This window comes from Ailuropoda melanoleuca, chromosome X (genome assembly GCF_002007445.2).
Source record: "Ailuropoda melanoleuca isolate Jingjing chromosome X, ASM200744v2, whole genome shotgun sequence".
NCBI classification, from domain to species: Eukaryota; Metazoa; Chordata; class Mammalia; order Carnivora; family Ursidae; genus Ailuropoda; species Ailuropoda melanoleuca.
The window spans coordinates 106852231-106918432 of record NC_048238.1 but is presented as its reverse complement, the minus strand read 5'-3'; the positions used below and the strand labels follow the sequence as shown (position 1 = coordinate 106918432).

Here is a 66202-nt window from a genome sequence, read left to right as displayed (position 1 = left end):
GACAACGAACGTGAGGACACTAAAGAGTGTCTCCGAGCGCTTAGATTTTATTCCCATCATTTGCCACCAATGACTCGGGTGGCCCTAAGAGCCTTCCTACTGGGCCTCAGTGCTGCAATGTGTAAACAGAGAGTTAGCATCATGTCTAAGCGCCCTTTTGACTCTAAAATCTGACCCTAGGGCAAAATCCCAGTAGCTTGCATGGTTTGGGCACATCTGCAAAAGGACCATGTAGTGGATGCTGGCTTACCTGTAGCCTACCTCATTCCAGTTTTCAAAGGATGTGAAAACTGCCCCTCTCAACTGCATTTCTATCCTTAGTCTTACAGTATTTTACTCTGGCTTTCCAAATGGTTTTCTACTGATTTTATTCTATTGTTCTTTCCAGTGCTAATAGGCAGTCCATAGGGGGAAGGAGGGAGGAAGGTTTCTATGCAATTAATTCTTGACACTTAGCCCACTCGACCCCACCCCCACATCCAGGAGCAATTCATAATGCTCTTTAGTTTCTTAAAGGATCTAACAAGAAAAAAAACCCTGCTTTTCCTTTCTTGTATTTTTCATAATTTTTTTTTGCCTCAGCTTTTCCCAAACTAATTTAACCAGAGGACAGCTGCCCCCCAAAACACTATTAACAGCTTCTGAAACTACTGTTTGCAACTTTGAGAGACTGAAATACCTGAGATTTTACCCTACTTGTGAGTAACAAGGTAGGCTGCTGCAGTTTCATAGATGCTGGCAGAAGATGCAAGACAACTGGGTCAGGGACAAAAGACGAAAGCTCCCCTGAGACATGCAGAAACTTGAGAGACCCATGAAAAATTGCCTCCCAACAGCAACCTTGTTCATGTCATAGCACCTGTGGAAAATGATCGTGTGACCAGGCACCACGCAACCACCCTGAGGGCTCAGGGGATTAAGCTAGAGCACACAGGTTGGGCACTCAGTTCTTGAGCACTTCACAGGTTATGCTCTCTGAGACTTAGTTTCCCCTTCTGTAAATTATGGGCTATGCGTAGCCTGTAGATGAAGATTCCTTCCAGCTCTGGCTTGCTGTGACTTGTCCTGGACAGAAGCATTTCGGGTTGCTGTAGACAGGCAAGGCATGGCAGTTCTAAAATGATGCAGTACTCTGAAGCAAGCCACGTTATGCCTTTAGAAACCGAAATTACTAACTGGAACTCAGAGGGACAAAATCCCTAAGATTATCCCTGAGCAGTCCCTGGATTACATAACACTAATTCCAGATTGGGGACACAAAAAGCCATGTGAAGTGTCCATTTTGAAGATTTTCAGATGGCGATTTAAAATTCTGCACTGGCTTTCCTCTTTCATTCTATATTCTCGAGGGAGCTAAATTTGATACTAGTCAACCCAGACCTAATTAGGGAGGAAAATCTGTTGTATGGGCATGAATACAAGAACTGCTTCATGAGGTGGTACTTACCACTGCTCAGAATGTGACTACTGTTCTTGTGGAAAATTGAGAATTGACACTATTTTTTAAATATTGCTATAGACAGCCATGAAAAGATGCTCAACCTCAGGTAATCACGGGAATGCAAATTAATCAATAATGAGATATCATTTTATGCTCATCAGATTGGCAAAAATTAATAAATATTCATAAGAATATGCAGAAATAGAAATTCAGTCATTGCTGGTGGAGGTGTAAGTGGGTACAACCACGTTGGAGTGCAATTTGACAACACTTGTAAAGTTAAATATCCATATAGTCTGCGATGCAGAAATTCCACTTTTAGGGATCTACCCTGCCATCCATCCTGCCATCCAAAGGAGACATGTACAAAGACGTTCATTGTTTTCGTGAAAACACTGTAAAGGATGTCTCAGTAGGGAAATGGAAACATAGTGTAGTTCAATCCTATAATGTAGTATACTACTAGTCTAATATTTAATGGTGGTCAGGATCAATCACCCTAGCCAACATAGTAATTCTCTCTCTCTCTCTCTCTCTCTTTTTTTTTTTCTGCTTTGTCTAGTGGCATGAAGCAGCAGACCCAACTTCTAGTTCAGTGGAACCATTGTTGTGTTCCCTGAAAGAAATAGTCCTCTCTTAGGTAATAAGCTTCCAAACATAGCAGAAACCAGAGTTGTGAGAATGAGAAGTAAAGTGCAAAATTTTTGCAAGTGGGTCATTAGGTATTTCTCACCACCACCCCTTAGTTCTCAGCCTCATGCGTCTGGTTATGGAAGAAACCATGCTGTATGTTGACTGGCCCTAGTTCAGAGCCCAGGACACATCCTGCAAGACAGCACCTCGAACTCACAGGGTGTTTTCTTTTAGGTGATGTCATACTAGGTTTTCAAGAGATGATTTCATTGTTCTATTAGACCAACCTCTTTTTTTCAGCTTTATTAATGTATAATTGCTAAAAAAAAGTGTAAGATATTTAAAATGTACACATAGTGATTTGATACACATATACACTGTGAAAGGATTCCCTCTATCTAGTTGATTAAGACATTCATTACCTCGCATATTTAGTTCTATCTTTTGTTTTCTTTTGTTCGTTCTTTCGTTCTTTCTTTCTTTCTTTCTTTCTTTTCTTGGTGAAAACATTTAAGTTCTACTCTCTTAGCAAATTTCAATGATATAATACAGTGTTATCAACTAGTGTCACCATGTGTCACATTAAATCCTCAGACTTTATTCATCTTATAGCTGAAAGCTTATACTCTTTTTACTAACCTCTCCCTATCTCCCCCACCTCCCAGCTCCTGGCAATCAGTTTTCTAATCTCTGTTTCTATTTCTATGAGTCTGACTTTTTAAAAAAGTTAAGATTCCACATATAAATGATACCACGAAGTCTTTGCTTTCTCTGTCTGGCTTATTTTTGGGAAAAAAAATCATTTATTGAACTATGTTCTAAACAAATTGATGGGACTACTGTTGAGTTGTAATAATAGATGTGTAAGCTTCAATTCAGCACATTTGAATTACATATCCTTTAATCAACATTGTATTTACATGGAAGTTAAGTTGGAGAACTTCCAGTTTTAAAGAACTCCCAGTTGGGCAATCCCTAACAGCCACTGGCCCCAACAATATTTGAGAATAACTTCATCACAGTTTAAAATCATGTAAGTTCACTTCAGGTACAGTTCATGTCTCTAATACTTGTGGTTGTCTAGTAAGTGTAAACGTTAGCTCAGACATGAAAAATAATAGTTCATTCATGAACAATTTTACTGAATTTGAAAATCTTTAAAATTGAGATGGATCCTTCCTTGTACATTGCTGTTCTTGTTATTTGATTTTTATTAAACTAGAATGTTATTATTCATTACTGCAACAGATCAATATACAGATGTAAGTTTGTTCCCCTTCCCCCCATTATTAAATTAACCCATTGTTTTTCTTCTTTTTTTGCATTCAAATTCTAATATTTATTTTATTATTTATGAATACTTCTGGTATGATTTTATATATGAAGTTCAATAAAAGAAAATTTTCACACTGTCTGCATTTCTTTTCTGGCCATTTAGGTTTATTTATTTCATTTAATGATTATTCCCGAAAGTCATTGTGTCGTATGGAAGAGGGAGGTGTTAAAAAACAATCCACTCCAGTGTATCTGGTGTGAGATATGTTTGTCATCCAGTGAAAGGAACTGCTGCCTTTGCTCTAGTTGGGAGACTGGGGCTTAGGAAGTTTTTTCTAAAACTGATGGTTCTAGGATAATGCAATTTTAGCTGGGATCTGGGGATTGGGAACTTGCTGCCGGAACTCTTGACTCCAGACCCTCACCAGCAAAATGAGTGCCCTGCATGTGATGCTTTGCTCCCCCTTTGGCTCAGTTTGGAATTCAAGCATAGTATAGTTTTGTCTAATTGGTCATACCGAAATCATATCAAAAACCCTGTCTGCAAGGTAATCTGGGAAATGTAGTTTTTAGCTTTGTAACTTCTGTAGTATAGAAGGCAAACCCCCAAAGACTGAATGTTGAGCAAAGAGCAAGCCACTGTCCCCTTCAGTAGCCTCACACCCAGCCAGATCAGGGCTACTGCCACCCAGGCACATTCCACTTCTGACTCACTCTACCAGCTCCTTCCGCTGTGCCTCCTGTCATAGAGAATCCTACATCTCCATCCTTTTTTTAAAAAAATATTTTCTTTATTGATTGATTTTTCAGAGAGAGGGAGAGCACAGGCAGGGGAGCAGCAGGCAGAGGGAGAAGCAGGCTCCCTGCTGAGCAAGGAGCCTGATGTGGGGCTCCATCCCAGGACCTGTGGGGCTCCATCCCAGGACTGTGGGATCATGACCTGAGCCGAAGGCAGATGCTTAACCAACTGAGCCATCCAGGCATCCCTACATCTCCAACCTAATGCAGAGAAACTATGCCAAATCCGTACACTTTTCCTTTTCCCTGCTTTCCCGCCCCTTGAGTGAGCTCAAGTTTAGCTTCCTACTGATTAACCCTTCCTGGGTTCATCACTGTCCTGAAAACTCTCTGTGATGGATGCTGCTCCTCCTTCCACTTCCAGGTGAAGAGAAGGGGTCAGTAAATGCCTTAGATCCCTTTGCTACCCCAGACCATGGTTTCAACGTTTGCGGTAGATCTCCTCTGTTTTGGAGCTCATGTTATTTGATTATACCATCTGTTTCATTTTCTGCATCTCAAGGGCCTAGTACATTCTAGAAAATTCTATTCTCTACTTCTCTGACTTCCGTTCCATCACAGTTCTCGGCCATTATCCTCACAATGAAACTGGCTGCATGGCTCCTTCACCTTCCAGTTTTCAAATCAGAAGGGCACTGAAGTATTTCTCCTCCTCAAACACTTTGCAGCATTTGAAACTCTTAACTTTCCTCCTTCCGTGAGGGAAGCTACGTGTCCCTAACAGTGCTATAGCTCTATGGGAGCAGGGATCTTGCTTATTTATTGATGTATTTTTAGTGCCTACAGTGGCACATGGTAGTCACTGAATAAATATATTTTAACGGTAATTGCTATGACAGAGCACAATTCTCACATCCTTCGAATCCCTAGCCCATTGGCTAATGTAGATATTCCCTGAGATTTAGCCCATGGCTACCTATTTGTGCTGTTTTTTTTTTTTCTGAGTGATATACTTATTTTCATTTTTTCAGTGGTCACTCCTTGTCAGTGAGGCTCTCATCTTTATATATCTAGCCTTACCCCCGTCCTGAGCTCCAAACTGGAGATCAACAAAGCAAGTTCCATGTTGCTGCTTCTAGGAGAACCAGATGGAATAAGTCAGAGGCCCTGGGCTCTGGGATTTGCACTTCAGTGTGAGAAGCAGGCATATAAAATGCAATTATAACACAATGTGATGAATGCTCTTAAAAACAAAGGTATGAACAGGGTGTGGTAGGAACACAGATAATTCAGCCTAAAGTTGTCAGTGAAAGCTACTGAAAAGTGACATTTAAGTTTTGAAGATTGAATAGAAAATGTTCAGGCCAACAAGATGGGAAAGGTTTTTTTTTTTTTTTTTTTTTTTTTTTTTTTTTTTTTTATGGAGGAGGCCGAACAGAGACCCAGAGGAATGGAAGGACATGATAGATATGGTATGTTTGCGAGCCAGGGATAAATATTCTGCCACACCCTGAAGTATGTACGAACCCGACCTTTCAATCTTTTTCTCCCAAACCAATACCTGCTCCCGACTTCCTTTTTCCTGTGGATGTTCTCATCCTTTGGATCCCTTTGATTGACAACCTCTGGGCTATCTTGGATTCTTTATCCCTCATGTCCAATTAGATGCCTGTTGATTTTGCTTCAAAATACTTCTCAGTCCCATTCCTCCTTTCTATTTCTACTTAAAGAGTCCTATCTTAGACCTGCATTACTTCTTCTCTTGACCAGCAAAAGTTTCCTGAGAGATCTCTCAACCAGTAGGGTCTCACAGTTCTAACCCACCCTGCTTACTGCAGCCAAATGATTCTTCCTATGGAAATACCTCTGCTGGCTCCGTAAGGGCTACAGTTTAAATGATGACAATAAATCTGTTCCCTCCTTCAGGAAGCAGTCTCTCTCTTTGGTGCTGGGCCCTCTGCTAGGCCTTCTTCTCTTTCCTTCCTCACTCTACGCTGTCCCCCCAAAGGATCATATACACTCCTGCAGCTGACTTGCCATTACGTCCTGATTATTGACAAAACCGCAGTTCGCATCTCTCTCCCGAGCGCCACTGAAGCCTCTCTGCTTGGCTGACTCACAGCCCTTCAAACTGCTCACATCCCAAATTGAATGATTATCCACCACAAATCTGCACTTTCTCCAGTGCTCACTATCTCAATCAGAGGTACTCCCTTTTATCCGGTTGCTAAAGTGGGAAATCTGGGGATCTTCTCTGAGTCCTACATAGTTTTCAATCCCCACCCAGTCAATCAACAAAAGCTCTCTGTTCTAACTCTGAAACTAGGTGTGACGGTTAGTTTTCGGGGTCAACTTGGCCAGGCTATAGAACCTAGTCATTCCGGCCAACACTAGTCTAGGGGTCACTGTGGAAGTATTTTATAGCTGTGGCTTAACATCTACGATCAGTTGACTTTAAGTAAAGGACATTACCCTCAGTAATCTGGGCGGACCTTATCGAATTCCTTGAGAGACCTTGAGAGCAAAGTTAAAATGTCCCTGAAGACGAAAATCTGCCTTGAGATGGCAGTATCAACTCCAGCCTGCATTTTCAGCCTGCCAGCCTGCCCTAGGAATTTTGAACTTGCCGGCTCCCACAATCACAGAAGCCAATTCCTCAAACTAAATCTGTATCTATTTTATAAGTTTTCATGGGTTCTGTTTCTCTGGAGAACCCTGACCGATACACAATGTCTCTATTCCATCCACTGCTTTTGCTTCCACATCACTCTCCTGTTCTGTAAACCTTTTTAGGACAGCTGGATATGGCCTTGACAGCCCAGATGCCTTTCCTGGGTTCCTGGTTCATGAAAGCTCACCTGCTCTGCACCTCTCTTACCCCCAGCCTGAGCTCTTTCCCCTCTCCCTCATTCACGTTATGGCTGCGCACAAAACTTGCCCAGACGCATGAGGCCCTCTGCTGCCTTTTCATCTGCTTTCCCCTCCTGTCCTCTTCCTCCTTTGTGCCTCAGCTTAAATATCACTTCTTCATGAGACTCTTCCTGACCCCCAGGTTATATCCCCTTCTGATACTTTCCTATGAGTTTAGATTATAACATCACTAATCCTATGGTGCTTGAATGTGAAAAATTGAAATCACAGTTGATTCAGAGAAAGAAAGGTCCGCTCCACGTTTATCACCTCCTCCACTCACTGTTGGCGTTTTTTGCAAGACAGGATGACTTTTCTTTGTTTACACTGAGTTTGAATTCCTCTGTTAAACACACATGCTTCTAAATCTTCCGTTTTTTATCACCCCATCAACAAGGTGGGAGAGGGAAGAATGCCTATGTTCCCCTAGCTGGAATTGGCATGGGACACTAAAGGGTCTAGAAAAGTCTCTGATTCTTCAGGTATTATAAGGGTGGCTAAAGATAATAAAATGCCAAAGTCTTAGTACCTTAAAACAGCTTAAGGTTTACCACTTGCTCATGCTACATGCCCAACACAAGTGAGCAGGGGTACTCTGCCCATCGTTGTCCCCGTTAACTGGATTCACGGAGGCGCCACTGTCTTAGGATCCCACCATCTCAACTTGAGCTTCCAAGCTGCTGTGTCAGGGGAAGAGAGTGTGGACAATCACAGCATCCCGGCTCGTCAAACTCGTCGGCCCAGAAAGGACTGGCATCCTTTCTGCTTTCACCTCATCGGCCAGAGGAAGTTACAGGGCCAGGCTTCCCTCAAGGGAGGCATGTGCCTGGAAGCAAAGAAGAATGAGGAAATGTGGTGAACCCTAGAAATGTCTAACACTGGCATTAATACGAACAGCTGATCTTTTGGGGGATGAGCCATGTACTGCGCGCTGTGCTAAGAACGTTATACTAATCCTAACAGGCCTGAGGGAAGTGTTAATATCTCCATATTTCGGGGAAACTGAGGTTCAGGGAGATTGTGTGGTTTGTTTGAGGCTGTAGGTGATATTTAAGCTGGGATCTGAACGTGCGTCAATTGACTGGCAGTCACTACTGGCCTCTCCTGCCAAGCGCTGCTGCATTGCCGATGCCGCACTCTTGTACTTAACGCCCTTTCCAGAACTCCATGTTTTTCTACCGGTGATGCCCCGGGCCTGACAAAAGTGGGAAAAGTGCATTCTTGGCAAACTCCAGTTCACCCCTGCTGATCCATTTCAAACCAGAAGCCCTCTGTGAAACTTCTCCTGACTTCCTCCTGCAGAACTCATTGCCCCAGGCTCAGCTGCACTCAGTCCAGATCCCTAGCAGAACACTCATCACGTGGTTTTGTTATTATTTGTTAACCATCTTATTTTTTCCATGAGACTGTGGCTCCTTGAACTCCATGTCCCATTTCTCTCTGTATTTCCAGGACACAGGCAGAAGAGCTGGAATCCAGCCAGCACTGCCTATGCAGACATGCTGGATGCGGGTCGAAGTGCTTTACATATGCCAATTTCACTCTCACGCCATCTCGGTGAGTTGGGCGCTATTATTTCCATCATCCGTTTTACCAGTGAGGAAACGTAAACTAGAGAATGTTTAGATAACTTGCCCAAAGCCTCATAGGTAGTAAATAACTGTGCTGGGATTAGAACTCCCTCAGTCTAACCCCAGAGCCTAAGCATGCTTAGCCACTATTCTACTGCTCAAAACGTCTTCCAGCTCATATCTTAGCCCTTTGCTCCTAAATACTTCATGTATCTCCTAAAGTTAGGAATATTCTCTTAAATAATCACAGTACAGTTATCAAAGATGGGAAATTAGCATTGTCCTATTATGTAATTTACAGCACTTATTCATAGGCAAGTTTCCTAATAATGTCCACTGTAACCGAAGACAACAATTATTTTCTGGTTCGGAATCCAGTGCAAGACCACATGTTGCATTTAACTGTCATGTCTTTTTAGTATGCTTCGACTGGAAACAGTTCCTCAGTGTTTCTTTGTCTTTTATGACCTCAATGATTGTGATGAGTACAAGCCTTTAATTCTGTAAAATGTCCATCGATTTGAGCTTGTCCAATGTTTCCACATTATTAGATTACACTTATTAATTTTTTTAACAGGAACACTGCTGAGTGAGTTGTGCCCTTCTCAGTGCATCATATAAAGAGGCACGATTATCTCTTTGTCCCTGTAATTATCTATTATCTTATGCTAATTTTTCTGTTTCCCACTGTCATTTTCTTCTGCATCTCCACGTGAAATACACTGCCCGACTCATGGTGTATGGTGTTTTTTTTTTCAAGATTTTATTATTTATTTGACACACAGAGAGAGAGACAGAGAGGGAACACAAGCAGGATGACTGGGAGAAGGAGAAGCAGGCTCCCCGCTGAGGCGGGAGCCCCATGTGGAGCTCGATCCCAGGACCCTGGGATCATGATCTGAACCGAAGGCATATGCTTAACGACTGAGCCACCCAGACGCCCCATGGCGTATGTTTAATAAACATTAGTTGTATGAATAAATCTTCGTTCCTCTAAAAGAAAACTATTAATCAAGCCCAAACTATGTGAATCATAACCCTAGTTTCTTCCCTTTCTCCACACATAATCATCAAGTCTCACTGATTCTCTCCCCTAAATAGCATAGCGATCCCACCATCTCCGTTCTCGATGCCATTGTATTGGCTCATTATTCCAACAACTTGGCCTCCCTGCCTCTAGTCTTGCTCCCTTTAATTTATCTTTGGAAGATGAGCGAGAGAAAACACCAGTCCTGTACAATGGGCACAAGAATAGGTTTAATTGGTAAGTGTTACTAAGATTAGGCACAAGGTCTCATGTTCGGTCATTATCCCACAGTGAAACCTGCCTTCCCAATGGGCCCAGAAATTAACTGGATTTATCAGTGGGGTTTCTGAAAGTGTTGACAATGGCAAAGAAGATACTGTAAAATGAAGAGGGCCCTAATTAAGAATACAAACTTCCTCATGAAAACTGTAGGACTTAGGTGGGGGTGGTTGAGAGCCATGTGGCTAACTCCTATAGTTGTTGTTAGATAGCTTCACTCGCAGTGAGGTATTCAGTCAGAAATAGCAGGAGCTGTTGGCCAGAGTGTGTACTGCCTAGTCAGGAAACGGCCCAAAGCTATGCAGGTATCCAACACAAGCACTGGTAGGGAATCAAGAATATCTTTGGTAGTGAGACCCCAGCTATCTCATTGGTAATCTCGAGTGAGCCTTAGAAACACCTCCTGGTGGGAGGAAAACCCATATAAAATGGTGATAAACTGTGTCCCTCGTGCCCTCAGGTAGATCCCACTAATGGCACCAGAATCTGGGGGATATATAGCCTGTGCCCACCGGGTCTTCATTTACCGAAGAGTTGTACGGCGATTCTCAGGAAGTGGGTAACCCTGTATCCAAGCAGGAGGCAGGGGAGGCGGGGAGTCTGTCTTACTACACAGGAAAACTAGCCCTGGAAGTGGGTGAGAAGAACACAAATGCTGCTTTGAGTTGGGTCCAAGGTGAATCTCTGTATTTAGCATGGATATCACACACAATGGACACCACAGGCAATAGACACGAGTGTCAAAAATCAAGGCAAAGAGCGACTGAGTCCCCTGCCTGACAAAAGCAATATCAGAGGCATTGTATGATAGTGTGGTGCTGATAAGATCCCCCGTAGCCAAATCAAATTAGGGATGACATATCTAGCTTTGTGGTAATTGGCAGTATGGTCACTGCCCCAGACGGGTACGGTCTGTCCATATCTGGACTAGGAAAAGAGAGGTTATTTGCCCCTTGATCCTCTATTTGCTTCCCAGAGTTGGATCTGTCCATGCCCAACCAGTTGGGGTCCAGGACCTCCCCTCGGGCTGGAGTGAAAAGCTCCACAGAGACCCAGGGCTAGCAATTCCATTACCAAAGGCAGTCTCTTGAAATCAAGGAAGATGGCTACAGTGTAAAGGTGACTTACTGTATGAGCATTAGAACCACAGGAGTGTCCTCCACTTGCAGAAGAGGGGTATGACAAACCCAGTGTCAGAGTTGTCCGCCTGCTGGGGAAGGACACCAGATGCCATTTTAAATTTGTGTTCATCCACATTTCCATGATCTATGTAGTAAAAATTTTCCCGCTACTAACTATGGTCATTGCAGATCCAAAGACAGGGGGAATTATTATTACGTAGTGTGGTGCCCATGCAACTATGCTGCTTCAATCGCCTGACAGCCCCACTTGCTACCCTTCTGCAGCCAAGACTGTGTTTGTGCCAAGGTCATGTTTCCTATAGACCGCTTCCAGTCAATAATTGAGCAACAGTGGGGGTATGAATGCAGATCCATTCTTATGAGGGGAAGAACCACTGTAACAGGTGACTTTGGCTCAAGAACTCCCCATCAGCCTGGTTGAAACTTGCTTGGAACTGTGTTATAGCCTAAGATCCTTCTACCCAATTCTCCTTCCTTCCTTTTCCAAAGGCCTGTATGAGCCAGTCCTGTCTTCCGTAGTATGACCAAATTCACCCTGAATGACAGGTTTATGAAGCTGCCTGTGAGTGCAGGCTCTGGGTGGCGTCGGTAGCTTCTTTGTACATCAAATGATAGCCCCTCTTGGTGGTTTTGTTACTGTGCTGGGGCTGCGCATGGATCTCGTAGGCCACCATGGATATGGCTATGACTGATATCTCACGGGCTCAGCTGACTTACTTCTTGCAGATGCTTTGCTTTTCTCAGGATGTGGCCCTTTCTAGGAAACAAATACGTATGTGACTTATTAATTGAGCTTGGGGGTGAGTTGTGTTTGTTTTCATAGGGTATGTCTTGACTAGTCTCATCCAGGGTCGCTTAAAGACCTGAGTGGAGTGGGGCCAATACCGGCAGCCCATGGGCCCATGAAAAGGTGTATTTCATTCATTGAGGAGCAGAATGCTTTATTACTGAATGCAGCACTTTGCAGTTTCCCCCGTTGTGCAGAGCAACTAATGCCACGGGTTGTCAGCACTTACCATCATCATAACAGATGGCTTGGTATTCTACTGAAGTTGTTCACCCATCAGTGAAACAAGTTTCCTTGTATGGTACCAAATCTCAAAATTGAGGCCCCTATTAAGCCAGTCACTTAGGTAAGGCAGCCAATGGGGGGATCTCGGTTCCTGCTGAGTGGGTAGCCGCCTATTCTTGCAGGTGGTTTAACCCCCAATCAGAGGTACTTCCATTTCACATTTCTCAGCTTGTGGCATGTTGTCAATGATGAAGCGATTGTCTCTCAGTTCCAGACCATCCTTCCGTGTTCCGCTCCACTCTGTGAGGCCAGTGCTGCCTATTAGGTTCTGCCCCTAAGAGGCACTAGAGGGAGACTGGAAGACCGTGGTTCACGGTTCTTCACTCTGGTGGGAATGGTTTGCTCTAATAGTAGCAGCTGAATCCAATTTCTAGATTTCCCCCCTCCGTCTCAGAACCAGCATCATCAAGTCTGCTCAGAGACACTAGCATCAACCAGTTGGCAGGCACTCCTTCCTCAGTGGTCTAAGTCCCCGCCCCAATGGGGGTCTTCCCTTGAGTTACCATGGTACCAGTACCAAACAACAGCATCCCTTTCCTAGAGGTCTGGGTTTGAATTCTGTGGGCCTCCCCTTTGAGCCTCATCCCATTGTTCCCCCAGGCCTCAGGATGGCAGATGCTTCCTGCAGACCCCACCTCTGTGCTACCTTAATGTTCCTGTTCTGAATTTTCAATCCTTTAATGTCCGTCTAGCCAATCTCTATATTAAATTCTCCATTAAAAGCACTGGTGTGATTTCTGGTTTCCCAACAGGACCATTGCTGATATGCCTATGTGATAGAATTTGGTTTAGTGACAACAACCCGTTGCAGGATGGAATGTTGGAACTGAGACTCACACTTTTTTCTGCAGTGAGACAATGTGTCCCCCACCAGAACCAATAATGGTCATTCAAAAGCATGTACCATTCAGTGGTGAAGAGATGACCCACCCATATACTGGCAGAGTTTTACTGCCAGAGGCATCAGATGTGAGAAGACACCAAAGACACAGACATAGTGTAGAGAAGGGCCATATGCACCCCAATGTTCATAGCAGCAATGTCCACAATAACTAAATCATGGAAGGAGCCGAGACGCCCTTCAACAGATGACTGGATTAAGAAGATGTGGTCCATATATACAATGGAATATTACTCAGCCAATCAGAAAGAATGATTACCCAACATTTGCAGCAACATGGATGGGACTGGGGGAGATTATGCTAAGTGAAATAAGTCAAGCAGAGAAAGACAATTATCATATGGTTTCACTCATTTATGGAACATAAGAAATAGCAGGGAGATTGGTAGGAGAAGGAAGGGAAGAATGAAGGGGGGGTAAACAGAAGGGGGAATGAACCACGACAGACTATGGACTCTGGGAAACAAACTGAGGGCTTCAGAGGGGAGAGGGGTAGGGGATTGGGATAGGCCGGTGATAGGTGTTAAGGAGGGCACGTATTGCATGGTGCACTGGTGTTATACGCAAACAATGAATCATGGAACACTACATCAAAAACTGAGGATGTACTGTATGGTGACGAACATAACATAATAAAAAATTAAAAAAAAAAAAAAGACATGAGAAGACAGGTCCCAGATACTTAAAACTCCATGGGATCAGAAGGAGGTATGGGGGCAGGGCGGGTGTCATTCCACTGCCGGTATTTCTTCCGTGGCTTTACTGCAGGGGGCTCCGATCACGTTTGGCTACCAGGCTGATGACTTAGCCCAGATTCTTAAATAACATTCCCAGGTGCAGGATGTGCTGTCTCTAATAACCAAAGAGGCCAAACAGGTGAGAAGGGCTCCTTTTGTGTTGCTAGTGTTTGCAACAGTTTTTCCTTATTAGGACGTGGAATAGCTCTTCGGGCAGCTGCTCATATAGCCCCCAAAGTTGAGAGCTGGTCCTGGAGATCTTGCCACCTGTGCACAGCTGTGCTTAGAGAGCATGCATACAGAGCTGTGAGGGCCACCAGAAAAATATCATTACTAGATGGGCACCTGGGTGGCTCAGTCGGTTAAGTGTCCAACTCTTGATTTCAGCTCGGGTCTTGATCTCAGGGTCGTGAGTTCAAGCCCTGTGTTTGGCTCCATGCTGGGCCCAGAACCTACTTAAAAAAAAGGATCATCACGTTGGTTGTCTGTTTAGAATCTAATTAAATAAAAGTTGTATTTGCTTTATAAAAAAAAAAAGATCATCAATATAATGTAATACACTTGCCCAGCTCATTCCTGATATGTTGCAGTTATGAAGTAATTCTGGGGAAGTTCAAAACACCTGCGGCAGGACAGTAAAGGTAAACTTCATGCTTTGGCAGGTGAAAACATTTTTTTAAAGATTTTATTTATTTATTTGACAGAGAGACAGCCAGCGAGAGAGGGAACACAAGCAGGGGGAGTGGGAGAGGAAGAAGCAGGCTCCCAGCGAGGCAGGGAGCCTGATGTGGGGCTCAATCCCAGGACCCTGGGATCAGGCCCTGAGCCAAGGGCAGACGCTTAACAACTGAGCCACCCAGGCGCTCCAGGTGAAAACAATTTTTGCTCTTCCCAGAGAAATTGGGAGAAGACATCAGCAATGTCTAGGGCAATTCTGTCCAAGAATGATATACTGGGAGCCACATATGTAATTTAAAATTTTCTAGTAGATCTATTTAAAAAAAATCAGTAAAAAGAGGCAGGTATAACTAATGTTAATGACAGTGTTTAGTTAACCCAATAGATACAAAATATGAACAATTCAGTATTTAAATATAAAAAAATAATTAGTGAGATAATCTTCAAACTAGGTCTTCAGAATCCATTGTATATTCTACACTTAACAGAATATCTCAGTTCAGACCAGCCACATATCAAGCGCTCAGCAGCCGCCACATGTGGCTAGTGGCTGAAGAACTGGACAGTGCCACTCTAAGGCCACATAGCAGGTGCCAGGAACGGCTGCTATCAGTTCGGTCACCTGTTGGTGTATCGGATGCCTTGAGTGTCATGGTGGCCACTATTAAAACCACAATGATCTGCAATCAGGGGCCACAGACACTGCATTTACTCACTGGCTAAAGAGGGCTGGGAATTGGAAGATACTGTGGCCTACCACTCCCTCCTGGCAATGGAATAAGTCTTATATGTATTCTTTCTCACCCACTGGTACGTGATTCTCGTTCAACTGCACAATCCTGGCAGGCTTTGGAAATACAAGAGGCTCTGCATTCACAGGGCAAGATGGCAACACCCACACCCACTCAGTAGGTCAGTGTACCACGCTGGGTTGAGGGAGCCCAGCATGTCCATACCTATTATGCAGTCTGACAAAGGGACCAATGGCATCTGCAGGAATTGTGCTGAGTCTCTTGGCTGTAAGTAAAACCGATCTCAAACCCTGCCACGGAAATTCATTTTGTTGTACAAGAACAACAATGCCTCAGGCTCTAGTGTCTGGTAGGTCCCAGTCTGCTGAATCCTCCCCACGCATGTTCCAGGCTAGATGGACCAGGACAGAAAGTCAGCAATCCCCTTGAAGAGGGCAGAGGACTGGGCCCTGGGCCAAGTTTGCTTTTGAATGAACTCAAGTCTGAATTGAAGGGCCCTCTAGCATTTGGGCTAGAAAATCAGTCTCCTGGGTGGCACAGACCCCTGTTGGAGATAGGGAGTCTCTGAGAGTCTCTTTCAGCAACATTAAGATGTGGCTAACCACTTTGCTTCCTCCTCTGGAGCCTTCTCCAAGGACATGGGAGGCTTTGCAGATTTGCTGGCCAGGCAGTAGGGAAAATGAATGGCCTCCATCTCCAAAGGGAATCCCCCTCCCGGGACCTCCTGGCATCAGCTCTCTGTAAAAAAATCAGTCATTGATGGGGCGTTTGGGTGGCTCAAGTCGGCTGAGCTTCTGACTCATGATTTTAGCTCACGTCATGATCTCAGGGTCTTGGGATGGAGCCCTGGATTGGGCTCTGTGCTCAGCAGGGAATCTGCTTAGGATTCTCTCTCCCTTCCCCTTTGCTCCCCGCCCGTGCTGGCTCCCTCACTTTCTCTCTAAAATTAATAAATCAATCTTAAAAGAAATGATGTTTCCTGCACACCTCCCTATGTTCTCTCTGCAACCTCCTTAGAGTGATTTATGGTTTACTTAGCCCACTGGCCTCTCTACTTTTCCCATCTCTCCCCTTACTTTGGGATCCCGTCATTCAAGACCCAGTGCCACAGCATGCTGCCTGAGGGAGCCTCAGAAGAGGTCTGGAGTGGTGCTTTGATGCCTTTCCACTTTTGCTGAGACCCGAGGCGCCTTACAGGGCCCCATATCCCATCTTCCCCCTTTGCATGGGGCCTAAGTCAGCCCCCGGAGGATTATCCCATCCCTTACTCCCTGACAGAAGGAGTAAAATTAAGGCTGTCTTCCTCACGTAAGACGACATCAGCTTTGCTGATGCTGAATGAAAGTCATTTCCTCACAAGTTATCCCCGACGTCCAGGGTTTTCCTACGAGCATGCTAATAGTGCCAGAGTGCCTCAAGGCTGCTGGGACCTCAGCAGGGAGGTCTCACTTTGCATTCAGTGTCTCAGGAGAGGCTCCTCGTTGTGGCTGTGTGAATCTGACTTCCCTGAGCGTCCAGCTCAAGCCCAGGGCAGGCACACTTGCTCTCTCCCCATGGGTCAGACTAGCCAATTCATCTGGCAAGAGGGAATCCTGTGGTAAACCCCCAATTCTGGTCACTCCGTGTCTCGCCTCGTGGGTGCAGCTTCTTCATCATTCAAGCTGTTCAAGGCTCAAGGGATTCCCGTGACTACTTAGCGAACCTCGCCCCCACCCCTGACCAGCCCCTGGGTGGCAGGTACACTGCACAACAGACAGGGTTCAAACCCAAGAAGTTAGACTGAATCTACTATTCTAATGGCACTTGGGACCAAGGGCTCTTTTCTCCCGATTTCTTTCTTCTTAGGGCTCACAGGCTGACTTGAGAGTGCTGAGGGATCAAATTGTTTCAATCTGCCTTACATGGAGGACTTTCCAGGGCCTTTGTGGTGCCTGGGACGGCCACAAGCCCCGCAATAACATGTTCACCAGGGATCTCAGCTCATCCAGGTTTCCCACTACCCTCGGAGGGCTGCTGTCCATCCGGGTATGGGTTAGTTGATCCCTTTTGCAGTTTCCAAAAGGCCTGAGCTGGAGTAAATGGCATGTGCCTCATGCAGGCCATCATCTGTGAAACAGTGGGTGAAGGCAAACAGCACAACACCATAAAAAAGGAAGAGGTTTTAATAAGGGAAAATTATCAGTAAGAAGAGGCATATGGACGCCCATTTTCTCTTGCAGAGATGCAAAGGTCACGGCATTGCTGGCTGCACCCCAGGGCTGCGCTCCGGGGGAAGGTTATTTCTTCTCTGGGACTCTACCCTCCCACAGGGTAAGCCTCGCAACAACCCTGTATGCAGACAACCAAATCAGGGCTTGAAACTGCCAGCGGTCAGGGGCGCCATCTGGGAATGCAGACCGCTGGCACCTGCGCCCTTGTGGGAAGCTGGATTTGGACTGTGCAGCTGAAGAGCCTCCTAAAAGTTGGATTTGCGCCCAGTCCCTCCTGCCAGCTGGTTACAAGGTAACTTGACAGGGGCTCCCAGAGTCATGGGACAATCCTGTCTGCCCTGCCACACTTCAAGTGGAAGCCTGATCATTTCAGACCCTTCCAAGGCTCCCTGAGGTCCAACCTCTAATGTGGCACCACAGGCCTCCCTGACAGTACCTCGTCTCACCTCTCTTCCTCAAATTCTGTGCCCTAGCCACATGGAACTCTTGGAAGCTTCCCAAATACGGATTTCCTCATGCCTAGATTATTGCCCGCAGCACCCTCACACCTAGCTAACTCCTCCAATCTGTTTTTTATTTATTTTTATTATGTTATGTTAGTCACCATACAGTACATCCTTAGTTGTTAATGTAATGTTCCATGATTCATTGTTTGTGTATAACATCCAGTGCTCCATGCAGTACGTGCCCTCCTAATACCCATCACCAGGCTAGCCCATCCCCCCACCCCCTCCCCTCTGAAGACCTCAGTTTGTTTCCCAGAGTCCATAGTCTCTCATGGTTTGTCTCCCCCTCTGATTCCCCCTCTTCATTTTTCCCGTCCTTCTCCTAATGTCCTCCCATCTGTTTTAAGTAAGATTCACTTCACCTGAGAAGCCCTTGACTGGCTCCACACCACCCTGATTTGGGCGGGTCCCTCCGTGCTCCCACCTCGCTCTGTGCATTTGAACATTTACCGTACCGTATGCTGCCACTGCCCACTGACTCAAGCTCTCCCACTTGATAGTGAACTTCTTGAAGGTCTGAGATATTATCCCTGTATCCCCAAGAAGCTTGTGAAGTGCCTGCTATACAGTAAATATTAACTATTTAATGAGAGATGAAATCACAGGGGTGGTTCATTAATACTCTCTGTAGCTTTCTCCACATAAAACATGAATATTATTAATGCATATACAACTTTGGAGTTGGGATCCCTTAGCAACCATTTCTTTAACCCATGAAAAAACTGAAACATAGAGATGAAATGACTTACTCAGTTACCACAGAGCTAGCCTATGCCTGGACAAGTGTGGAATCTACCCCTCAATTCCCTTTTCCACAGCGTAACTCCCTAGGTCCCTTTCTGTCATGTGGTAGCTACACTGCATTTGAAATCTGACAAAGATGCCTTAGTATTTACCAAAGGAAATCTATACCTGAAGAAATAACACTGGACTTTTTCCTCCCCGCATAAGCCATCCAAATTTTGAATGATGCTGAATCATCACCATATACCCCAATTCCCAGGATTCTGTGTAACCGTGTCTTGTTGACACTCGGTCTTCCTTTCACTATTCAACCTACCCCTGTCATCAAGTCTATGGTACACATACATTGGTGGGAAAACCTTTAAGCACTCAACATTGAAGTTTAGTCTTTAATCATTTAGCAAGTGCAACTTGCAGAGTTTTAATGCCTCTCCCACTAACATAAAACCCCTTAGCATTAAAAAAAAAAAAAAGGATCTCCCCGTTTCTTCATGGCAAATTCTAAGAAATGGAAAGAAAATTCCTTTTTTAAAATTGAGAGAGAGAGAGAATGAGAGCGAAAGAGAATGAGCGGGAGGGGCAGAGGAAGAGAGAACCTCAAGCAGACTCCTCGCTGAGCACAGAGCCCAAGATGGGGCTCGATCTCACAACCCTGAGATCACCACCTGAGCCAAAACCAAGAGTCAGATGCTTAACCAACTATGACACCCAGGCGCTCCAGAAAGAAAACTTCTAAATAGTCCCAAATAAAATTTTTAAATAGCCCTAAATAAACATACAGTGGAAAAGATGCTCAAGATTTAAATACCGGTACCCGTGCGGCACCTGGGTGGCTGAGTCGGTTAAGCGTCTGCCTTCGGCTCAGGTCATAATCCCAGGGTTCTGGGGATCGAGCCCCACGCTGGGCTCCCTGCTCAATGGGGAGCCTGCTTCTCCCTCTCCTCCCCATGCTTGTGCTCTCTCTCTCTCAAATAAATCTTAAAATAATAAATAGATAAATAAATGCTGGTACCTGTTAAGCCTTCTGAGCAATCAAGATTAGCATCTGCTAATGGCTATTTCAGAATAACTGGTTATCAAAGGTATCAGAAGGTCATGAAGGAAAGATACTATTTATGGCCATGAGACAAATGGACTCAACAGGGATCAAATCAGTATACGGACTCTAAAAGGCATTACAGTCCTAAACACCAGGAGCTCTAAGATCATGATCAGATGGGAGAAAGGCCTGAGTCAAGCCAAGTTAACTCTCAAGGCTGATGTCGCCAACAGGCTATTCATATGTAGCACTGAAGAGCACTGTGAAACCAGGAAAACCCAACCGAATTACTTGTAGACTGGTTTTACCTATCACATGTAATGGACCGTGCTTAGCTCTTCTGGCCCTAGAAGAGTCCAGAACCAGGCAGAATAGGTAGCAGAGAACCAGGTGAGTAGAATGAAAATCCAGAAAGGCAGAAAATGAAGATGGAGTTTTCAATGGGAGAGTGGGGGAGGGGAGAAGCAGGCCATCAATGTAGAGGACACTGTCCTGCATCCTTAAATCATTCCGGATGCTAACACGGAGAACTTTGACCCAATCACCTCCCTACTTCTACCCTTTTTTCTCGGCTGTGCCTGAGCTTCTTGAAGTGACTACAACAACCATTTCAGGCACCATCTACCTACAAACTCATCATTTATTTTATCATGGAGATACTGACATCAAAAGTTTTATTTTCTTTTTTAAACTCCATAGACACTTTAGTATTTTCCAAATGGCAGGGTATATTTCTGTGTGTGCAGACAGGAGTATGTGTTTAATATGGTTTGGTGGCAACCTATGTAATCAATGTGTTGAAATCTTGTAACTGGGAATACAGAGAATCATTTTCAAGTAGTTATGTTTTTGCCTTTTAAGGGCACATGAAACATTATTTGCAAGGCATATGCACTTTGCATGATAAATAACTCCCCCCACCCAGATTCTGCTAATATTTGTTATATTTAGAAATTTAAGACCAGGAGCAAACATCTGTCAGACTAATTTTTTGCTTTTTCATAAGTGCAACTTTTTAATAAAAATTTACATCTAGATAAACAATCTTCAGATTTTTGAAACTTTAATAAGATTTTAAAAACATGACTTAGAACTGAAAAACATACACGTTTAGCACACAAATATTGTAATACGAATCAACTCCAACTCCATTTGAAAACATGTGAATCAAATTACAGTTTTAGAAGTTAGTAATTCACATTTAAGCAAGTTAGCGCCTTGCTGAATTCAGCCTTTGTAAAAAAAGAGACTTAGTGCATATTGTAATGGCACAATGTGCTTTTGTACCATTTTGTTGATTTTTTTTCCACCTTATTAAACAAGACCAGGTTCTTGAAAGTTGGTAGATAACAGCTAACTTCCTATGACATGTGAAACTTCCAGTGGTAACAGTTACATTTTGTAACAGAACACTTTCTATAGATTTCTTTTCCTATCTTAAAATTTTAAAAGCAATCATTTGTTAAGGATTGCATCAACATCAATTTAGCAGAGGAAGATCAAACTTTATTGAAACTGCTTGCATACAAAATATATTGCACTATAACCAAACAAAATGTCAACATAAAATCCAATCTGTTGTCGCTAATATGTACAGAGAATATTGCCCAAGAGCAGTTACATTACAAGGTCATTCTACCTTGGTTAATTATCTACAGTATTTTAAACCAAACAGCTTACAGATGATGTGTGCAAGGTACCAATTTCTGTTTTCAAATACTATACATTCCCAGAATAAATAACTAAAAATCAACATTAATGTTTGGCAATACTTTTAAAAGACTTTTTAATATTCTTGAAATCATGTGCAGTTTGTTGCCATTTTTATATGCTTATTTGTATGCAAGGAAAAGTAACTGTAAAATGAAAATTCAAAGAAACAAACTCACAAAATACATCAGAGGCAGAACTTCGGTTTGCACGGCTCTGTACAGATTCAGTGGTACCCCTACTTGGAGTTATTTTTTAAGAAAAATATAACATCTTAAGAGTGAAGGTCCTTCACATATTTTTCCTCAGTAAATTTCATTCATAAAAAAAGACTCAAAAACAGAACCAAAACCCAACACATCAAAAATCAAAAGAAAAAAAAAACTAAAGAAGTATTTGTTAACCCATTCTAGTCTGCTTTCCAATTCCATTTATACATTAGACCTAATATTTCAAAGCTTATAAAACATTTAACCTGCTTCCAATGTTCCTTAGACAAAGTACCTGTAACTTCACAGGATTATTATGCACACATGAAAATGACCTTTCTATCTCCCCCAAATAACCTTGAAATTAAAATATGAAAAACTTCACAAAACTTGAGGAGGACAAAATAAAAAAGGCTCTAAGTTAAAATTGGTCATCAGGCCAAAGAGCAGGCATATCCTACTAACTTTCGACCAGGAAGATCTGTTCCTAGCTGAAAACATTTTAGCCTCTCTCAAATGAAAAGAGTTATTTCTTCTCCTGTCTATACAGAAAAATTACACATCTCTCTCAATAACACTATTTGTCAAACTTCAGTGCAACAAAACAAAAACAAAAACAAGTTCTATTCTTTATACTGCCTAACCTGATGTTTCTGTAAGGAAAAAAATATGGAAAGCATGCATTCTTCTATAAAGTACTAATGTTTGACAGGGTTTGCTACATCTTTAACATTTAGTGTTTCCAACTTATCTTCCCTGAACTCTGCATCCAAATATAATATTCCTACCTGCCAAGATATAAAAAAGGCACAGATCATACAACTTTTTTTTTTTTTTTTTGCTAATGAAAATGACAAACGTCACATCACACACATCTCAGGGTCCACTAAAATACTGGAAAAGTGGACCAAACATAAACTGACACAGGACATGAAATGACATAGTATTTCATGGACTTCTACAGGAGATTGAAAACGGAAGTGTAATATGATTACCAAAAATGCTATTTATTCAGAAAAACTGAAATGAACCGGCAAGTTATCACCCAATGCAGAAAAAAGTTCCAAATTAACAAAAAATATCACTGCTCAGTACTTTATAAAATAAACCAAACTAAAATCCTGCCCTGAAGTGTTAAAGTATACTTAAAAGCAATGTTTCAAAATTTCAACGTATCTTTTTGTGCAAATTTGAAAATTGTTGCTTACGGCCAATACCAAAAAAATAAAATTCTTAACAGAATTTGTATTCATTTCATGCCCTGTGCCATCTTGCCTACTATTTGTCTTTGGCCTAACAAAGTTTTCTAATACGGAATAAGAGTTATGGAAATGGTTTAGGAAATGTAACTTCAGAATTATGCAGTTTAGGGTACTCCGTTCACAAGTGGTTGCTGACCATCCACGTTGTCTGGCTTTTCCTTCTTCTGGTTACGGTCTTTACCCGTGCGCAGCCGATTACCTTCACTGGAGGTATTCTGTAATGTTTTAGTGTGGACACTCCTTTCATTATTGCAGTCAACTCTGATCTAGAACAAGTTATAGTTGTTATATACACAGACCATATCCTATTGTTATCTGTAATTGGCCTGACAAGAAATTTAAGCCTGAAGTGTAAGTTCCACATGTTAAAAAGGGAAATGGGAGTGAGAACAGAGGAAGTTCAAGAAATTAAGATCAGGCAGGATTTTTTAATTTAGTTTATGATTTTAAAACACTCCTCTTCTTTAACTGGAACACATTGGTCATCTCATTGTGTCCAAAGTTAGATAAAAACTCACAATCCTACCATGTCTTCTTCTAAGCAGAATAAAATAGCGAGAGATAAAAAATAGTTAAAATGATTTACTATTACTAATTACGAGACAATATATACCTACAATACTAGAGTTCAAAAGAGTGGGTTATTCTTAAAGATTGTGAAACCCAAGAGGGACCCAGATTGATGCCTTCCAATTCCACCTTTACCAGGATAAGAACTCAACTCACTTGAGTTTACACCTGAATTATCTATCATGGGCAAGATTAACATTCTCTTAACTGAGGCTCCCACTGTCTTACAATAGAAAAATTTGAGCATTGCTTTCTTATAGCTTTTATTTTCAGTAAGGCAAGTCAGATGATCATACAACTTGAACTCTATCTGAAGAATAATAATGGTATGAGGAAATTCAACAATACTAACGTGAGGAAGGATTGGAATCCTAAGACATGTGTAAAGATGAATGCAATTCAGAAAATAATATCCTAAGATTTATACGATAGTTTAAGTGCCAACACAGAACACTTAAAGCATTGCTAACAATTCCAGATGCTGTATAAAAGGAAGATAATATTGACCAATGGGCTTTAAACAACTATAATATTGATCTGCTTGAAGTACAAATGCTACATAGATCTCTAATTTCAAAGTGTGTCCAAGTGTTGGGGCTCTGTGTGTGTTCTAAATGTCTGGCTGGCAAGGGTTTAGTGCTTTGACTTGGATCTATTCACCTACACAGAAAACACAACCTTTTTATTTGATGTCCCATTTTAATTTTAAATATAATTATGAATATACATCCTTTTGATCAATACGATCAGATTGCCAAATTCCTGGAACATGTCACTTTAAGCAGGGAATTAAAAGGCCAGCAGATAAATGCCTTACACCTCTGTAAAGTACATGTACGTACATCATTTCATCATCTCTTTACCTAGATCTAAGGTCTTTTCTATTCCTTAAGAACCAGCCAATAGTTAACACCTACTTACAACTACTATGAATCCTACGGAATACTCTGTCATGAAGTTTCTGCTCTTAAAAAGCATCTCACTAATCTTGGGTGTTGGTCCTAAGCCAATTCATAGTCAATAAGGAACCCTAACTACTTGGATTAAGGATTAAGAGTTAAAGAAGCAGAGGAGAATATGGGTTTTGGGAATCAGACACTAGGGTTCAAATATCACTCCACTGTATGCTCACTATGTGACTGCGGACAAAGGACTGAATCTTTATGAAAGCTTCAGTTTACTCACCTAAAGAACAGAAAAATAAAACTACTTACCTCAGGGGGCTGCTGTAAGATTAAATGAGATAACACACACACAAAGCACTTAGCAACAGTGTCTGACATGCTCAGGAGTAATTTAAAAATTATCTAACAATGGGTTCAGCACTGGTGATGACCAACTGAAATGGGATCTCAGAATAGGGGCTGGTTATAAACATACAGCTGGCTGATTCAGCATGTACTAGCTGAAAGCACCATCAGCCCTGTCTATCACGATTATTACCTATGAGATAGACGCCTTCTCTTCCTTACTTTCCACTCAAAGAGATCACCCTATCCCTGAAACTCAGGGGAACAGGGTTCCACAGGGTTTACTCAGGTCTCTTTCTCAGTACATTCCAGGATGTCCCTTTTCTTGGGGGAACAGGGAGGGGGACCACCAACGTGGTACTGAAGTTCTAACGGACTGTCAAAGTCTTCACAAATGCTTAAGACTGCATAGTCTAGAGAAACTTTCTTTGTATATTTGTCACGAAGAACTAAGATTGCCCACAGTTACAATGTTGAAAGGAAAACATTTCACACATTCCATTTTGCAACTTTTGAACATGTTTAAAAATCAAGTAAAATAAACTCGTAAGCCTCAAACTACAGTAATTCAAGTAATTTAGATATAAAGAGGCACATAGTTTACCTGGAGGGATGCGTCTGCTGTTCTTCCTTTAGCCTCTCTTGGATTACGCGGGCGATTATCTGTTCGGGAGTGATCATCATTTCCTATAGGGCCATTTTTAAAAGGTTCAACAGTTAACGGATTCTGATGTGCTTACTGGAAGTTCTTTATTCCTACATTCTCAATTTATTTAGACCACAGAATTTAAAATATAATCAACAATCCAGTGATTCCAGTTACATAATGCTTAGAAATTTAGCAAGCTACCAAGAAGCAGAAAATATTTCAAAGGCATTACAATTTTGCATCAACTATGTTACAGGTCAACCTGAGCTAATGATCACATTATGTGTAGAATCCCTAAAGAAGCTGAACTAGTTATCAGTGTTTATTTGTATATTCTACACAAACCATGGAAGGCTAATGTTCCGCTGATTCCTGCTGAGCCTTTCCTCTGTTGACCGGTATAAAACAGGAAAAATGGGGTTTTAGTAATACGTCCTTGAATCACCAAGATTTTTCATAGATCTTCAGCTGTTAAAATTCACCTTTAATTATTAAGAAATGAACATCTCTGTACCTTTGAAGCCACCTCCACGTCCTCTTCCTCCCTGTCCTCTTCCTCCACCGCCACGTCGTCGTCCGTCTCCTCTGCGCAGAAAGTTCTCCCTCTCTTCCTCTGTTGGAGCTAATGACCAATCACTGAGTTCGTCTCTGTGGTCAGATTCTGTTTCAGAAGCATTTGATGCTTCAGAATTAGTTCCTATCGAGAGTTAAAAGTTATATACCATTGTCCGACTTAAAAAAAAAATTAGGTTAACAGAAGCTTCCAGAGACGTTTCAGGGGTAATCCAATACTCTTCCCAATTTATAAGCCCAAAGAGTATTATCACCTTCCATTTTGTAAAACAAATTATCTTAAGTTCAAAATGAAGGGTTTCACAATATTTGAGGTAATTTTGGTTTTAAATGTTTTGGTTCTCATTAAAAAAAATAAAAGGTATTTTATTAGCCATCTAATTTCAAACCTGAGTATGCCACATCATTAAACAGCTGTGTTCCTTTGAAACATCTGTGCTCTCTGGGGGAAAAGTTGTCTACAACAGTTAAATGCAATACCTTGATAAACAAACCTCTATAAAGAGAGTTCCTTTTAACAAGGTTTGGCCCAGGGACAGAGGGGAATGCATACATTTTGGTCACTTCTGAGAGGGTGGCAAAGGCCACCATGGCGACTGTCTCGGGGAAGGATCTTTTGTGGGATTAGGGATTGAACTTAGCTGAAAGGGGATATGCTTGCCTGATGCTTGGTCCACAACCTTCCCTCCCACTCCCACTGAAATAATTTATCATTAATAAAGGAATTATTAAAATAAACTCATTATGCGTGAGGGGGTGGGTTAATGATGTAGGGGGGATGGGAGTGGGGGGAAAGAGCTCCATGGTGAGGTGGGACTTCAACAGCAAAAAGAACAGACTGTTGGGAGAGGGGTTAAGGGTTAGGTTCAAGGTTGGCCTTAGGAGGAGGTGTCTCTCTCCCCCACTCCAGAATATCAACTCTACTACCTCTCTCTCTTCCTCTGTTGGAGCTAATGACCAATTATAGCTTCACCATTATAGCTTCTTTCCTGTGGATCTTGAAGGCTTTTCCATCTTAAAGAGTTCCTTTTTGAAATGCAAATATTTGTGAGATGGATTATACCTTATACCATCATTAGCAAGTTACATAGTAGATACACAGTTGAGCAAGAAAGACAGTAGGCACTGGCAGGTGGGGACAGTGTTCAGTGGAAGGTACTGGGAGAGAAGAAAGAAGCACTGACAGAAGAGCTGGGAAGGCAAAGAGAAACTTTGCCTACTTCTTGACTGTGCCTAGGGCTGACTTTGGCCATGACACTCAAATTCACCTTATGAGCCATAGGATGCAGAGCCCTGATTTACACAGTCCATCCAGCAAGTATGACCAGCACATGCCTGACAAAAAATGAGCCACAGTACACAAATGAAAAAAATTTTGGCTATACAGTAATAAAATCAGGAAAGGCCTTAAGAAAGTTATCAACACACAAGGGCTTAAGCAGATTTATCCCCAGTCAGAATGTGGACAGAACTCACACCTGCCCTGTACAATCTAAGTGTTATCATCAGGTTTTAACTCTATATGTCTCTTGCAACACAATTTGACCCACTGTGAATCGGAAACCATGTAGTGAGAAACCGTTATAATGGGGTTCTAATGAATATTAGAGATTAGCAGCTATTAAGTCTAGGAACAGATAAAGTTACTGAGTAAAATGCTTAGTTTGTACCTGAAGTATATCCAGGACCGCGTCTGCCGTGCCCCCTATTTCTGTAAGGTCTACTACCTCGACCCATTCCTTGACCATCATCAGTCACATAGCCTTTTTCCTTATCTGTACGATTTGGTGGTGGTCTAGAACTAGCTCCAATCTGTCGCAACTGCTCATCAATTTGTAATCTCTCCAAACGCAACTGGTCTACTTCCTATTTAAAATATACAAGATAACAGTAAAAATAATTTGACATTTTACTTAATAATATCTTTCTCCTTTTCATCAGATAAAAAAATATACTGGAAATATTTCAATTTCAGTTCTAAATTTATAGTAAACACTGTTACACAGAATTATCAGGAAATTGAATGGTCTCCTTAAAAAGAAAAATTACTATAGATAACAGATTATTGATGTCCATAATTAGAGCTATAACAAAAATACTCAGCATTAAATTTCTACTAAATAGAATTTAAAGTTGATTTGGCACTATTATCCAATAGAATCTGTTAAGGCACAGATATGCTAGTTGGGGGACTTCTTGATGATAGGATATTGAATAAAGCAACTTTAAAATGCAGGTAAATGACATTTAAGGTTTAACAAGCCAACCTTAAAAAAATCACACACTGTAAATAATCTTAATTGAAATATATTTGCCAGTTAATATCTTAATTTACGAAGCACTGAGTTTGGGCCATCTTCTGCTTTCAAAGAACATACATTATGGTAGGTCTTTGGATGTGATTACACCATTAAGGAAAAATTATTTTCAGGGAACTGAAAATGCTCCTATTCCTTATATGGTGCGGAAGGGGGGGGACAACTATTTAAGAGCTAACCAAAAAAGTTAGATATTAACATCATGCCTTGAAACCTCTTAAAGACTACAACTGCTAGAACAAGTACAACGAACAGTATTAATATTGATCAAAATATACACCTGGGGTCCACTGACAGACCCTTACACACAGTGCTTCTGATATGCTGGGTTTTGTCAAATTCAGGTGAAGCCTCAATTCTAACCTCTGTCCTTCCAATCTACCCATAAAACATCTCCTTTACTGGCTAATAGGGAACTGGAGCCATAACTCTAATAGTACTGGGTGTCTGAGTAAAGCAGCAGCCATCATAGGGACTGCCTACATGGACAGTCGCTGGATAAGCCTCTGTTAAGCTAAGTTCTTAAAATCTTGGTTGTGGAAGCTTCTGGAAAAGAAGGGCAGATACGTTCAATCTGTGCTCAGAACCAGAACTTCTGTTTTACAAAGGACTTGAGCAAAGGAGAGACTGAGTGAGTAGCTTGCTCCAAGAGTATAGTTATAGCTCATGGAATGGGTGTTATCTTGCAAAACAGAATGGTAGTCCAGCTTATCCCACTGGGGCAAAGCAGTCACCTTTCGGTGAGAGATGCCAGGCCCAATCAAGGGAAGATCTGGTGATGGAAAGAATGGCAACAGGACAGCTGCTGATAACCAAAAAAGATATTCAATTGTGAAGAATAAATAAAAAGATCTAAAAAAGAACATTAGTCAAAAGAACAAGGGATTGATTACAATGCAACCTAACTCTCCAGGTCATCGTAATTATTTAAACTAAGAATATGAAGAAAAACACGTACGACAGATTACAAATAAAACACACTTTAAAACAAAAATAAATAAGCAAACCAATGGGGTATCCTACCCATGCAAACCTTGCTGGATGAAACCTTCCCATTTTCAATTATTAACTGATGACCACCATAAGATGAACGAAATGCCTAACTATTGTACTTATCCCCCCTTATTTGCATCCAAGTTAAAATTTTTTATTTCTTTCAAGAAATCAGCAAAAATATTCTTATTAAGATAGGATCATAAATAAAATAAAATGCTGGATTATTTTAAAAATTCTATTTAGTACTAGTCACTTGTAATTTTGATGCATATGGATATAAAGAAGAAATTATAAAAGTGACATGGGTAAGATTTTATTTCATTGAATTATAGAATATTTTGGCTAAAAGAAATTTTAAAAAGCATCCAGTTATTAGGGAGAAGTGACTTGCCTGAAGTCACATAAGCTAGCTCACGGTAGAAGAGAGACTAGAAGCAAATCACTGGCCTGCCAATCCAGTGCTCTTTCCACTACACCTTGTAGCCTCCTAGTTCCTGTTTTCCAGTTTGCAATCTAGAGGAGGCATAACTGTATAAATACTAAAATGAGCATCTACAAGACACACATTATTTATATTTTGTGTAACATAGTATAGAGAAAAATACAAAGGGTAAACATTTAAACAGAGGACTTCATGAAACACTGGGATTTCCTTGAAAAATGACATAAAAGGGACAAACAAAGGCAAGTGTTAACAGACACAAAATTCGTCCTGGGAAAAAACTCATAGAGGCTAGAAAGGATCAACTGGATGAAAAGGCAATATACAGGAGTACCTACATTGAATGTTAAGGGTTTAGCAGAAAAATAATGGGAAACAGAGGGATTTATTGAGAACTGGGATATTGGTCCTTAAATTTATAATGATAGAAAATGGACTTGTGCTTTCAGAAGGAATATAATAAGCAAACCAAAGTGAATATTTGCTCTATTACCTTTTACAGGTCATTCATTGTAATGTACAGGCTAGAAAGAACCTTCACTGCTGAAAGACTGACTGTGGAGTTTTTATATTTTAGTACAAAAGGATTAGAAGTTAAAGTTCTTCTTGTTCTCACCTTTAAATAGTTCAGGTGATAATCCAGAAGAACAGTGGCATTAGCAATGCTGTCCTTTGTTCCCACAAAAACAAATGGTACCATACCCTGAAAAATAAATGGCAACAATAATCCTATAAAATCAATAATGGATTAATCTGACAAAAGTGAAAATAATAACTAAATCCCTAGCAGAGGGCCTGACGAACAATAGGTACACAAACGTTTGTTGAAAATGTAAATCAATACAGGGAAACAAAGTAGTTGGCATATTTTACACACCTACTGTGAATAACGACAGATCAATACAGCAACCCCTTGAGTGTACCAGATTATGTTTTAAACGCTACTATTCAATGTTGGCAAAATCACAAATTACGTAACTCAAAATTATACAAGCTCTGACATGAGATGCATAAACAAACGAATACTTTAAAGTACTCTAATTCATACACTACAGGTTTTATCTACATCAAATTCTTTAAAGAGAAATTCAAAGTTAAATACTAGTGCACAGTAGTAAAAACTAAATCCATTTTGCTAACCAAGGCAAGAGAGTACGAACAAAACACAAACAAAAAGAATCAGGATAAATTAAAATGCAATAATTATTCTGTGTGGGGGATTGAGGGTAAGAGGCAGATCCATGAGCACAAAATTCAGCATTTCAATAAATTTCAATAATGTACTCTAAAAAATTATAAAAGGTTGAATCACAAGGAAAGCTTGATCTTTTCTCTATGGTACTACTTCAGTACAAAGACAGAGTTTTAAAAAGGAGTATACTAAACAATTTATACTTCTAGCCCATCAGTACAAATGAGAAAAGAAAATATTTCTTGTCACAAGTTCTAGGAAGCCCAGGTGTTGTGCAAACTAATAGCTGGCAATTAGGACATTCAAAGTCGAGAATGCTTCAATAATTTTGCTACTGGAGAAATACACATGGTTACTGATATTCACATATGACTACAGAAAACCATACGGTGGCTTTGATGAGGATATAACTTTCTAGGTGAAGTTTCTAGGTGTGAAAAATCAAGAGACTGTCTCTTTAGCAAGTATCACTCTTTTAAATGAAAAGAGCCTTCATCTGATGGGCGTGGCTGCTGCTGGGCGGCTTCTGCTTGCATGCATTCAGGAGACAGCATCTTAAATGTATGTGGGGCTGGAACAGGTTTTTTCTTTACCCTTCTACATGAACATGGCTGTTGATGGGGAACAAAACTGACCAATCAGGAAATAATGCTTGTAAAATGACCTTTACTTGGTAGGCAAGGCACTGCTTCCTAGTAGCAATGACCACCTGAAGAGTCAGGTGCCACTGAAAACCCATGGGCTTCATATGGATTTTTTTGCATTGAATAATATATGAACTATGGAAATAATCAGGCCTATGAATCAGATCTCCTATTCTCAAAAACATTTTTGACTGTTTTTTCCCCAACTGACATTGTTACAAAGCAGTTAAACCTTATTATATTCCAAAACGTCATATGACGAAATGCTATACTCCTCCCTCTAGATACGTATGTCTAAAATAAACTTCAAAAACCCTATGTCACAGATATAGTCTGATCACTTTGGAGCAAATAATTTTAAAACATTTTCTCTTTCCCCGCATCCAAACTGTTGTTGTACCCAAGTGCCACTCTGATTTGAGCACATCACTAGGGGACCAGAACAGTAAAATGAAGAAGGGCCAAGGGTACAACGGCGGCCTTCAACATGGACACCAGAAGAAAGGGATTCCTTGACTGGGATAAGAACTGAGCTGCCCAGCACAAAGGAATATCCAATCCACTTGTAGTTATATTTCTCTTTATAAAATAGCAGTTTTTGCTTTTAATCTCTGGTGAGCCATAACATTGTCCCCACAAACAGTTCTCGCAGGCCAGGTAGGGGGCCCTGCGCCCTCAAGAAACTCATGATGTGGCCAAAGAGATTAACAAGTGAATGTCTACATAGGAAGTGCTACTGACAGGGATAAGCACACTGGAACACAGAAGCAGGAAAGGCCCCTGGCCCAGTCAGGGGGAGGAGACCTGTGGCAAGTACACAAGGAAACACTGCACAAGGAGTTAAGGTCAAAGCAAGGTGAGAAGCTGGACAGTAAAGAGCACTCCGGTGGAGGAAACATATGCACACAGAGATAATAGTGTTCAGAGAACTCTAAGTACTTCAGTGTGGTTCAAGCCACTCTGGAAGGCAAAGGGGGGAATGATAAGAGGTACACTGGACAGGTGAACATCAAAGAAAGGCCCGATAAGCAACAAGATGGAACTTGAGCTTTCTCCCCAGGGCAATGGATGAACATACCCCAAAACACTCCTCCACCATCCCCCAACCCTGATGATCATTTGTAGTCTTTCTTAACAAGGGGAATAAACATTAAAATATAAAATTAAAATGTATTTTTCAAGGAATGTTTTCCTACCTGCGAAGCCTTGAGTTCAGGTTTCTGGGATTCCCCTGCTACAATTGATGAAACCACTAACACCTAAAGCAGTATAAGGAATGCAAGTGATGTCATTAACTATAACAAATGATACACAGAAGCCTGAACGCAGGACTTTCACTGTAGGACTTCTAAACCCATTTCTAAACAGGTTAGTTCACCTATTGCAAACCAGTTTCTAGAATATGATTCTAAGTAGTAACTAAATGTATCTAACAGAAGGTACATTTTGAGCTACCACAACCTGCAAAATTTCAAGATACAGCATGAAAAAATGAAAGACCACCCTCAAAAGAAAAAGTGTGATCATTAATTGTAACCCCATATTTTATGCTTATACCATCATATTTGTCACTGTGAGTAAACTGAGAAGTAGGGATCACTTCGGTTTGTAACGTCTCATAAGCTGGCAATAAGATTTCAAAAAAAAAAAATGAGTAGCCTGTAAACCTAACCAGAGAAAACACCCAAAACGTGAACTGTGACATCTGGGTCAAAGAAATTCCTTTTAGTATAATTCAAAGTGACAAATATTTCTTACCCTCTGGACTTTTGTACTGTTAGGTTGAGAAAAATGAGCACTGTTTTCCTTTATATCTATATGTTTTTTTTCTTCTGAGGGAGTAGGTCCAACCCTTGAGTTACTGGAAGGTAGGGAATTTGGTGGCATGATTTCCTTGGTAAAACACACAAAACACAAAAGAGAAAAAAGGACCAATTTAAAAGACTGTATTTAGCCCTGTTTTGTATCAATGATCATATTTTAATAATATAAATTATTATAAACATTTTGACAGACAGAATTAGAGAATGCAAATATTATACAGTAAAACTCCCAAAAGATCTAATAACATCAGCTAAAAGAACCTTTCACAAAAGAAGACTAGACAATATGTGAAAATTACGGCAATTTGGGGGGATTTTTTAATTTTAATTTTTATTATGTTATGTTAGTCACCATACAGTACATCCTTAGTTTTTGATGTAGTGTTCCATGATTCATTGCTTGCATATAACACCCAGTGCTCCACGCAATACGTGCCCTCCTTAATACCCATCACGGCCTATCCCAATGCCCCACCTCCCTCCCCTCTGAAGCCCTCAGTTTGTTTCCCAGAGTCCATAGTCTCTCGTGGTTCATTCCCCCTACTGTTTACCCCCCCTTCATTCTTCCCTTCCTTCTCCTACCAATCTCCCTGCTATTTCTTATGTTTCATAAATGAGTGAGACCATATGATAATTGTCTTTCTCTGCTTGACTTATTTCACTTAGTATAATCTCCCCCAGTCCCATCCATGTTGCTGCAAATGGTGGGTAATCATTCTTTCTGATGGCTGAGTAATATTCCATTGTATATATGGACCACATCTTCTTAATCCATTCGTCTGTTGAAGGGCATCTCGGCTCCTTCCACGATTTAGCTATTGTGGACAATGCTGCTATGAACATTGGGGTGCATATGGCCCTTCTCTTCACTACATCTGTATCTTTGGGGTAAATACCCAGTAGTGCAACTGCTGGATCATAGGGTAGCTCAATTTTTAACTTTTTGAGGGACCTCCACACTGTTTTCCAAAGTGGCTGTACCAACTTGCATTCCCACCAATAGTGTAAGAGGGTTCCCCAAATAGTATTGTTGTACAGAAGAGCACACCCTTACCTCCCCCAACCCACACAAATACTTTAAAAAGTTGCAACCAAAAAGCATATATTCATGAAGATAAAAGTGAGGGTTATAAAATTTAATGACTGGGAAGAGATATTATGCCCAGATAAAAATTTAAAGCACACAAAATAAACACACATAAACACAAACTAAAAAAGACAAAGGATGAAAGCCAGAAGACCTAACTAGTGTCCCAACTTGGTCTCTGTCAGCAACATTAAGTAATATTTCAAATGTGCCTTATACTCTTTTTAAAATTTATGAACATCCATTTTAAAGACTGAGAGAGAAGATCTGAAGGCGTTCAAGTAACTAGTCCCAAAGTCACTCTCCAGCTATGACAATGACTGGCATAACTAATTGTCAGAATTTTTACATTCCCAGCACGTGCATAGTACAGAGGCTTCTAAATTAAAATGTTGAATAAAACAATACGAAATTTTTATCAGACAAACCAGAAACACATGCACTATAACATACCTCTTCTTGTGGAACACTTTTCTCATTTTCGGCTTCAATTCTCACCCTCACAACTCCTGACTTGTCCACAATTTCCTGAATCAGTTTTCCATTTTTTCCTATTACTTTGCCTAAGTTAAGAAATGAATAATTCATGTTTGGTTCTAAAAACATATATCTCAAACCAGTAAGCACACCCCACTGTAACTATCACATAAAACCGTAAGATTTCAAAACCAAAACAAAAACTCTTTGAAAAAAGACAGAGTTAAACTGGCTTTCTGTTTTATTAGGCTGTCACTGTTTAAACTACTTTGGTCAAGTTTCAGAGGTATTTAAATCTCAGGAATTGATGGGGTAATTTTGAATTTTTAAGGAAGTTCAAACACAGGCTCTTATTTTGCATAAAAGGGTCTACTTGGAACTTGCTGGTACAGTGGTATGTATCACTCTTTCTGCAAAGTTCTGTGAAAGGAATTAAGGAAAAGGACAGATAATAGAAAATACATTCACTTATTCGACAATTTTAGTTCTGTCTGTACCTGATTTAAATTTGCTTCTTTGCCCATGGTAAATATTTTTAGAATTTTATATGTCACATTTATAAAAGATACTCTAAGTTTAAAAGGGATTTAAGCAGCTGTACATACATCTAAAAGAAGTGTACCTTTTTCAGGCCACTGTGTTAACATAATATCACTCCTGTGTATCACTCATACATTGTACCAGTATATTAAAAGGTGAAATGTGACTTCTTAATCTTTATTAGTCACAGAATAAAGGATTAAGAAATCACACTTTAAGATAACTCAAAACCACAAAGAAAAAACTTAAAACCAGTTCAAGATTAGCTATTATTCAATACCATCTATTAAAACTCCAGAGACTTCAAATACTGGTAATAAATAGGCATTCTTTCCCTCATTTCATAAAACTCAATCATATCCTTCAACTGGGAAATGACTGCTTTCATAGCCATCATCATGCATTTGCGTAAAGCAAGACTGCAAATAAAAGAACTATCGGTTCCAGGAGTCTACATGTGAATTACATTGGGTTCTAAGTGCCCTCCCAAGGTACCTAAGAGCACCCTTACACCGGCCAAGACCATCATGTGCTTGTCCCACCACCTCATCTAAGGCAGGGATGGGGAAAAAAGTGGAAGCCAAAATTTGCTTTGAGCCAGTCCTACAGAAGAACCCAGGGAAAGCCTCACAACAGGAACTTGTGTTTCTTCTAATCAGCATAACCCCGGCACTCTTGCCACGTCTGGCAGCCCCACTCATCCCTATCACCTCTTTTGACTGGTTAGTGGTCAGGGAACAGAACTGACACTAAATCAGGACTCCTGATATAGGTAGGTCCTTTTGTCAATTATTTCTGCTCCTCTTGTCTTCAAATGAAAAGAGGTGGGGGGGAAAAAGAAGTTACATGGAGTCGTCCCACAGTTTGTTTTTAATCTATAACACTTATATTTTCATGGATTAATGGGATTTTAATAAAGATCTAAATGAGTCAGGAAAAAGAAAAATGAGCTTGGTACATGCTGCTGTTAATATCTTAACTATCCTAAGTATTATGTGTTAACATAATTAACTGAATAATTAAACCAGTTCACTGTCAAAGTGGATGAAAAACAAGGAAATTTTTAGAAAAGAATGACAAATTCATGTACATGCTAAAGAGAGTTTGTGAAAAATAAAGAGATCATAAATCATACTGTGGGACTCAAGGAAAACTCATGCAATACTAATCAGACATCTCCCTAAAGATCTGCCTTGCCAAATCTCTTATTATACAAAAATGCTTTCTGAAAACTCTCAACATTCCCAGTGTTGTAGCAGACCATCTCTAAACAGAATTGTTTTATTTTACTCACTAGAAACAAAACCAAACCCAGGCTGATTGTACTTCAGCAGGCTTTCTGGTGCAAGGTCACGGCTGGAACCCCCTTCTCTTCAGGTGTGAGCAGAGGTAGAACCTACTTTTAACAGCAGATAACGCAATTCTACACCACACAGTCATTTCCAAATCCCAGGACAGCTTACTACAATTCTGCCTACTGAAACGGGAGCAAGTGTTCTACATGAGGAGGAGAAAAGAGAAGTAACATTTACAGAGTCCCCTACTATGTTCAGAGCTTAGGTAATGTACATCTATCTAAACCTTTCTATCCACATCTTCCTGTTTACTTATCACAGCAACTCTGCGAGGTGGACATTATTCACATTTTTTAGAGGTAAGGAAAATAAGATTCAAGGTGAGCTACCAAATAGCTACCAAAAGGTGAGGTAAGGACTGAAATCTAAATCCAACTCCAACTCCAACACCCAAGAACTTTCCCCTAGAGGCATCATGCCATCTCCCAAGTGAACGTTAGTGAATCCGACACATAAGTTTCTGTTTGGTAATTACTGATAAAACTGTCTACTGGCTATATAAGAATTTCTAAATTTAAAATAACTTTTCTAACTATAAAATGTATGCAATTGGCTTGACAAGCTGTAAATAAAAGGAAAGTAAGAATCATTCAAAACCCCACTTATCCTGAGGTAATAAGGACAGCACTATACACACAACAGTGTCCAAGTTATCTCAGTAACATCACATTCTTTAGCTGCCTGTAGAACACAGCTGAATGAATAATTCTGCATTAATTTCACTAGTATTTATCACTGAACTAATTTTATTCAAGAGAAAAATATTATTCCAAGTGTTTTTAATGGCATAGGAAGATGTTTATTAATTCTATGCTGACAAAAAAAAGCAGGCTAAGCAGGACTGAAACTATGGGAACAAAATGCATATAAGTCCTTATTTTCTTGTTCTTTAAACTCTCCAAAGGGCATGCATTACTTTTTATAATCAGCTGTGATATCAAGTTCAGAAAATAAAAAATGTATAGGCAGTATATCCCAATTTTATGTATAAACTAAAGACATAGGTAGTGTTCTTGATTTAAAAAACACTGTAACTTGTTTTGATATGTTCTGCTAAAGATATCTGCATCATTTGAGAATATTGGTAGAGAGTTTCTGGTATTTACTGGTACTTACAATGATGATGGTAATGAAACAACAGTACTCAAAGACAAAATGAATAATTATCGATGTTGCAAAAAGCCCCAGAGACATTCAGAGTTACTTTTAGCTTTGCGACTTATTAGATTTAAGTAACCTACATTCAGATCTTCAACTCAGAGATAATGCAGAATGCTGTCATAGCCCCATCAGAGAGATCCAATAAATATCCAATATCCTCCAAATTATAAAGCCCTCAAATGTCATTCATTTTGAAAAAATGGTTTAAGACTGATTTTTTACAAGATTTATTTATTTATATGAGAGAGAGAGAAAGAGAACGCACAGGGTTTAAGGGCAGAGGGAGAGAGTCCCAAGCAGACTCTGCACAGAGTGCAGAGCCCAATGTAGGGCTCAATCCCACAACTCTGAGGTCACCACCTGAGCTGAAACCAAGAGTTGGATGCTTAACTGACTGCACCACTCAGGCACCCCTAAAAATTTATTTATTTCAGAGAGAGAGAGAGAGAGAGAGTATGCACACGAGCTTGAGTGGGGGGGAGGGGAAAAGGGGGGGAGAGGAGCAGACGCCCTGCTGAGCACAGAGCCCAACGTGGGGCCTTGATCTCAGGACCCTGAGATCATGACCTGAGCTGAAATCAAGAGTTGCATGCTTAACTCACTGAGCCACTCAGACACCCCTTGAAAAAATGTTTAATTTTAAGATACAGAAAATTCACGCTGAAGAGGCTGTACAAAACTTATCCTTCCAGGCACTAGTAGGTTTGAACTAGCAAAGCAGTATCTTTTGTATACCTTCTAATTTTTGAGTATCGTATTTATCAAATATTTTCTGTATACCATAACAGACCATATTTCAAAGATTAAGCTTCAATTAAATGACTCCCCATGTGAGTGAACATTGAATTCTATCGGTGTAACTAAACTGTTTCCCTAACTGGTATTTTTGTAGTGTATGTCAACAGTAATTTCTAACTCACCAACTAAGTTCCTTGGAACTTGTATGACATCTTCAGCAAATTCAAGAAAGCTTCTAGCCTTTTTCACTGCATCCTGATCCTATCAACAAAAGGGAAAAGATTTAAGGCAAAAGAAGAGCCATATGAAATATTGTTTGTTATTTTAGAAAAAAAATACATAGTAAAATATTTACCTCTCCATAAATATGAAATGTGCAGGTATCTTCATCTAGATCAATAGCAGTGACCCCAGGTACTTTTCTAGCTTGCTGAATATTAGCACCATGAGTTCCAATAGCTAGACCCATCAGATCTTCTCGTACGATAAATTGTTCATGAAACCTTGAGGCAAGTTGCCTTGAACTCTAAAGAGAAATGCATATCTCATTAATATGCTTTATCAACTATTAAGACAACTGTATTTAGGTCAGCCATATAAATTATCTTGACCCTATATATTAGGGGCCTATAAATTAGTTTCAATTTAGGTTACTGAAGGTCTATATCATTTGATATATTTTTGTTAATAGGAAAGGGCTTCTTGTCAAGTTTCCAAGGTAACTTTTGAAAACCCACTTGCAAGGCTGCCTTACGTAACCAATGACATCAATAATGTAATAATTAAGAAGCAGCTCAAATGTTCCCAAATAAAAACCAGCTCACCGGATCTGACAGACTCAGTGTTACTTAAGTAAAAAAAACAAAACAAAAAAAAAAAAATTAAATACCATCTTTACAGAAAATTGTATTCACCTCATTTTTATTAAAGGATATCAGTACATATACATACATATTTTTTCAGTTTTTTTTTCCTGGAAACTGTACCATTTATATAACTTATCATTAGATATTGTGGTCCAGATATCCATCCCTCTGATGAAGTGGTGGTATTAAAATACTCTCTTTTCCCCACCTCCCTAACCTGAGGAATGGAATCATAAAAATTGTTGGTGCAGTCATGAAATCAAATGATTACAGAACACCAAAGATTTACAACTTATCTTGCATATGCACCTGCAACCTAATACGAGAGTCTGTAAGAACCTGTGATCCGGATCCACAAGTATGATGAATTCTTTTAAATATTCAGTAATGACTGAACTACGTCACACTTGACACCCCAAAATTGTGGATACTGCTCTTTCTTTAAACAGCATTATCAAAATTTAATGTTTAGTTCTAGCATGCCATTAATGAAAACCAAACATATTAGTGGCTCATGTTGAAAAATGGAAATTTCTTATCTGGATATGTGGATCTCTTTAATATTAGTAGTGAGGAAAGATAGGCATGCACACTAGTTTCTCAGTATTCAACATACCTGCTAATTGGAATGTATGAGGGTAACTACTGTAAACAATTTTAAAAAGTCTAATATCCATCTTGTAGATCAGAGTAACAAAATGTATCAAATATTCCTAAGACTTTTCACGAAGTCTTGTTTTTTGCATCCTGATTCATTCACCTAGTTTATTCTTTTCACTGATAATTCACTGATAAATGGTAAGCCAAAGGTATCATAACAGATCATTTAAGAAGAACTGGATGTTTAAGAAGAGGCATGAGTATATTTTTCATAATACTCACAATGAAAATAAGGAGGCTGTTCTGGCCTAAACGTTATGAGAGAATTGCTAAAGAAACCACAATGTGTGAACATAGGGACATCAAGAAAGAATGAGAGTAAAAAACCAATTAAACAGACCTCCATGGCCATAAGGAAAACAAAGTAGCAAAAGGAGATATGAGTATCTCCTCTCCTGCTAAGAGTTCAGCAATCACATATCAAGTGGGAAGATGGCAAGTTTCACAGGGTTTTACAAGACTACAGCCTTGATTACCTTCTCTCTTAATATGCAATTTGGAACTCTTTTTTTTTTATTATTATTTCAACTGCATGGTGTTTTCCCTCTAATGAAATGAATAATGACGAAGAACTCTGGAATCTGACAGTAATACACTTGAGTTGGGACATTAAAATCCATTTAGTTTCTACGGTTATGGATGGAAGTACTAGATAGTTATCAATGAAAATAAATGTATGGTGATGGAAATTACTGGAAGATTAATAAAAGTAGATAAAATGCACCTGAAGAGACGAAATAGTAAGTTAGGGAAATAGCCTCTGGCAGGAATCTGAAGACAGGAGTTTTAAAGAGTGACAACCAATTAGAATGAAGAAGTTCTATACCATTTTAAACAGAGATAAACATACATAATGAAAGGAATATGATTAGATATTTAAATACTCTCTAGTACTTAAATGATAACATGTTATATGGAAGAAGCATTGCCTCATTTTATTAGCAGTTTTGATGAACTTCTAGAAAAAGTGAGTTGACCAGAAGTTCCTTAATATATATCAACTGCAGCTTCATTCTGAAACCTTAGGCATGAAAAACTTTAGTATGATTAGGCTTTGTATAATTTAATTTTTCAAAATATAAAATATAGGGAAATTGCTAAGAAACAGTAAATAAAGGACAACCTGCCCATATTCAAGTTTTGTAACTCCACAGTTATCATTTCTAGATAGCCTTACAAGCAGCACTAGGGAAAGTCACATACCTCTAGCTGCTTACTGGCTTCTTCATTTCTCAGTATCAGGGACAGCTTAGTGCGCAGACTCCGAAAGTGCATGTCAATTAGCATGTGTGCTCGTTTCGAGGTGACTTCATTGATAGACTAAACAATATTTGAATTAACACCATTATTATCAAATACTCCAAATGAAGTACACCAAAATAGACAAGTCAAAAACACTCACCAAAATGACAAGCTGATAATTCTCTGGATCATAAGTTACGGAAAAGGCACCAACTGCCTTTTTAAAGTCCTTATGTGCCGATTCTTTGGCACACCTAGAAATAAAAAGAATACCCACTGTGACGTTAAGATGAATGACTGCCAACTACTGGCATAAGTATATGCAGAGATTTGCACTTGGTAGAACTGTGAATTCATACTAAACATGATACATGCAAAACGTTATATGCGTTTAAAAGTTTAATTCCTTTGCTGTACATCCCTGAAATACTTTTAGCCCACTAAAGTATTTGAGATTACAAAGAAAGGTTCCTTTGCTGTCCATCTCTGTTAATACTCAGCCCATTCAAAAATCTGAGATTACAGAGAAAGGAAAAAACTGGTTATGCTCTTAAGGGATTGCTTGTGGTCTTAGATTACCAAAGATGACATTATTTAGGAGAGTCACTCTCCTCTGAAGCTTCCTTATTTCAATTACATATGATTAGTAATTTTCTTAACTGTTGAAAACTTCTGGGGATAGCTACATGGTACCCAATTTTATTCTGCTGCTTTTCTACAGAAAAACTGTTTACCAACTTGAGAGAAGGAAATGTATATGAACCAGAAAGCACAAAAATTTACATAAATATGCAATCTCTTCAGTCAAAAAGCAGGATTTCTATGCATTTTGAATTGCAAGTTAATGTTTATCTAAAGTGTGACATATCCAAATCAAACTCATTATACCCCCTTGATGAGACCTTTAAAAAGGAATCTCTTACCTAAAAAGTCTTTAAGCATTACTCCAGACCAAGGATGATAAGATTGAGACAACCTCTGGAAGCTTCTTTAACTCTACTTATTACATATTTACCTGAAAATATTAACTTAAAGGAAAAAGACCTGGAGAAATCTTCATTGTCTAGAATTTGATTTGTGACTTATGACAGAAGATCTATACTAACTGATTGTAAAATTTCAAAATTCTATGAACAAAGTGTATTTTAGATAACAAATGGACATTAGCTATGTATCTAGCCAGTGAAGTTTAGACAAGTGCAGTGCTGCCTTGATTATTTAACTGGAAAAGCTAAAGGAGACATTTTTTTCACAACTTTTGCAAACCACTTTTGCCAAAGTTTATTGAATTTAAAAACTAATATCTATTATTTTAAAATTTATATTCTTTTAAATTAATTGCATATCACCTGTAAGTTCTCAGCACTTCTTGCATACCGACTTACATTTGTCGTAAGTCTTCTGGCACGTCCAGTTTGATTTTATGGAAAGTATCTTTCGTGGCAGGTTTGTTGGGATTAACCGATCGTAGACGTTCAATTGTGACAATTTCATTGTATGTAGCATCACATGCTGCGTATTCTATCACATAAAACTGAGAGAAATAGATAAAAGTCATTCCTGGTCATAGTTTTTAAAGGGAGAACAATAAGCTATACCTATACAGTTATTTTTAAGTTCTCTAGAGGGAAGAAAAAACTCTACTTGATGAATTAACTAAAACACACAAAACATACTGAACATGTAGAGAAAACATTTTAATAAAATGACTTAAGTTAGAGATTACTTTAAAACAGAAATCCACACTGAAATGTAATACCTGGGTTTAGAAAAGGCAAACAGTACAAAAAATTTTAAATATGCAGTTTCCTACCTCACCCTTTATCATCCTCACTTTAGCTAACCACCAACAGCAAGGCTCTTTTTCATTTGCTCTGGAATAAACCTACACAAAAATTACAACATAGATTATTTCATAATTAACATCATTCAGAAATCTACAGATTATCAGACATTGAAGAAAATTCTTAAAATGAGCCAGTTGTCTTTCAAACCCATATGCTGTATGCCTTAAAGCGGACTGCAACCCTACAGTCAGTCATAGATACATAATCAGAAACTACTGGATTACCTGGGAGAGCCCTGTACAAAGCACCTTCCTATTTTCTTTGTTTCACATCAGTAATAATCAGTCCTCTGTATATGAACGCTCAAGAAAAGCAGATTGCTCAGAAACCTGGGCATACTTGCCTTGGATACTTTGTCAACTACGAAAATGTATCTAAAAATGTATAAACTTGTTTTTGTTTTACTCTAGTAAGTAAATAACTGATTGGAAGTTACTAACCCTGGCCTACTGCCTGGTCACTAAATGGGTGAGGCCTCTGACTGCTCAAGCCCACTAAGGATACCACCCTGGCATTCATGTCGCCTGGTGCCTAAATGAACAGATCCCTGGTCACTCTCTGGTCTCCTGTCCCCTTTCTCTCTCCACTAAAACGGACAACTCCATGCTGGCTATCCTCTGGATACCACCTTCCTGCTCTCACATACTGGATCAGTTCTTCTAACCGATCTTTCTGGTGACCACGTCAAAGTTCACTTACGATGTGCAGCATGGAACCTTTTGTAAAGACACTAGCAAATCAAGGTTAATGGGAAAAGAGCACAGTATACATGAAGAGACAAACAAAAATACTCAAGCAGAAAGTATGGAGAATAAGGGGGGCAGGGAGGAGAGGAGAGAGAGCTCAGAGCTTAAGGCTGATGAGTAACTTAAGGCTCCAATTCTTGTCTTTGTTTTACAACTGAAGTTAAAAGTCACACAACTCAGTGATTAAATACAGCTTAACCTACCTTTCTCTCTTGCCCTCATCACTTCTTCTCAATTCTGCTCTAGCCAGAGAAATAACCTCAGTTAATTGTTATGTAATACAGTGAGTTCATCCTAGCAATAGCATCTAATTGGTCTCCCACCTGTCATGTGACTAAGTTGGGGAAAATTTCCTTTAATCCATCACTATTATGAGCATTCCTGATACAGACAGACCAAAAGACCTGGTGTCTTGTGTCCCTTTCATAACCTAAGTTAATGGTCATATAATACAGTGACTAATACAACTTAATTTAACCTACCTTTCCCTCTTGCCACCATCAGGCCCTTCCAACTCTTTTCTAGCTAGAGCAATAACCTCAGTTATGTATCACTGTGAGGCAATACAGTAAGGCCACTTTAGCAACAGCATCTCATTGGTCACCACCTGTCATGTGACTTAGTTGGAAAAAAAAAAGTCTCCATTGTCCACCCCAACATTATTAGAACATTTCTTTTTTTTCTTTTTTTTTTAAAGATTTTATTTATTCATTTGACAGAGACAGAGACAGACAGCGAGAGAGGGAACACAAGCAGGGGGAGTGGGAGAGGAAGAAGCAGGCTTATATCGGAGAAGCCTGATGTGGGGCTCGATCCCATTACGCCGGGATCACGCCCTGAGCCGAAGGCAGAGGCTTAACCGCTGTGCCACCCAGGCGCCCCTATTAGAACATTTCTGACACAGACAGACCAAATGTCCTTGCCTTCAGGCAGCTTGTAGTCTCCTGGGCAAGTGAAAAACTAAAGGTCCTCAAGTACAGACAATGTTTGTGTTTCCTACTAGGATCCCTCACAACACCAAGCCCAGGCCCTTATACCTAGTAGGGTACTGAGTACATTTTTGGTAATTACATAGTACTTTATTCTACTTGAGAAAGAGAAAAGAACACAGGCCTGAACATCTGGAGACCTTCCCTGAGTATTTTCTAGAATAGTACTCCTGCCCTTATATCACCTTCCATCTTCTTACTTTTTTCTTCCATCTGCCATAGTATTAGCTACCCTGACTAGAATGCAACCTCATCAAAGGCAGGGGACTCTTCTGTTTCACTGCACCATCTGTACCCTAGCACAGGAAATAAGAATTCAAGGACCTAGTACACTTTACACCTTACCTGTACATAAATGTCTACTTAGCTGCTTCCTTCATACCACAAATATTCATGAAGTTGCAACTATTAACAAGATATTGTGGAGAAAGAAGAGAAGCAACTTAAAATGGTGTGAAAGGGGAGGAAGGAGAGGATACTACACAGATCAACTACAACATAAAGCGGACTCCAAGTGCTTTAAGTCCCAAAACAATTTTCAGTGGCTAGAGAAATTATAAACACAATGTTTTTGTTCATGTGTTATATCTCTAGAGCACATCTTGGTCAAAGACATCAATGGTATACGGGCAGGTGGTTCACAGCATGCCCAGTGAAAAGATGTTTTCCCTAAACGTGTTTATGTTAAAACTCATAGCTGGGTTTTTAATACACCAAAAGGATTTACTACTACTTAAAGAAATTCTAGAATGCTGCTCTATTACAAGGCATGATTTCTTCTCCTTTGTAAAACTAATTTTCCTAATCCATTTTGCTTAAAATGGAGACAAAGTTGTAAGCTAACAACACATTATTCAAATAAAGATTCAGAGATTGAAGGAAAGGGTAAAAGGAATTTCCTAGCAGGCAAAGGAAATTAGCAGTGACTTTCAACGATGCGCCCTCAGTGCTGCTCAGGCAGCCACATTTAAGCATCATGTAGTATTTCAGATCATTATTAAGATGGCTCAATCAAAAACACTTGTCCATCACAGCTATAATTTTCAAGGAAGTTTAAGCTATGTTAAAGACAAGAGGTACAAAAGGCACAGGCAAATTAAATGCACCCACTCCTTCAGTGCTTAGTAACTTGAGGGCAGGGGAAACTTACCTCAACTTCATCACTTTCATTTATATCTTTATTATAACCTACAGGTGGTGGGAATCTCACATCATGGAATGGAATCTGCCTCTCTGGCTGCCAGCTGCAAATAAGCAAACACATAATTAATATGCTTTCTGGTTTAATGGAAACAATGACCACAATGCCATCAACTCTTGGTTAAGTGTGACCTTCTGTTTTTCTAGTTTAAAGAAGCAAATGCTTTTTAAAACAGTCAGTGTTTTGCTGAGTGGGGCATAATGGCAATGTAGAAACATTTCAACAAACTCTGCATGCAGCATAGCAGCCTTGTAGTTCTATTTGGAATATTCCCCTACACACAATAGATTGACATTACAATTTTCCAAACAGGTCTTTCTTTCAGTAATTTCAACCTCTAAGAGTGCTAAATGCAAGGCCACAACAGCAATTTCCTCTGATGCTTAAATTAAATGTTAGTATCAGTAAGTGTTAGTAACATCATCACCATACTTCTACTTGCAAAAGAATTTTAACCACATTCTAAGGACCACAGAAACTGGTCCTAAATGCCCTCTAATTCCCAAGCAAAATGGGGCAGCCAGCACATCAGGAATTCACAACTCACTTTTCCCCCTTTAAATTTAAGATCCCACGAGGTGGTCAATTCTTGCCATGGATAGCTGGCTGCTGATCAGCATGGCCTGGTGGGGTCTGTTAAACCACAGAAACCCGATGGAGACAGCCTACAGGAGTTTGATAAGTTGCCTATGTTTTTAAATTTAAAATAAATATGGAACAATTTTGAAAAACACCAACTTATTCTTTTATATCCAAAATAATATAAAATATTAAAAGACAAACTTTGCAAAAACATTGCAGGACTCAACTGCTGCAGCAGTCATTTCTGGGTTTTTTCCTAAAGAGCTTTCTTTAGTAAAATCCTACTGAGAAAAGTGCTAATATTTTTTAAAAGATTGTATTTATTTGAAAGAGAGCAAGCACGTGGAGGTGGGGGCAGGAGGGATGGACGGGGTGGGGGGGAGAGTGAGAGAATCTCAAGCAGATTCCCCGCTTGAGCACAGAGCCTGACTCGAAGCTCGTTCTCAGGACCCCGAGGTCATGACCCGAGCTGAAACCAAGAGTCAGATGCTTAACCAACTGAGCCACCTGGAAGCCCCTAATTTTTTTTTTTTTTTAAAGAAGAGCCATATATAAGGTAGAAGGGTAGGTAATTAAGACAGAATTTGTGGAAATCTGATTAGGCCTATATTAGACTGAACCCATTCTCTGAATTATACACATTTGAAAACTATGAAGCTTTAGAAAACAGTGTCTTTACTTCAGAAAATCCTTTTTATATTTACTGAAAATTAATGACTTTTAACATTTTACAAATTCATTGCTAAATGTGAGTGGAAAAACATGTAATAATACATAACATAATTTTCTGGGTTCCAAAGGAAGAATTATTTTAAGTTTTAAGTGTACAGAGATAAAAATTCAAATTCTTTATTCAAAAATGTGAAATATGGAAGGTAAAAACATAGCACCTAAAATAAGCTGGTGTTATAGTATTAGGAATTGCTTTATGACTGAAAGGAAAGAAAGGGTAAATACAGTCTGAAGTTCTATAAAACATTAGTTTTTTTTTTTTTAACAGAAAAACAAAAAGGAAACACCCAAGGAAGGGCAGAGACTACTTTGGTAGAGACCTATCATACCCTAGTGATGTGCTCAAACCCAGTGCTGAATCTCAAACATACTCCATGAACACAAGGAAAACAGTTCATTTGTTTCAAATTCCCAGGATGACATCTTGAAGAGAAACTTTATACAGATATAGAACAGAAGAGAATTAGGAGGTCCGAATGCAGAATAATTTTAAGTTTATAGTAGAAATCTGACTCAAAACAAAAGAGAACTGATCTGATAAGTCAGTGTATTAACCAGACACATTCTTAAATGCATGGAGGAAATGAGTGCTTGCTTAACACGTTAAAGACTACAGGAGATATTAAAAGAGTGGCAAATAAAGATAACTCTTCCTTGATAGGAAACAGTGTTTATCTAGTGATGGGAGCAAGCGGATTAAGAGTAAATTACAAAAAAAAAAAACCACTTTCAAGTTCAAGATCCTTCTGTTAAAAGCGTGATGTTGTTGTCTAGTGTATAAACGATGCAGATCCATGGATACTCAAACCAGCAGAGGCAAATTCTGGAACTTCTGGCTCTATGCATTCAGAAAAAGTTATTGTTATTCGTACTTGTATTCTGGACTGAGGTTAGTATAGAACTGAGAAGGTTGGATGTTCTAAATCCTTTCATTTCTGTCCCCTAAATGTGTTGCAGGCATCCAAGAGTACTACTACTTTGTTCTCTTGGTAGCTAAAAGAAACTGCTAACAGTCAAATTATAGTATGTCTGGGTCAGATACTATATTTTAACAAATCTACTGATATAACTTACATACCATAAATCCATCCACTTGTGTATGTACAATTCAATGGTTTTAAGTATATTAACAGATATGTGCAACCATTACCAATTTTAGAACATTTTCATCCCATGCCCTTAGTTATGACTCCCCATCCTCCCCAGCCCTAAACAACTACTAAGCTATTTTTTTCTCTATAGATTTGCAACCTGCTTTGGGGATACTATCAATACTCTTGGTACCCAAAATCCAAAATGTTAAAATTGTTGATCATTCTTCAGAGTTCAATATAATCCTAAGATCATAACATCGACACTCTAGCTTAAGGAGTTTATATGTACTTTAGAATCTTGAATGGCTGCTCTGAAAACAGCCTTTATTAGTATTCAGGAAATTTAGTCAAGAGATTTGTCTCTCCTGACAAAATGCTAACATCTATACCAATGATGCCTTTGTATAGCTAACGTTCCTAGGCCATAAGTATTTCTATATACTCTTCTAGCAGAAAAGATTACTGCTATTACTGACTATAAATACATGAAACAGATGTAAAATAAGCTAATAAGTAAATATGATTATTCCTGATAAAATATACTAGACTAAAACCATCAATTTTAGATTTAACATTATAAAACCCACATTAATTTTACCAATACCCATGAATCCATTCATTTTCATCTTGTAACAATACAAACATTTCTATCTAAACTCTCAGTTACTAATACAGAAGACTCTGGTTTCTTTCTTTACATTCAAGGGTACTGGGATGTAGGGATCAAGGTTAAATGAAAGGGATCTCTAAGGTCATTAGTGGGAACAGTCATTCCATTGGTTGTTCAAGAACTTCCTGGGCAGTAACATGAAGATCCATTCCTGAAAAACACTCAAACGAGACTTGAATTTTTCTAAACGAGGAGTAAAAAGAATAATTAGTATAAAATAGTATAGAACCTGAACATTAAAATTATATCAAGACACTTACTTGTTTTCAAATGCAACTGTTATTGAATCTTCATGAACATCCTTTACAAATGCCTGGAAGAAAAACACCATTTAAATTAACTTCTAAGCTTAAAAATCATGTTTTTAATAAATTTTATAGAGATACCAAACATTTTCTGTTTAAGAAAAAAATGGAGCTTCAAATGAAAGTTTGTCAGTTTGTGCAGATAACTCATTCATAGATCACATCTATATTTGGCCACCTACTATGTGCAAGGCCCTAGGGATACGGATTAGTTAAAACATAACATGAAAAAAAATGCTCCAGAGTTCAGCATCTAATGAGAGAGTGAGAGCGCTAAGTAATTGAAAATTACAATGCAGGTGTTGAGTACAAACCTGGAGGTGCACTTTAGGCTAGAATTATTGAAAACAAAGAAATCTGTTCCATGTACCACATGCCAGCCAATACAGATTTGTTGTAAGTTTTCTTCTTCTCCTTAATAAAATTTTAGGAGAATACCACAGTAAATGACTAAATATAATCTCAAATCTAGGTAGACACAAGCACACTAAATTCTCCCTACCAACAATACGCTGCTAATACCACTAAAATGTCCAATTAGCAGAGTTTAATTAAATTCTCACTCATAGGCACCTGCAGAAAAAACCAGTAATACAGAGTAGAGATTTAAATCTTCGAAATCTGATGACGCAATTGCTAGTAATCTGCAGAAAGACATAACAAAAGTAATAGCCAACTAATTATCGAGAATTCTTTAATCAGCATGCCATCCATAATTCTATAAAATGACATAACTAAAGTAATAGCTAACTAATTATCAAGAATTCTTTAAGCAGCATGCTGTCCATAATTCTATAAAATTAAGTTTTTAATAGGTGCAGGAAAGCCGGTTTTGTTTTTGTTTTCACAATCAGAGGAGTAAGATAAAACAAAGAAACCCAAGAGGCTTTATATCTTAATACATTTTAAAATGGCTTGAGAGATTTAAGCTTCTTACTCAAATTTGTTCTGTACACATTTCTCTCCTTCCTTGATTTCTCCCTTCCTGTGGGATTACGGCCATTCGGGCTGTAAAGGGCCCTTCAAGACCTGGCCCCACCCCTCACCTCTCCAAACTTCATCTTTCACATCCCTGGAGGCTGTGATCCAGCAGTGCTAAGCTACTTGGGCCTCTCTCCCTTAAATGGTATTCCTTCTTTCCCATTGTCTTTCCCCTCTTTTCATCTAGCTACCTCCTATTAGTTTTTTTAGGTTTCAGTTCAGATGTCACCACCGATGGGAAAACCCAGACTAGGTTAAAGTCTGTTCTCTGCATTCTTATAGCATATCCTGTGCTTATCCCTACTATAAACTTACCCCACTATATTATTATTTCTCATTTCCCCACTAAGTTTCCTAAGGTCTTATTTTATTTACTGTTGGACTTCAGAGTGCCTACGAACTCAATGAGTAGTTATTAAATGGACCATTGCCTAAGGGGTTCCTATCCTACCCTCAGAGGAAAGACTGTGTGTGAGTTGGGGGGGAGGGTGGTACGTTCATCAGGGAAGACAAAGTGAAGAAGGTGAGTTTCCTTATCAAACTTTGAAAGCTGGGGAAGACTTAGCTACACAAAAAGGAGCGGAGGATAGAGGAGGCCTGCGAGGCCTAAGGGGTGGGGGTGGGGGGGAAGGAACAAAGGCTCTGACCTGGAGAAACAGCTTAGGGTATGGTAGAAATAAATCCTTTGTGAACCAAGAAGCCAACACAATTCAATGGGGAAAAAAAGTAGTAGTGTTTTTAACAAACGGTGCCACCTGGCCGACTGCATATCCACGTGCAGAAGAATAAATTTTTGACCCTTGTCTCAGACCATATACAAAAACCACCTGAAAATGCATGAGACCAAAATGTCAGAGCTAGAACTATAAACAAACCAGTGATCCAATGCAAATGTCTTGGTAAACATCTTCAAAGGCTTGAAGTGATTTTAAAAAAAAAAAAACCTTAAACTTCTTCAAATATAAAATTAAAACTTATCAGTCAAGTATTAATTAGCTGCTCTTAAGAAAAATAATCAGGTGAGGCAGGGCCCTGGAAAACATTTATATGGAAACTACATAAACAGACACACCAATCTTCTAAAATTATGCTTAAAAGAATGAAAGCAAAGTTATGCTAAAAAAAAGCTTCCTCATAAGATCAAGGCGGATGGGGCGCCTGGGTGGCTCAGTGGTTAAGGGTCTACCTTCGGCTCAGGTCATGATCCCAGGGTCCTGGGATGGAGCCCCACATCGGGCTCCTTGCTCAGTGGGGAGCCTGCTTCTCCTTCTCCCACTCTCCCTGCTTGCGTTCCCTCCCTCAGTCAAATAAATAAAATCTTAAAAAAAAAAAAAAAGATCAAGGTGGACTATAATGGAAGCCAAGTATTCTGCTATACCCAGCATGGCTAAATTATTATTTCTAAGTTAAGCATGTCTATAGATGCTAGTTTGGAGGGGAATTCATATTTTCTTCCCATCGCTTTTCCTTGCTTATTTTTCCTCAGCTATATTTAAATCATGAGTAGTATCTACAGCAGCTTTTGAAAACTCTAGTTTAATACCAACCATGATGTTTTAAAATATACTAGATTTCATTAATGGTGCATGCCCCGAGTACTCTAAGGGGTTGTCTGCCTATTACTTCACCAACAGAAAGGCTCGATTTTGAGTTAAAGTTAAAGGAATTGGTTACTCTTAATTCTATAAAGTAAGCCCCCCAAATTTTGAAGAATGGGACCAACGGGACTCCCCCACCCCATTTCTCCCTTCTCTTTACCTGATAGCTAATACCAAATTAACAATCTGCTTTTGGGGAAAGGGAGTCCACCAAGGATGAAAATCAAGACTCCTATTAGGAGGTGATCCCTTACTTACCAAGAAGGGGCCACTGCTTCTGTTTTCATTCTTGTCTGAAGTTTCACGTTTGTATGTATTGGCAGTAATTAACATTAGTTCCTTACAGTATATTATGCTGAAAATGTTAAGTCCTTTAGTCAGTTAAGAGAACCTTGTTGTAGCTGAGTGAGGAACTGTTCTCACTTAAACAGGCATCTTTCCAATCCTATTACCCTTGTCTAAAACTATTCTGTCTGGGGCGCCTGGGTGGCACAGTGGTTAAGCCTCTGCCTTCGGCTCAGGGCGTGATCCCGGCATTATGGGATCGAGCCCCACATCAGGCTCCTCTGCTATGAGCCTGCTTCTTCCTCTCCCACTCCCCCTGCTTGTGTTCCCTCTCTCGCTGGCTGTCTCTATTTCTGTCAAATAAATAAATAAATAAATAAATAAATAAAATCTTTAAAAAAAATTTANCCCCTGCTTGTGTTCCCTCTCTCGCTGGCTGTCTCTATTTCTGTCAAATAAATAAATAAATAAATAAATAAAATCTTTAAAAAAAATTAAAAAAAAACTATTCTGTCTACCATAGCAGCCACTGGCCATATGTGATTATTTATATTTAAATTAATTACAATTAAATAAAATTACAAATCAGTCTCCCAGTTACACTCGCCACATTCCAAGTGCTCAATTGCCACACATGGCTTAGTGTCCACTGTAGTGAACAGCACGGGTAGAGACCATTTTCAACACTGCAGAAAATTCCATTGGATGGAACAGATTTACAGGGTCACCTGGGTGGCTCAGTCGGTTAAGCGTCCAGCTCAGATCATGATCTCAGGGTTGTGAGATCGAGCCCTGCCTCGGGCTCTGTGCTGGGTATAGAGCCTGCTTAGGATTCTTGCCCCACCCCTGCCCCCTCCCTCTCTAAAAAAAAAATAAATAAAAATAAATAAAGCATTTACAAATGTTGGGGACTGTTTTCAAACCCACCTTAGAAGCATTCCAAAAGTCAGTCTCATTACTTTACTGCTGTATTCTTATTTTTCTCTCTTTGCCACAAAGTTATTGCACAGTTTAATCATACTCACTCACCACATTTGCCTAGTTCCTAAAATCAAACATTCCCTCAAAGGAGGAAGGTCTGCAACTGTTGTGACTATTAACAACAAAAGCTTTCAAAGGCTTCCAAGGCAATTCCGGATATAGAGTGTCAGAAATGGTTTGAATAATCATCACAGCCTACTAGCCCATGGCCTTCAAGTTAACAAGGCTTATCTGTATGTGGATGTTCGCACCACTGTTCCAAAATCAGTCATTTTTAGTCATTGTTTGCATATTAAGTAAATACAGAAGGTAAGTAATATCTTCTGTTTGCTGCTGTAACACACTAAATAAAACTATTGTTTGCATCTGGCCTGCGTTTACACCAAGGACAAACACCTCTTTTGATTTCTAAGTCCTTTTTACTAAACTGTCATTCACTTCCAACAAGGGTCCCATCTTCCTGCTGCTCATCATATTTTCTCCAAGGAACCGATGTTTTGGCCACCCCTCCCTTACCCCAACACTCTTACCCTTGTGCCCTGGAAAACCCCAGAGCACTACTACCTCCCCTGCCACCAACCTGGAAAACTACATTTTGTTGTGATCCCTACCTATCTACACCAAGCAAAGTTGGTATTTGGGGAGAAGATGTTCAGGAGATTCCTGAGAGGTTACCAAAGAAGGCAGATTGAACAACAGAAGGCACAAAGGGAGCTGCAGCATACTGAATGAGAGCTAGGGATCTTACAGGAGTCAGAAAACTTCGTAGTTAAGAGTTTTCTGTGAATGAGACGTAGGCTCAAAATTTTGGTTCTATAAGCTGTAAGGCTTGACTCTCCAAGTGATCTCTGTGCCTCAGACTCCTCAAATGCAAGGAACAAATGGATACGGGGGGACTGCCTTCTAAGGGTGTTGTAATGAAATCATACATGTCTGTTGCCTACTACAATGCCCGCCTGACACATAATTGGCACTAAACAAATGAGAGGCAAAGCAGAGAGGGGCGTATTTTATAAAAGATGCAGAACCATAAACACTTGCAGTTGAGAAAGTTACATCTTAACAAAAGCACACTAAAAAAAATTTAAAAATTGGGATACAAAAAGAAGAGGCTGTTTCCTCAAGGATACTAAATACTGAAAGGTTATTTAGATTCTGAGAAGAAAAAAAAGTGCTGAAAACCTTTGGGGTTTGAGAAAGGTGCTAAAGTGCAGTGTGAAGGACAAATACGGGCTCCTCATCGGGGGAATAAACAAGAAATCAAAAAGTCATTATGGAATCCTCAACTTACTGGCAAACAGATCAAAGAGGCAGTCACAGAATCATACTTACCAAAGTGTGTGAAGACTAGAGTTATCCAATTCAAACATTACGAGGATTGATGAAACTAAGAAGTCCATCCTTATCTGGGTGAACGCCCCCTCACCCTCAATTTCACACCCCTTAGCTTAGTAAACTCACAAATGAATCACTGGTCACAAGAGTACTTATTGTATAGACAAAATTTCAGTGTGAGGCCCTGACCACCACTGAAAACAACTACCACATTATCACTGAAGACAACACATGTAGCGCAATAACTCTCCTTAGAGAAAATGTAGAGCACCACAAAATGTCCCTCCTAACGAAAGCACATAGGACCGGAGGATAGGGTGTAAAATACAAATCTAAGGCTTCACAGATAAAGTGAGTTACCGCTTTGTCACCCTTGTATGTGGGCACTAACAACATAAAGGGATGAACAATGTAAAGGGAAAAGTACAATTAACCTCATCAACAATCCTTCCAACCACAGCACAGGTCCAGGAATACTTGACTTGGGCACTTACCACAAATTCTGAGAAAAAAAAATGCATTCTTTTTTATTCATCCTGACCCAAAGACAATACACAGGTAAAGAGAGAATAGTATGAACTTTCCTGTGTGTATGTAGTCTAACTTTTTAATACTTCAGTTCTTAATGTGCTTCCAATGTAACAAAAGCAAATTTCATAGCAAGGTCAGAGATTTTCAACTTTCTCTTTCCTTAGTGGGCATTCATATGAAGAATTACAATGTAATAATAACAAGTTGCAAGAGTTAGTAAAAAGGAAGTTGATACATACACTGAGTAGGTCATGACATCTTTGTATCAACAGTAAAAAAGTGGTAACATCACTTTGCAACTTACTTAAAGAATGCTAAGGAGGTGTTAGAGTAACAAAATAAAATCGAAGGTTACAAGGAAATAAAAAAATGGGCAGGAAATCAAATCCAGTTCATTTCTTCAAGCTAACTTTCATCATTTCAGGAAGTCAGACTATCTGATCTCAAATTCCAGATCTGAGGACCCTTCCTAGCTCTAATGCTTAGTAGTAAGCCACTTACCCAATCTCTTTGTACATCTTCATCCTCATCTATAAAATGGGAATAACAACAGTACCTCAGGATTGTGGTAGAGGATTAAGTAAATTATTTACAGATGTAAATTATTATACCACTAAATTTTGTGTTAAATAAATAATTTGGAGGTTTTCAGAATGCGTGAACATGAAGTTGGAAAATGCACAGTTCAAAGGGGGAAAATGATGCTTCCACAGACACCAAACATTAAAAAGTTAGACTTGGGGAAGAAAAAAAATGTGGTTGACCTGAATAACTCACTTCCTTGAAGTACATAATAACACACGTATGCAAAGTTAGATCTAGAGACTTCAAAGAAAACATGAGTAACACCTTATGCAAGTTTATGTGTGGTAAAACACTGATTTCTAGAAGGCTATGTAGCTAACATGACATGCTAGGCCACCAACGTCTTCCTTAAAAACATTTCTTCCTGATTGTACATTTTATCATAGCTAACTGCTAGTTCCATAATATTACTCACCATGTTAAAGTCTGTCCTCAGATACCAAACTTAAAAACATAAGATATATTACACGAAAATCTAAAAATAAGAATATAATTTAGCATATTCACACCATATTACAATAATGAATCGGATATCAGCCACTACATTTTCAGAAAATAAAAAGGTGTTATATCTTATGTTTCCAACACAGGATTTACCCATCTTTAGTAATTTTCATACTGGTACCAAAACCTAGGATCAGGATATGCTAGTACATTCATATCAGAATGACACATATTCTATACTTAAAATGGAGTTAAATTCATGTCCATTCTCAACATACTAAAACTCAGTCCCCCCCCAAAGAAGAAACCCCCAACACCAAAAAAAACACCCCAAAACCCAAAACACTATACTATTTTAGGCAGATGTCCCTAGAAGAAAGAACTTATTTCAACATTATGCATTTAGGAAATGTTTTGTAAAGATTTTGTTGTTTATCCAAGTGTCTTCATGTCTTAAATAACATAAGACTCTAAGTTGTACACAAGACTATCTTTTTCTAAGTCAAAGAAATACCTAAGCATGAGAGTAGTGGCTCTGACAACTACTAAATCTAACTTTCAAGTTTTTAAGAATAAACACCAGAGGGAAAAATAAAAATGAGCTGTCCAATCTTTTTTTTTTTTAAAGATTTTATTTATTTATTCGACAGAGATAGAGATAGCCAGCAAGAGAGGGAACACAAGCAGGGGGAGTGGGAGAGGAAGAAGCAGGCTCATAGCAGAAGAGCCTGATGTGGGGCTCGATCCCAGAACGCCGGGATCACACCCTGAGCCGAAGGCAGACGCTTAACCGCTGTGCCACCCAGGCGCCCCTGAGCTGTCCAATCTTAGGTTTAGGTTTCATGGTTCTGTTAATTCTAAATCCTGAACTTTAGATATTTTGCAGAGAAAGAATCCAAATATGCCCAGCTATACTCTATCCAGTTTATACTGTAAACTTGGACTATGTGCTCAGAAGATGGAGAATCATCCCTTGCAATATGGTGGTTCTGTTAGGCAAATCAAAGTCAAATTCACTAATATTGAAGTCATTTGAGTTGTTCAGTTTTTTAAAGGCTTTTCTATCAATTTGATGAACTGGGTTCCTATTTTTTTCATAAATATAACATTTCTACTAGTAATTTTTTATTGGTCTATTTCCCATATTTTCTGCCCATCTCACTGGAAAAGCAACTCAAGTTTACTTTTTGCTTTACTTTATAACTCACAATACTGAGTCCTATAAACACTTAAACCTTTTCATTATAGAAACTATTTTTCTACCAATACAGACCATTTGAGGTTTTCTTAAAAATAAACTTTAATTAAGTAAATGTAACAGCAATATCTCCACACATTTTTTAAAAAGATTTTATTTATTTATTTGACAGAGACAGACAGTGAGAGAGGGAACACAAGCAGAGGGAGTGGGGGAGGAAGAAGCAGGCTCCTAGCAGAGGAGCCTGATGTGGGGCTCGATCCCAGAACGCCGGGAACACGCCCTGAGCCAAAGGCAGACACTTAAGGACTGCGCCACCCAGGCGCCCCTCTCCACACATACTTGATCAAGTTTGACATTTCTCCTCAAGGAACTAAGGGACAATCCACTCTTTTTATTCATCTTCAAATTAAGCAAATTCGTATTTGAAAAAACCCAACTAAAATGGGGGATTAATAGCAAAAATAGAGGGCACTTCTTATTATATTCCAATCAGTTTGCAAGCAAAATCACCAGAGCAAATCATAGGTTGCTGGAAGAGAACAATACATCCTTCAAGACCATGATGTGCTACTTGCCCTCTTATAGCAGGCAAACTCCACTGAAAGGCATTAAGAGTGGTGTCCAATCTAAGCAAATATCACAAATTAGAATACTGCTCAATCATTAACCACTGCTTATATTTACTACAGTTAGCACCACAAATCTAGTAAGCAAAACTGCCAATCTAGGAGCCAGAATGATTCTACACTAACTAGCAGGAATTATTATGGGTCACTGAAATAAATGCAATCAAAATTTTGCCCGCAGAATCAACTGAAATAATTTTATATTGGTGAGAATGTTAAGAACATAAATGCTGGGTTTTTTTCCTTTTACAGCTATAGGGTTTTTCTTTTGGCTAAAAGTATGAAACAGTTTATATACTTTACACACTTATGAAATATGCTGACCTCCAAATATCTCCATAGAACTGGTAAACACACACAAGAAGTCAATTGTTAAATTTCCCTTTGCCAAATGAGTCTCGTTTGAAACGCTGAAGTTATGCTATAATAAATTTAAGAATTGTGTTGGACAACGACAATAGCTAATTTCCATGTTTACCTTCTATTGCCCAAATACTCTAAGGTGGGATATTACCTACAGAAGTTATAAAGGAACATTCAAGAGAAAACGAGAATTTACAGATTACTAGTACAGTAAGTATGTACCAACAGACGCACAACCGATACATTAAAATATTTTTAATCCTCCTTTTGAAAATCTAAGCTATTAGTTGATCTGCAACGGTGTAATTTAAAAAAGAAAAATCCACCGTAATACTCTGCAAGTCTATTTAAAACCTCAATACTGTCCACCACAACATTACACAGAGAAGACAGTCAAGTACCTGGGGCACAAAAGAATTATTTCCACTCACGATTTAAAATTCTCTAGTAATAATGTACTTTCAGTTAATTTCTTGAAGTTTCATGGCATATATTCAGGCCTTTGGAGGGTTAAAAATGTTTTCCTTAACTAGAAGAGTTGCTATAATGTTTTTAGATGCCTAAGCATCTGTATTCCTGAATTTGGCCGCTTTTATAACAAGGGAGGGGGACCGCGGATATTTAAGGTTACGAACTTCTTTAATGCATTACTCGGTTATGTCAGGGTCTTCCTGAAACTTTTGGATCTAAAATCTCTTCTGAAATTCACAAAGAGAGGCCACTAAAAATCAGTTGCCATTGTGATTCGGAACTGACTACAGCGTCTTACTACTCTTTCTCCACACCCCTTGCCCAGACAGTGGAGCTCTCCGAAGTCCCAATGCTGGACCGGAAAAGAGAAGCCAAAGGAGATCTCAAACCCTCTTTACAAGGCAGGAGGCGGCTCGACGGAAGCGCCCCCCGCTACTCAGCAACTACCCACACGTCAGGCCCGGATCCCACTGGGAGAGGATATTTAGTAAAGGGAAATAAGCCGTCGCCGTCACTTAGCGGGGATACCGGCCCTTCCCGCCAGGATCTTGTACCTGCCGCCAACCCCTGTCCATCCCCAGGTCTCCCTCGGCTCCCGAGAGGACACCTTCTTCTCCTTGCCCGCTCTCATTCCGATAGGCGCTGGGGCCTCTCATAGGAGAGGCAGTGGGGCTCGAGGGGCTTCCTACAGGCCCCAAGTCCGGTCCTTCTCTCCCAAACAACATCCCAACGAGCGCACCCTGGACCCCGGGCGCGGCGCTCGGGAAGAGGGCCCCAGGCCTGGCTCCCGCCGAGGCCGAGAAGAAAAGGGAGGGAAAGAAGGGGGAAGATGGGGCCTGCCCTGGAGCCAAGTACCTTGTAGAAAGCGCCATTGGAGCCTCGCACTTCCACCACCAGCTCCTCCATCTTCTCGAAAGCCCAGCTCGCGCCGGGAGCCCGCCCCCGAGAGGTGGGCTGCAGGCGCAAGAGGCCCAGCCGCCGCCGCCGCCGCCGCGCTCCCTCACGCCCCCCGGCAGCGGCGCCGCCGTCACCGCCGCCACCCGCGCTCGCCGTCGGCTCACCGCCCGCTCGGAGGCGGCCCTTCACCGGAAGTGAAACCGAAACGGAGCCGAGCGCCTGACTGAGGGCGAACGCTCCGGCCGCTCCGCGTGTAAACAGTGAAACCGCGTCACGTGACCGACACCGCCCCTCCCCCCGCGGGCTTGGCCCCTCGGCCCCGCCCTCTCTCTCCCCGCGGGCCCAGGAGCGCGCGCATGCGTGCTACTGGGAAACCAGCTGGGGGCCGGGCCCAACGTAAGGCGCGCGGGCTCGGCGTGCGCGGGCTCGGGGGAGGGCGGGAAGGCGGGAAGGGCGGTGACAGGTCGCACCGCTGGCCGAGGTCGCGCGGCTTCGCGTCGCCTGGCGAGGGCCAGAACGCCTATTCCTGTAGAAGGTCAAGTACAGGCGTGGGAAAGGTCCTCCTGTAGCAGTCAAGTATATTCACTTATCCGAATCTGGGCTGGATTGGGTTGGAGGGTTTGTTTTTTTTAAGTGGGGCAGAGTCTGAGCTGGAGGTGGAGTAGGGGACAAGACTAAAGCTGAAGAATTAGATTGAAGACGACTTTGAACTAGTAACAGTGGCAACCACGGTGACCCAGGCTTGTGTGACCCTTAGAGGCAGAAGGTGAGAGTAACGCCGCCCCTTCCCCCAAGAGATTTTGGGCTGTCCTGTGGATACATTCTGTGCCCTTTGAGGGGCAGTGGATTGTGTCAGGACCTCTGGAAATGTTAGTCCTCCCTCAGACTCAGTACTGGCCCATGTACTTCCCTTTCCTCGATTAAGTTTCATACTTGACATTTAAAAAAAATGTCTTAAACACTTAATTTCTTTACCGTTTATTTTCCTACTATTTTGCCCCTACTGTGTGCCCACCCTGTACTGGAGGGTGGGGTGGGCATGTATGCAGCAGTCAGGTGACCTATCTACAGGGGCCAGTGCACCTGTTTTCCTTGCAGCTCTCTCCCTTTACCCTCCACAGTACAACAAACCCCAGCTCTTTCTCATTCCTGTTTCTGCACTGTGCTTGTATCCACTTTGACCTAGGTTTCTTTTGGAGAGCTTGTATCCAACTGAGAAGTTTATTGAGCCTCTACCATATGCCAGGCACTGTGCTAAATGCTAGTGAGAAATTGGTGAAGAATAAAGAGAGAAAGATTGCCAACATTTAACTTGGAACCTAGGGGCATAGATGGACATAAATCAAATTATCAGAAAAGTAAATGTGGAGTTGCAACTGTGGTAAGGGTGACGAAAAATTAGGTACACCTATAATAGTGGAACAGGATCCAGTCTGGGGTGTGTGAGGGGCGGTCAGAGCTGGGAAATGACTCCAGCTGGACTGTGACCAGGGAGAGTTGGTGGAAGTGGGGTGAACTGCCCCAGACAGGTGCCCCAGAATTAGAGGCATGCTTGGGCCTCCAGTTCCCTTCCCACCCTACTCCTAGCCAGAACAGCAGTGTTACTGGGGTGGAGTTCCAGTTTTAAAGCAGCAAATCAAGGGCCACATTCCTTGAGGCCACAGTACACAAAAATGAGCCATTGGAATAGGGTTTCTGGGGTAGTCACGAGATGTGAAGACTGCAGGACGGCTGAAAGAGAATCTAACCACAGGCTGGTTGGGAGCAGAGCCCTTTCTTTAACCCCAATGTAGTAAAAGGGGACAAATTGATTAGAATGGTTATACCGTCCACATGTAGGGTGTTGTTCACTTCACCCAGGGCTTTCAGACATTGTCAGCTCTTCAGAACCTGTACAAACCATGCTAAACATGGTGCTGTCCCCTGAACCTATGACTTTCATGCCTCCGTGGCTCTACACAAACTTCTGGTTCCCCAGAACTACCCTTCTCCTTAGGGTTATCACATGGATTCCTTTTTTTTTTAAGATGTATTTATTTTAGAGAGAGAGAGACAGTGAGTGAGCTGGGAGAGGGGCAGAGGGAGAGGGAGAGAAAGAATCCCGAGCAGACTCCACGCTAAGCACAGAGCCTGATGTGGGGGTCGATCCCAGATGCTGAGATCATGACCTGAGCCAAAATTAAGAGTCGATGCTTAACTGACTGAGCCACTCAGGCGCCTCTTAGATGGATTCCTATTAGCTAGTTATTTTACCTCAGGTGCAGAGAGTTGAGTTAACTTTGCTCTTCAATTCTCAGCACATTATCATCATCAGTCATGGCCAGGTCCCTCTCTTATTTTTATTATTTTATATTGTTGCTATTATTTTTCACTCCCATTCTTCTTCTAGATACCAACTGCAATGTGTTGATATAGATCCTTAATAATTTAAGACATGCAGTGTTTTGTGTATGCCTTTACATTTACAGAGATGGTATTGGACTGGAAATGTGTTTCTTACTGTTTTCACTCAACACTGTGTTCTTGAGCTATATCCACGTTGCTGTGTGTACACCTAGTTTTGGGCTTCTAACTGCTGCTGAGTTTTCCATAGATTTTCCTGATACATTTCCCTAGTGATGGGCATCTAAGTTACTGCCAACTCCCTGATGTCACACTGTGGTGAAAACCCTTGTGAATGTCTTTATGAACCTTTGCAAGAATTGTGTGTGTGTGTTCTCTCATAGAACTTTGTACATACTTACTGCTTCCTCACCACACTGCTTGTCATATGGCAGGGATTCAGTAAATTTTGAACACCTCTCCTATGATGCTACAATCACTTATTTATATTTCTATTTCCCTCATTGGACTGTGAGTTCCTTCCAGGCAGGAAAGGTGTCTTATTTTTCTTTGTATCCCTGGCACAAAGTGGTTGATTTTAGGAAATGTTTGATGAATGAATACCTGCCTAGGTTCACTTCCTGTACGTGCTTTGACTTAGTCTTGCACTTAACTCTGTCTTTTTTTTTTTAACGATTTTATTTATTTATTTATTTATTTGACAGAGCGAGACAGCCAGCGAGAGAGGGAACACAAGCAGGGGGAGTGGGAGAGGAAGAAGCAGCCTCCCAGCAGACGAGCCTGATGCGGGGCTTGATCCCAGAACGCCGGGATCATGCCCTGAGCTGAAGGCAGACGCTTAACGACTGAGCCACCCAGGCGCCCCCACTTAACTCCGTCTTAGCCTTGTTCTGATCTCTAGCTCTTGCAATGCCCCCTTTCAGGACAAGCTTAGCTGAATTCAGACACAGGCTCGGTCCTGTTTATGAGTCTTCTCCTCCCATATTCTCTCTCAGTCACTGGCAACCCTTTCTTCAAGTGAGTTCCTCAGGCCTAAAACGGGGTCATTTTGACCCTTTCCATCACACACCTAATCCATCAGCAAATCCTTTCAAAGTCTACAATCTTTTTCCTCACCACTTGCACTGCTAAGACCATGTTCCCGGCCCCCATCTCCTTTTACCTGGATGACTGCAAAAATTTCGCTGGTCTCCCTGCACCACTCTTACCCTCTTGTCTATTCTGAACACAGAGGAGACAGGACCTTATTCAGGTGTCAGTCAAGCCACTCTGCCACTCAAAACCCCTCCAGTTGTTCCCTGATTGTCTCAGGGTCAAACCCAAAGTGCTTATTTATTCTGGCCTCAGTGCCCTACATACTCTGGCCTCTGTTATCTGTCTCACCTTCCACCTCCCCCTTCACTCCATTCCAGCCATACTGGCTTCTTGCTGTTTCTTGAAACACCAGGCAGGTTCCGTCTGTCTCCTCTCACTAGAATGTAAGCTCATTGAGAATAGAGATTTCTTTTATTCACTGCTTGTCCCCAGTGCCTAGCACGGTGTTTGGAACATAGCAGGTGCTTACTAAATATTTACTGAGTGAATGAATGAATGAATATATGTTGAGGACCCAGATCAGATCAAGTCTGCTCCCATGACTATGTTTATCTGATAGTGGAATTGATGCTTCAGCACTTCTAGCTTTGCTTTGGCCCCTAGCTTCCATTAAATTGCTGCCTGTTGTCTTTGCATTGATTTATTCTGTGTTATTTCCTGCTCCTTCGCAATTTGAGCCCTCCGAGTCTTTTTCATGCTTCAATTCCAGCTGAAATGCCCTTTCTCTTTTCTAATTCTAGAAATCCTGTGTATCTTCTAGGACCCAGCTAAAACTTCACTTCTTTCATGACACTTTCTCTGACAATTTAACCTCACTTTGACCTATCCTTTAAACTAGGCATTAGGAAAAAACCTTTTAAAATTAATAATCTTGGTGTTTTAGAACAGTTTTAGATTTACAGGAAAATTGAGGCAATAGGAGAGAGTTCCCATATCAGTTCCCTGATACCCCCTCCCTGTGTCCTCTGTTATGAACATCTCGTATTATTGTGTTACATTTGTTGTCGTTGATGAGCCAATATTGACACGTAGTTATTAACTGAAGCCCATAACTTACATTAAGTTTCACTCTTTGTGTTGTACAGTGTATGTGTTTCTCTTGTATATTCATCAGCTCAACCCACTAACCTTTGACAACCACTGATCTTTTTACTGTCTCCATAGATTTACCTTTTCCAGAATGTCATACGGTTGGAATCCTATAGTAGGTAGCCTTTTCAGATGGTCTTCCCTCACTTAGGAATAGGCATTTAAGATTCCTTCACGTCTTTTCATAACTTTATAGCATGTTTCTTTTTACTGAGGAATAATATTCTATCATCTGATATACATGGTTTGTTTATCCACCAATTGAAGGACATTGGGCTGCTTTCAGTTTTTGTCGATTGTGAAAAAAGCTGCTGTAAACGTTCATGTGCAGGTTTGCGTGTACATAAGTGTTCAACTCATTAGGGTAAATACCTAGGAGTGCAGTAGCTGGGTTGTATGGTGACTATGTTTGGCTTTGTAAGAAACTGCTTACTGTCTTCCAAAGTGGCTGTATTATTTTGCATTCCTACCAACAGTAAATGAGAGTTCCCACTGCTACACATACTCACAAGCTTTTGGTATTATCAGTGTTTTGAGTTTTGGCCATTCGAATAAGTGTGTAGTGGAATCTCATTGTTTTAATTTGCAATTCCCTAATGGCTTATGATGTAGAGCACCTTTTTATGTTTATTCGCCATCTGTATATCTTCATTGATGAGGTCTCTTTTCAGAAATTTGGCCCATTTTTTATTTATTTTTATTTTTTTTTTCTGGTAGAAAATCACATTTTATTTTAGTTTTTTAAATGGGTTGTTTTCCTATTGATGAGTTTTAATAGTTCTTTGTATATTTTGGATGCCAGCCCTTCATCAGATTGTGTTTTGCAAATATTTTCTCCCAGTCTGTGGCTTCTCTTTTCATTCACTTAACGGTGTCTTTCACAGAGCAGACGTTTTTAATTTTAAAATAGTCTAATTTAGCAATTTTTTTCTTCATGGAGCATGCTTTTGGCATTGTATCAAAAAAGTCATCACCAAACCTAAGTTCACCCAAATTTTATCCTGTTATCTTCTAGAAGTTTATAGTCTTGCAGTTTCCATTTAGGTCTATTGATCCATTTTGAGTTAATTTTTGTGAAAGGTGTAAGTAAGGTCTGTGTCTAGATTCTTTTTTTTTTTGCATATAGATATCCAGTTGTTCCGGTGCCATTTTTTTTTAATTCTTGTCTAGGCTTTTATTTTATTTATTTTTTTATGTTTTTTTATTACATTATGTTACTCACCATATAGTACATCCCTGGTTTCTGATGCAAGGTTCGATGATTCATTAGTTGCGTATAACACCCAGTGCACCATGCAATATGTGCCCTCTTTACTACCCATCACCAGTCTATCCCATTCCCCCACCCTCCTCCCCTCTGAAGCCCTCAGTTTGTTTCTCAGAGTCCATAGTCTCCCATGCTTCACTCCCCCTTCTGATTACCCCCCTTTCTTTATCCCTTTCTTCCCCTACCGATTGTCCGGTGCCATTTTTTTGAAAAGACAACTGTTTCTCCATTGAATTGCCAACTGACCTTTTCCAAAGGAGCAAAGGCTATATTTGTATGCATCTAATTCTGGTCTCTCTCTTCCATTCATTGATTTGTGTATTCTTCCAGTAATACCATATTCACTTGATTACTGTAGCTTTAATGTAAATCTTAAAGTTGGGTGGTCTCAGTCCCCTGACTTTGTTCTCCTCCTTCAATATTGTGTTTGCTATTCTAGTCTTGCCTTTCCATGTAAACTCTACAATCAGTCTGTCAATATCTACAAAATAATTTGCTGGGATTTTGATTGCAATTGCATTGAAT

The 66202-nt window shown here is 40.2% G+C and overlaps 1 protein-coding gene across 15 annotated transcripts; it reads right to left on the bottom strand.

The window, feature by feature from the left end:
- Window positions 1–20701: 20701 nt before the first annotated feature.
- On the bottom strand, window positions 20702–60141 carry FMR1 (FMRP translational regulator 1). Of its 15 annotated transcripts, none has more exons than XM_011224321.3 (17): window positions 59842–60138; window positions 49541–49593; window positions 46152–46245; window positions 43233–43304; window positions 42805–42953; window positions 41580–41673; window positions 41381–41497; window positions 39007–39177; window positions 38834–38912; window positions 34834–34943; window positions 33229–33363; window positions 32667–32729; window positions 30251–30337; window positions 27549–27744; window positions 25820–26002; window positions 25261–25343; window positions 20702–23051 (listed from the first exon to the last, which is right to left on the bottom strand). In XM_011224321.3, exons 1-17 carry the CDS (start codon window positions 59890–59892, stop codon window positions 22941–22943), a joined length of 1848 nt encoding a protein of 615 aa, XP_011222623.1. In that variant the 5' UTR covers window positions 59893–60138; the 3' UTR covers window positions 20702–22940. The 15 variants fall into 15 exon arrangements, with proteins under 15 accessions (XP_011222623.1, XP_011222626.1, XP_011222628.1 ...); XM_011224324.3 differs by having other exon boundaries at window positions 25820–25966; XM_011224326.3 differs by having other exon boundaries at window positions 25820–25927.
- Between the last annotated feature and the right edge of the window lie 6061 nt (window positions 60142–66202).

Excerpts from the sequence above, each read along its gene's own strand:
- FMR1 (XM_002918733.4), bottom strand. The coding sequence starts at position 59,892 with ATGGAGGAGCTGGTGGTGGAAGTGCGAGGCTCCAATGGCGCTTTCTAC. Across the intron at positions 34,944-38,833 it reads AGTTCCAAGGAACTTAGTTG|GCAAAGTAATAGGAAAAAAT; the intron begins GTGAGTTAGAAA and ends TTCTTAACTTAG. Across the intron at positions 27,745-30,250 it reads ATCACCTGAACTATTTAAAG|GAAGTAGACCAGTTGCGTTT; the intron begins GTGAGAACAAGA and ends TATTTTAAATAG.